We start from the raw sequence: 72,089 nt of genomic DNA, 5'->3' as shown, positions 1-72,089 counted from the left end.
AATAATAGACAGTTAAATAATGCTTCCTGACAGAATCTATAAAACTAATTCTTCTTTGAGACACATTGATGGAAAAAATATATTTAAATTAGTTTCTCTTTTAATAATTGAATTTTAGTACTTCATTTTCTACTTAGAATTAAAACATATTCCAAAAAGAATCTACTGTGATTTTTAGCAAACTTTATTTACACCTTTTGCTATTTCTTCTCCAATCTATTATGGAATCAAAATCTCTTAGCATAGAAAAGATCTTGGGGTCTAGCAACCAAGTTTTCTGTCCTTATGAGAAAGCTTCTATTGTTTGTCATCAGGAGAGAGTGACTGTGTCTATACTTCAATGCTGCTCTTGACAAATAGCCCTGTGAATGAACAGCTTTTCTCATTAGATATCTTTTCTTTACACAGACATGACACTTCCTCTAACGTGGAGTCCTAAAGCTGAAAGTTTTCCTAGACTTGGTGCAATTTCTGATGTTGACATTTTGTACAACAGAATGCAAGTGAGTGGTTAGTTCACCCTGGCTTGTTCCATGTTATAACCTCTACATGCAAGTTATGGACAGGGGCCCAACCTGCCATAAATGAGGCTGAATGAGGCCATGACATGTGGAAACATGCAGTGTTACACTGCAGAAATGGCTTCATGGAAACCCAAAAATAAAACATTTATATTTCAAAAGTACATTTTCTTAAATACTACTCCTTAAAAATGAACCCACCTGCCATTTTCAGATAATGCAATTTGCAACATGTTAGCCCCTCTGAAAGCTGATGAAGTTAATTTTCTCCTTCAAATGCTATTCTAGTCACCAAGTATAATAAATGTCTTCCTCAGAATATAATACTTATAGTTTTACAAGCATTTGAAATAAGGACACTCAGTATCTTGGGAAATATCACCCAATTAGAAAAGATGGGTAGCAGTATTGACAATGGCTACTATGGTTTATGTGAGTATAAAGTGTAAAATGTTTTTACCCCAGAAATTGGTGCCATTCAATGCTGATGACCTGCAGGTAATAAATATAAGACCTACTCAGTTCAATCTGAGCGAAGTTTTAAGCCATGTACTGCTTCTTAGCAATATCTTCCTGCAGGGAAGTTAAACTTCACAAAATAGAAACTGAAAAATTGTAATATTCAATATGAAAACTGGGAGTATTTTGAGTATTTGTTCATGTTTTGTGGCACTTGATTGAAACATTCCTCAAGTACTTTTCTTTCTCTAAATCCTGAAACTCAACTTCAAAGATTCTCCTTGGTGTAATGTTTCTCTGTATTGATCAAGTGCAAAGAATTGCCCCATGGCTCATTACTCACTCACATTCAATATGTATACAGTAGCAGTAAGGGATTATGCAAAGGACTACTCATGTTGACCTGATGTTAAAAAATCTTGGTTAGCGTATCAAACTTACATTTCAATAAATTCTATATAATGGTGGGAAAACTTAGTTGTCCAAAATAACAGAAGGAAAATTCTTTTAATTTGAATTTTGTTTTTTTAATTTGAATTTTGTTTTTAAATGACCATCAGAAAGACACAAATACCTTATGATTTCACTTGTCTGTGGAATTTAAAGGGCAAAATATAAATGACCACACAAGATAGAAATAGATTTATAGATGCAGATTGATAGTGGCCATTGGGGAGGAGATTTTCATTTAGATGAAGACAGAAGGTTTAATGGTCTGAAATGAAAGGGATCTTACCTCAGAAATTTTGCTTCCAACTCAGGCAAGGTCCATGTTTGTGAGAAGAACAGGCTGAGAAGGATCAGGGGCAGGAGGATCTGGGAATTCTTTTTGATTCCCATTTCTGTATGTCAAACGGGAGAGGTCACATCAGATTTTTCACCCACATACCTCAACAGCCAGGCCATTCTTTTCTTTAAAAATTTAATGGGGTGACATTTCTTAATAAGATTACATATGTTTCAGGTGTACAATTGTATAACACATCATCTGCATATTGCATTGTGTGCTCAGAGTTTAAAGTCTAGTCTCCTCCCATCAACATGTATTTAACCCGCTTAAACTCTTCATCTCCTCCCAACCCCGTTACTCCTCTGGCAATCACCATCCTACTGTCTGTGTCTATGAGTTTGTTTTTTGTTTTGCTTGTTCATTTGTTGCTTTGTTTTGTATGCCACACATAAGGTGTCCCACAATTTGAATAATTATAATGGTAATGTTTATTAAAATTCATTTCATTTTCAAAGTGGAGCTGTCAGCTGTTAAAGTGTTTGTTACACCTTGTATGAGTGAAACCATATGGCTCTGAATTTCTGTCTGACACTTCACTTAGCATGATACTGTCAGGATTTATCCACCTTATCCAAAATGGCAATATTCCATCATTTATGTGACTGAATAGTACATTGTACATATGTACAACTATTTATTTATCCAATTGTTCATCAAAGGACATATAGGCTATTTCTTTGTCTTGAACACAGTGAATAATACTGTATTGAACAAAGAAGTAAACATATCTTGACAAAGAAGTGTTTTCATAATTTTCAGAATGATACCCCGTAATTCTGAGTGTGTAGTGGATGTTTCTGAAGGTCCTTGCAGAGTTTGTAAAATAATTTTCACCTCATTAGAAAAGTTCAACTGCTCTATAAATTCTTTCTACTCAAGAGGATTTCTCTCTGTCAGGTGTACCTTGAATTAGAATCCCCTTCAAATGCTGCCCACCTCTCACCAGGAACAGAGTCAGCCCAAGTATATATTGCATGCCATACTCTTACAGTCCTGAAATGAACCCTGGGGATCAGCTGCTTATAACTGAGTTGTGACATACAGGTTTAGTGTTTTTTGCTAACCGTTAAGAAAAACACCTGATTATTCTTTCTGTATTTAGTTTTAACTTCTGAATAATATAAAACTGGGGTATCATCTGTTTAATAATCTGTGTATGTTTATGTATATACTTATACATCTATCTATATGTATATACAAAATTGGTTTGTATGTACACTTTTTTGCTCTTAATTGCAGATATTACAGAAACTTTATTTCTTTAATGCCTGGATTTGAATAACATCTTGATTAAGAGTAAAAATTAATTTCTCAATATCATTCAAAGAACATATCTTCATTGAAATATTTTGCTGTAAAAATATTTCAAAAACGAAGCTTGTGATTTTTACATCTATTCCAGAAACATTATTTTTCTAAGTAGTTTTTAGATAGAAACTTGGGAGTACATGTTGTCTTTCTCTTTCTTCCTATAAAATATTAAGGCATTTAACTTAAAATAACGAGGAAAATATATATTTCCTATTGTTATATAACTGATAGATGACATAGAGAGGTGAACTCTATAAAAATAAGTGTAAAAGTAAAAAACAAATGTATCCTCTGAACCCTTCAGCCAAATACTTATATAAAGCAAAGGACAAAAAATAACCCTACTTGCATGCAAAATTTTAAAAAAACAAAACAAAACAGTATTGAGTCAAAGAGCAAACAGGAAAAGCATCTTTCAAACAGAAGAATTCAGAAACTTCATTTACATGCGAGCATTTGTGGCATATATATATATATATACTTACGCGGTGTGTGGAAGTCTTTTCTTTGTGTCCACCAGTTCTCACCCTTACAGTTGAACTAGAATTTGGGACTGGCTAAGGGTTGGGTATTATTGCCAGGAGCTGCTTTTCCTCTACTTTGACCAGCAGATCAAAGCCCACCTTTTATAGGCCCGTACTCAGGGCTGAGCCATCACAGATCTCTGAAAAAGGTCACAGCAGCTCGCCCACAGGGTGAATAGGTCTGGGAGTTCTTGTCATTATATCTGATTCCTATAAATCTATAGTGAGTGAGTTCAGAATGTAATAGGTCAAGAGAAAACGTCCTGTTCATTAGATAAAAAACGGTACCAAGTTTAATGAGAAATATTTTGATCTCTATTTAGTAGCAAATGTACAAGCAAATGATTAATGTGATAGCCAGAACCATTGAGTTTTCTTCAGAAAATGAAAATATCGTGTGCAGGAATAGATTTGAAATGCAACAAACCCGTTTCTTTTGGCTGGAAATATATAATTCTCTCTTATTACAAAGCATCAATTCACTTTTTAAAATTTTATGGGATTCATGTAGAAACTAATTCATGTAATATATATAATTAGAGGCCTGGTACATGAAATTCGTGCATGGGGAAGGGGGCAGTCACTCAACTTGGCCTGCACCCTCTCTAATCTGGAACCCCTTCGGGGATATCTGACTGCCTGTTTAATTGCCCCTAACTCTTCTGCCTGCCTGTCTGATTGCCCCTAACCATCTCTGCCTGCCTGCCTGATTGTCCCTAACAACCTCTGCCACGCCCCACATCTAGGACCATGGATTCCCAGCTCTTGCCAATTGCAGGCACCTGGGACCCAGGCTTCCCTCCCTCTGGCCAACCACAGACAGTGAGATCCTGGGCCATCTTTGTCAGGGCCAGCCACAGACACTGGAGACTGTGGGTGGGGGGTTTCTCCAGGATGCAGTTACAGATGCCTGGAACTGTGGAGCAAGTGGGTTGTCCCTCTTCAGTCTTAACTCACATATTGTGTGTTGGAGTGATGGTCAATCTGCATATTACTCTTTTATTAGATAGGATAGAGGCCTGGTGCATGGATGGGGGCCAGCTAGTTGGCCCTGAAAGTTGTCCCAGATCAGGGTGGGGGTTCTTTGGGGTGAGGGATGGCCTGAGAGAGGGGCCTGTGGTGGTTTACAGGCCATCTTCGCCACCAAGCGACCCAAGTGGAAGCCCTGGTATCTGGGATATATTTACTTTCTACAATTGAAACTTTGTAGCCTGGAGCACAGCCAAGGGATCTGCTCCATGGCGGCAGCCATTTCTGTTTGGATTTGTTTACCTTGTATAATTGAAACTTTGTAGCCTTGAGTGGAGGTTTAGGCCAGCAAGGGCAGGCTGAAAACTTGGCTTCCTCCATTGCTGGGGAAAAGCCTCCTTCCTGCTCTCTGTGGCTGTAGCCATCTTTGTTGGCGAGTATTTGCATTCTCGCTCTGATTGGCTGATGTGGGTGTGTCTTGTGAAGTGGAATGATGGTTAATTTGCATATCACTCTTTAATTAGGTAGGATATGAGTAAAATCATATAGTTCTTAGCTTTTTCTGACTGACTTATTTTACTTAGCATAATGTTCTCAAGGTTGATCCATGTTGTTGCAAATCGCACTATTTCATCCTTTCTTATGACTGAGTAGTATTCTTTTGTGTGTATGCATCACATCTTCTATGTGCAGTCCTCTTATCTGGGGACACATTGATTGTTTCATGTCTTGGCCACCATGAATAATACTGCAATGAACATAGGGGTGCATATATCTTTGCCAATACAAGATAACAAGGTGTTTGGATCTGTACCCAAGAAAGGGAGATGATTCTGGGTCATATGGTAGTTTTATTCTTAAATTTTTGAGGAATCTCCTGACTGCTTTCCGTAGTGGTTGTATCAATCTACATTCCTACCAGCAGTTGAAGGATGCTTCATTTTCCCCCACAACCTTTCCAATACTTGATATTTCTTGTCTTCTTGATAATGACCACTCAAACAGGTACGAGGTGGTAGTTTGATTGGCATTTCCCTAATTGCCAGTGAGGTTGAATAACTTTTCATATATAAATATTGGCTGTTTGTATGTCTTTTGGGAGAGGTGTATGTTCAGGTACTCTGCCCACTTTATCATTGGATTGTCTTCTTTATTGTTCAGTTTTATGAATTCTTTTTACAGTTTGGAAATTAAACCTTTGTTGAAGCTGCTGTTTATAAATATAATTTCCCAACTGGTTGGCTACCTCTTTGTTTTGTTCAGTTTCTTTTGCCATGCAAAAGCTTTTTACTTGGATATAGTCCCATTGCTTTATATTTGCTTTACTTCCCTTGCCTCTGGGGTCAAGACCATAAAATGTTCTCTACCACCCAGGTCCCTAAGTTTGGCACCTACTTGTTCCTCTATGTAATTTATTGTTTCAGTCTTATATTTAGGTCTTTGATCTATTTTGAATTAATTTTTTGTACATGGGGACAAACTGTTATCCAGTTTCATGTGTTTCCATGTGGCTTTCCAATTTTCGCACCACCATTATTTGAAGAGAATATTTTTACTCCTGTAAAGATACTGTGTGTTTCTGGCTCCTTTGTAGAAAATTATCTGTCCATATACATGTGGTTTTATAGCCGGGCTCTATTCTGATCCATTGATCTGTGTGTCTGTTTCTCTACCAATACCATGCTGTATTTATTATTATAGCTTTGTAGTATAATTTGAACTCAGGATGCATGATAGCTCCAGTTTTGTTTTGTTTTTCCTCAGGATAACTTTGGCTTTTTTTTTTTTTAACCAGGATTATTTTGTATCTAATAGTTCCACAGAAATCTGATAATTTCTTGTTCTGTTTCTTGGTATTTTGACGGGGATTGCATTAAATATACACATTGCTTTGGATAATATGGCTATTTTAACTATGGTGATTCTTCAAATCCATAAACACAGAATGCTTTTTCCCCCTTCATTTTATTGTGCTTTTTCAATCTCTTTTACTAATGCTTTGTAATTTTCAGAATATAGGTGTTTCATGTTCTTTGTTAAGTTTATTCCTAGTCATTTTATTCTTTGGTTGTAATTGGAATATTTTTTTCATTTCTTTATCTGACCTTTGTTGTTAGTATATGGGATGGCAATGGATTTTTGCACATTGATTTTTGTTGTGCAATATGACTGTATTTCTAATAGTTTGTGTGTGTGTGTGTGTGTGTGTGTGTGAGTATGTGTGTGTTTGTGAGTGTGTGTGTGTGTCTGTGTTAAGTCTTTAGGGTTCTTTTTTTGCTTTTTATTTCTTTATTGATTAAGATATTACATATGTGTCCTTATCGCCCCATTCCTGCCCCCCTCCCACCCTCGCACTCACGACCTCAACCACCTGGCATCTGTGTCCTTTGGTTAGGTTTATAAGAACGCATACAAGTTCTTTGGTTGATCTTTCCCCCTTACCTCCACCCTCCCCTACCTTCCCTCTGAGGTTTGATGGTCTGATCTGATCGATGTTTCTATGTCTGTGGATCCATTTTTGTTCATCAGTGATGTTGTTCATTACATCCATACATGAATGAGATCATGTGAAATTTACCTTTCTCTGACTGGCTTATATACAGAATCATATAGTCCTCAAATAGTGACAGTTTGACTTTTTCCTTTTCTATTTAGATGCCTTTATTTCTTTCTCTTGCATTACTGCTCTGGCTAGCATTTCCAGCATGATGTGGAATAAGAATAGTGAGACTGGGCATCCTGGTCTTGTTCTTGAGCTTAAAGGAAAAGCTTTCAGTTTTTCACAATAGAGTATGATATTAGCTGAAGGTTTATTATACAGGACCTTAGTTATGTTGAGAAATTTCTATTCCTATTTTATTGAGTATTTGAATCATAAATGGATGTTGTATATTATCAATGATTTTCACATCTATTAAGATATTATTTTTATCATTTCTTATATCACTGTGGTGTATTATATTGATTTCATTTGTATAGGTTGAACTGTCCTTGTGCGCCTGAAATGAACTCCCTTGATTGTGATGTAATCTATCAAATGTACACAGCAAATGAAATTCAAGGTTTTCACAAACATAAGAATTCTAAATATTAAATGCAATGTAAACATCATAGTTATTAGAATGGAATAAACTGAAATATGCTCAACACAACTTTATTTGGTTTTATTTTATCAGAAAATGTTTTCTGAAATTACTTCTTTGGAAGTCAAACTAAAATTATTTCATCTAATCATGTTTCTTCTGTAATTCTGAAAAAGAAAGAATTGGTGTATTAGCAAATAAATATTTTCATTGACAGCATCTTAATTTCTTCCTCTTGTCCACTTATTTGATGAACATCTCTATCCCCGTGCCCCTTGTCCACAGCCTGTGACAGGAGAGCATGTGGTGGGATATCAGGAGCGCACCTTCCAAAGGCCTGATGGGCAGAAAGCCCCTGGGATGGGATGGGGCCTTGTGACCAGTCACTAATTCCCCATTTGTAATTTTCACAAATGGCTGACCTACAAGATTTCTTGTGAAAATGCAGTTATCCAAAACGACATATCAAAATAAGAATGGAATATGTAATTTCATAAATAATCTTACAATTTACAAAGGACAGAGTGATTAGCCCTCCTCTGTGTTTAATGTCTGCTATGCTGTATAATGTCATGGAGAGGTCTTCTTCTTATAAACAGTTTTTCAGGAAGCTACATGGGATTACCTTCCTTTTGTGAGCAAAGGGACCCATTGCTCTGCACTATCCATCTATGACCACGGATGGGCATGTGTCACAACCCTGGCCATGCATGTATCTTAGAAGTGCAGGGTAGTCAGTGGACACAAGGCACCAATTGTGCACGTGTCTTCACAGACACGCTGCCCACTACTGAGGACTCTCATGAACACCAAGGCTGAAGTTGGACAATGAATTTCACTCTTTTTGAGGTTGGGTCTCCTTTAATTTCCTCCACCCCTTCAGGGTTAGAGTCTAGCCTACTTTCATGTTTTAGAAATAAAGCTGTATTATAACACAGCTGCTCCCATATCTTTTACATATTATTTGCATCTGATTTCATACTACAATATCATGTTTGAGTATTTTAAACAGAAACCCTAGAGACCAAAAAACAAACAAACAAAAATATTTCCTCTGGAGCCATCAGAGAAATATTTGTCAACTCTGATATAGTGATAACATAAAATTTTACTAAGCCAAGTATTATAAATACGTTTTATGAGCTAATATAAACATTAATTTTCTTGGAAATGAAATAGGATGTGTAGATATTAAAGCAATTGTGATAATAAGCTTATTAGTTAACGAAAAAAACCCCACAATCTATGTTTTCTCTACTGAAATAAACTTTCATAGTGGATACTATTAGAGTCATATTATTTACTTTCACTTTATAGGTAAAAGAACTTGAGTTTGACATTTAATGCATGAAGCTTGCTATGTCTCAAGGAATCCAATTAGGCCCAGAATGCATTGGTGTTTTCACTGTATTTTTGGTGCCATTTCTCTATACATAATATTAAGTAAGATGCTAGCAGTGGATCATCAGGTAAATCTTTAAGTCGATATGAGCAGCCTGCCATGACCTCAATAGGAAAGCCAGTTTTTTCATTAGTGGGTGTGGGTCAGTGTCCTCCATTTTATAGCTGGACAAAGGGTACCTTCTGAAATAGCTGGATGATGGCTGTAGGAATATGATGAGAATGCACGGATGTACTCACCAATGGAACCTTGTCATCTGCTTTCTTTCAAAGAGTTGATTTTGGAATCATCCTTGTGCCATCCTGTAGACCAAGAAGAGAAAATGTACATTTTAAGGCTCTTAGATGGAGAAGCATCTAAAAAAGTGATGATGGACATAAAACTCTGGGAAGGGAGGGTATGTATGCGAGGGAGGGAGGGGGGCAAAAAAAAATAATGTTAAAAAAAAGAAGTGATGATATGAAACCTGCAATATTATCTGTGTTCTATAAAGTTCTCTGTGGTCTAAATAGTTATCTACAATGCTAGCAATTGATTGTGAAGTGGTCCTTAACCTTAAAGAAGCTTACACTGTCTTTTCAGAATTACAATGTGTTGGACAAAGAATGTCATTTTGTCTGTTCTCACCCATCCAGAATTGTCCTTAACACTCTCCATGTAAACAAAAGTAATAGGAATAAAAAGAGAGAGCAACCCACTTCCTATGTATTGTGCTCCAATGTCTACACACCCCAGAGAGACTCAGGCTTCACTGAGTCTCAGAAGACAGAATAATTCATAGCTTAATTTAGTAAAAGAAGGGAGTTGAAATGCTCATATGTGAAGTTCCACATGACACCAAATTGCTAGTGGACTCTGCTTCCCGTGGTTCAAAACCAATACCTTTGTTAAAACCTGTTTCCAGATTCAGAGTAGATGCCCCTACAGTTACTCCCCCCCCCCCCCCCCCCCCCCCCGCCCGGAGACACAATAGAGTCAAACTGGGAAGGCTTAAGAAATGCCCATGTCTAGAGCCACATCCCTAGAGGCACTAATTTCCTGGCCATGGTTTTGTGTAGGGCCCAAACAGGTATTTTAAAAATTCTACCAGATTGTCTAATGGCAGCCATGGTTGAGAATTCCTGCTTCAGAGTATAGATGGTGAGATAGAGACAAAGTTAAGACTTCATATGTAGCTTGTATTTTGAAAGTCGTTTATAATTTAGCAATTTAGCAAGTTTGCTGTTTCTTTACTTATTCTCCCATACAATTTATTCTTTTGTTTCCTGTCATCCTTCATTTCATAGAAGTGTTGAAAAGCATCAGGAAAATCAAATTCTGAGTGGCGTTTCACTGGTCTCTGTTCTTCTGAGATGTCATTGCTAATAAACATAAGCAAAAGCTAAGAAATGGTTTAAAAAATGATATAAATGCCAACATTTCTAGATTCCTTGCTGTCAGCTAAAAGTATTCCAACACCCCACTCATATTTCTGAACCTGAAATTGGGGAAATTAAGCATAATCTAACACATTAGGCATTTTTAAGATGTAGTCTGTTTTAACTGAGTAAATGTTTTATAAAAAATACACAAATGAGGAACTATTTGTTCTGCCATTGTGAGAAAATAGAGTCAGTGGGAAGAAAGCGAACATATGTAATACTTTCAACTAAAAGGACTTAAAAGAGATGCTCATTTAGAAGTTTTGCCCCTGAGTTTTGCCATCACTACAGTAATTTATTGGCCACTTAAAGAAAGAACTTTCCAATGCTTGGGTTGGAAGTTAAAAAGAAGTACTTTGTTTTATCATAAAATTTGCTACACTTTATATTATGTCTTATTGATATTTTACTGTGTCTACTTCAGTTTGTTTGTAGATGTACAAATAATTGCTCCCCAGAAAATATAACTTTGTCAGAGCCAGTGAGTATTTAATTACTACAAAGTCTTATGTCCCAATGCATGGGCCTGGTATATCTAACTATATTGAACATTATCAACTTGACACAAAGTGAATGAGTCACTAACACTGAAAATATAATTTTCAAATTAATTAATCATAATGTGTTTGAGAACAACAGTGTATTCTCTTTACCTTGCTCGTTTTTCAATAAGGGAGTCCGGGTAGTCTTTGGGAGAGTGAGCATCCAAGAGACTCCTAATGTCACTGGGGGAAACCCCATCCGCATGTCTGACATTTCTCAAACTAGGAAGACAGGATAGGCAGTATTTTAGATCTGATTTTTACATTGTTATTTTTGTTAACTGAGTATGATTGAACTTCATCGGTTTACTATGAAAGCCACTCATGCAAACTTAAATACAGAAGTTTAGACCCTAATAAAAGATGTTTCCTTGTCACATATCAAAATCTATATTTTCAGACCCAATTTTTGCAAAATTAACAAACTACCTTTTGTAGACGTATATGTCAGTGATAAATAATGCTCTCTGACAGAATCTATAAAACTAATTCTTCTCTGAGACACGTAGGAGGGAAAATATTTATTTTCTACTTCATTAATTTAATTTTGTTGCTTTATTGTTCTACTTAGAATCAAAGCATGTACAAAAAGGAAACTATCCTGATTTTAGCACAAATTTAATTATGCCTTTTGCTATTTGTTTTGCAATTGTAGACGACATTAGGGTCTAGCGACCAAGTTTTCTGTTCTAATGAGGAAGCTTGTATTCCTGGTCTTCAGTAGAGAGCAACTGTGTCTATACTTCAATGCTGCTCTTGACCCATTCGTCTGTGAACGAACAGCTTTTCTCATTAGAAGTCTTTTCTTTACACAGACATGACACTTCCTATAACCTGGAGTCCTAAAGGTGAAAGTTTTCCTAGAATTGGTGCAATTTCTGATGTTGACATTTTGTGCAACAGAATGCAAGTGAGTGGTTAGTTCACTCTGGCTTGCTCTGTGTTATAACCTCAGCATGCAAGTCATGGACAGGGGCCCAAGCTGCGATAAATGAGGCTGGATGAGGCTATGACATGTGGAAACAGGCAGTGTTACACTGCAGAAATGGCTTCATGGAAACCCAAAAATAAAACGTTTATATTTCAAAAGTACATTTTCTTAAATACTACTCCTTAAAAATGAACCCACCTGCCATTTTCAGATAATGCAATTTGCAACATGTCAGCCCCTCTGAAAGCTGATCAAGATAATTTTCTCCTTCAAATGGTATTCTAGGCACCAAGTATAATAAATGTCTTCCTCAGAATACAATACTTACAGTTTTACAAGCATTTGAAATAAGGACACACAGTATCTTGGGAAATATCACCCAATTAGAAAAGATGGGTAGCAGTATTGACAATGGCTTCTATGGTTTATGAGAGTATAAAGTGTAAAATGTTTTTACCCCAGAAATTTATGCCATACAATGCTGATGACCTGCAGGTAATAAACATAAGACCTACTCAGTTCAATTTGAATGAATTATTAAGCCATGTACTGCTTCTTGGCAATATCCTTTTGTAGGGAAGTTAAACTTCACAAAATAGAAACTGAAGAATTGTAATATTCAATATGAAAACTGGGAGTATTTTGAGTATTTGTTCATGTTTAGTGGCACTGATTGAAACATTCCTCAAGTACTTTTCTTTCCCTAAATCCTGAAACTCAACTTCAAAGATTCTCCTTGGTGTAATGTTTCTCTGTATTGATCAAGTGCAAAGAATTGCCCCATGGCTCATTACTCACTCACATTCAAAATGTATACAGTAGCAGTAAGGGATTATGCAAAGGACTACTCATGTTGACCTGATGTTAAAAAATCTTGGTTAGCATATCAAACTTACATTTCAATGAATTCTATATAATGGGGGGGAAATTCAGTGTCCAAAATAACAGAAAAAAATTCTTTCAATTTGAATTTTGTTTTTAAAAGACCAACAGAAAGACATAAAATGATTTCACTTGTCTGTGGAATTCAAAGGACAAAATAAATGACCACAGAAGATAGAGATAGATTCATAGAAGCAGACTGATAGTGGCCATAGAGGAGGAGATTTTTATTTAGATGAAGACAGATGATTTAATTTTCTGAATTGAAAGGGATCTTACCTTGAAACTCCTGTTATCAAGTTAGTCAGGAAAAGAGCGCCCAAAAACAGGCCGAGTATGGCCCAGAAAATACTTCTTTTGGTTCTCATTTCTGTATGTCAAACAGAAGAGGTCACATCAGATTTTTCACCCACAGACCTCACCAGCCAGGCCATTCTTTTCTTTAAAATTTAATGAGGTGACATTACTTAATAAGATTACATATGTTTCAGGTGTACAATTGTATAACACGTCATCTGCATATTGCATTGTGTGCTCAGAGTTCAAAGTCTAGTCTCCTCCCATCAACATATATTTAACCCGCTTAAACTCTTCATCTCCTCCCAACCCCGTTACTCCTCTGGCAATCACCATCCTACTGTCTCTGTCTATGAGTTTGTTTTTTGTTTTGCTTGTTCATTTGTTGCTTTGTTTTGTATGCCACACATAAGGTGTCCCACAATTTGAATAATTATAATGTTAATGTTTATTAAAATTCATTTCATTTTCAAAGTGGAGCTATCAGCTGTTAAAGTGTTTGTTACACCTTGTATGAGTGAAACCATATGGCTCTGAATTTCTGTCTGACACTTCACTTAGCATGATACTGTCAGGATTTATCCACCTTATCCAAAATGGCAATATTCCATCATTTATGTGACTGAATAGTACATTGTACATATGTACAACTATTTATTTATCCAATTGTTCATCAAAGGACATATAGGCTATTTCAGTGTCTTGAACACAGTGAATAACACTGTAATGAACAAAGAAGTAAGCTTATCTTGACAAATAAGTGTTTTCATAATTTTCAGAATGATACCCAGTAATTCTGAGTGTGTAGTGGACGTTTCTGAAGGTCCTTGCAGAGTTTGTAAAATAATTTTCACCTCATTAGAAAAGTTCAACTGCTCTATAAATTCTTTCTACTCAAGAGGATTTCTCTCTGGCAGGTGCACCTTGAATTAGAATCTCCTTCAACTGCTGCCCACCTCTCACCAGGCACAGAGTCAGCCCAAGTATATACTGAATGCCATACTCTTATAGTCCTGGAATAAACACTGGGGATCAATTGCTTATAACTGTGTTGTTAAATACAGGTTTAGTGTTTTTTGCTAACCGTTAAGAAAAATATCTGATTGTTTATTCTGCATTTAGTTTTAACATCGAAATAATATAAAACTGGGGTATCATCTGTTTAGTAATCTGTGTATGTTTATATATATACCTATATATCTCTCCATATGTATATACAAAATTAGTTCGTATGTACATTTTTTGGCTCTTAATTGTAGATATTACAGAGACTTTATTTCTTTAATGCCTGGTTTTGAATAACATCTCGATTAAGAGTAAAAATTAATTTTTCAATATCATTAAAAGCACATATTTTCATTGAGATATTTTGCTGTAAAAATATTTCAAGAACAAAGCTTGTGATTTTTACATCTATTCCACAAACGTTATTTTTCTAAATACTTTTTAGATAGAAACTTGGGAGTACATGTTGTCTTTCTCTTTCTTCCTATAAAATATTAAGGCATTTAACTTAAAATAACGAGGAAAATATATATTTCCTATTGTTATATAACTGATAGATGACATAGAGAGGTGAACTCTATAAAAATAAGTTTAAAGTAAAAAACAAATGTATCCACTGAACCCTTCAGCCAAAAACTTACATAAAGCAAAGAAAAAAAAATAACCCTACTTGCAGAATATCCTTGTACCGAAATTTCTTGTGACTGGTGTTTGATTGGATCCTGGTCTTCTGAAACGTCATTGCTAAGAAAAATGAGAGAAAGCAAACAGGGTTTTATAAGAAAGAAAAACCAAACAAACACATATATATGACAAAAGTACTAGATTTGTTGTTGTCAGCTAAAAAGGAATTCTAACACCCTACTCATTTTGTCTCACAATTTTCTAAAACAAATATACCCCTAAGCCTAAAATTGGGAAAATAAGAATAATCCAACATATTAGCCATTTTCTGTGATATTTAAGACACATTCTGTACCCACTGAGCAACTGTTCATTATATATATATATTTAAATGGGGAACTACTTGTAGTTGTGTTCTGCTACTGGGAGGAAATATTCTTTAAAAACAAATGCTCCTTAGAAGTTTTACCCCTGAAGGCCGTTATCTCTATATTTAGCTCTTGGCCATTAAAGAAAGAATCTTTCAATGCTTGGTTTGAGCAGGAAAGTTGAAAAGAAGTACTATGGTTTACCTTAAAATTTGCTTCACTGTATTCTTTGTGTTATTTATTTTTCACTATGTCAACTTCAATTTGATTGTAGATTTACAAATAATTGCCACCAAGAAAATATGTGTCTCAGAATCCAGTGAGAAGTTTATTAATACAAAGACTTAATAGTCTAACATTATTAGTAACTATCAAATAGATACAATTATTAATAACATTATTAATAACTATCAAATAGCAACGAAATAGATGAGAGTACTTAAAGCCCAGTGCATAAATTCATGCACATTGAAAGGAAATTAATTAGAAGAAATATTTGAGAGGCTGGAAGGGACTGTGGGAGGCTGGCTCCAGGTTGTGTGCAGCCCATCTCACCAAGTACCGATCCATCGGATGCCAGCAGCAAATTAACCTGTTGGTTGGAGTGTCTGTCCCCTGGTGGTCAGTGCATGTCATAGTGACTGGTCGAGTGGTTGACCAAACATGATGATGGAATGGTTGAACACTTAGCATATGAGGCCTATATATATATATGTAGTAAAAGTATGTTTATCCCAGAAATTGATGTCATACAACTTTTATAAGCATGAGCTACTCAATTCATTTTGATCAGAGCATTAAGCCAACTACACCTCATTGATAATATCTTCCCTTTGAGAAATTAAATTTCACAGGATGAAAGACTTTATACAAACTAGAAACTTTGAAAATATTTTAATGTTCAGTATAAACACTGGCAGAATTTTGAATATTTGTTGATGTTTAGTAGCATTTGGCTGAAACATTCCTCAAGTATTTTTCTTTCTCTAGTCCCAACACTCAACTTCACCTTGGTGTGATGTTTCCCTGTATTGATCAGGTCCAAAGATTTGCCCCATTGCTGAATAATCACTCATATTTGATTAATCTGGTGGGGCCTTCTGATTTGTAATCTTATGTATGAATACAATTTCAGTAATGGATATACAAAGAAATAATCAGGTTGATATGATGCTATATGGTCTTATTAACCTAATATTTTAATAAATGATCTCTAAATTAAAAAATTGAGTTGTCTAAAATAACAGCAAGTAAATTCCTTTTTTAATTTAAATTTTGTTTTTTTAATTTACATCCAGAGAAAACAAATACCATATGATTTCTACATGTATGTAAATCTCAAAAACAAAATAAATGAAGAAACAAAATAGAATCAGATTCATACACACAGAGAACAGTTAGTGGCTTAGAGGAGGAAATTCTCATTTAGATGAAAACAGAAGGTTCAACTTTCTGAAATGAAAGGGAACTTACCTCTGAGCTTTTGCTTGCAAAGCAGGCAAGGCCCATGTTTGTGAGTAAAGCAGGTTGAGTACGATAAGGAACACAAAAAGCTGGGAATTCTTTTTGGTTTTCATCTCTGTACCTGGAAAGGGAGAGAGTCACATTAGATTTCCAACCACAGACCTCACCAGCCTGGTCATTCTTTTTGTTTAATTATTGTGGTGACATTTATTAATAAAATTATATATATTCTATTTTTTATTTTTTAAAATATATTTTATTGATTTTTTTACAGAGAGGAAGAGAAAGGGATAGAGAGTTAGAAACATCAATGAGAGAGAATCATTGATCAGCTGCCTCTTCCTCACCCCCTACTGGGGATGTGCCCGCAACCAAGGTACATGACCTTGACTGGAATTGAGCCTGGGAACCTTTCAGTCCATAGGATGACGCTCTATCCACTGAGACAAAAGGTTTCAACCTATATGCATTTTAAATGTACCATTGTAAAATACATTATCTGTATATTGCATTGTGTGCTCAGCAATCAAAGTCTGATCTTCTTCCATCACCACATATTTAACCTTCTTTTCTTCATCTTCCCTAAATCCTATTTCCCCTCTGGTAACCACCATCCTATTATGTGTGTGTATGTTTTTGTTGTTTTGTTTTGTTTTGTTTTGTTCATTTGTTGCTTTCTGTTTTATATTCCACTAGTGGAGAAATTACAAGGTTGTGAACTCTTCTGTTTGACTGATTTCACTTAGCATGATACTGCTAGGATCTTTCCATGTTGTCAAAAATGGCAATATTTCATTCCTTATATAGCTGATTAATATTCCATTGTAAATGTATATCATGACTTCTTTTTCAAATCATCCTTTAAAGAACTTATAGGTTGTTTCCATGTGTTAACCACAGTGAATAACACTGCAATAAACATAGATATGCTTATCATCTTTACAAAGAAGTGTTTCAATAATTTTCAGAAAGATACCCAGTAATTATGGGTGTGTAGCAGTTTCTTAAGGGTGCTGCAGAGTTTGGAAAAATGTACTCATCTTATAAAAAAAAAAACTGCATTATGATTCCATTATAAATGAAGAGGATTTCTCTCGTGACAGTTGCTTGAGTAAGGTATTTAAAAAACTGTTTCTTCTACTTTAATTTATAGCCTCTGACTAATAGAATATTGGAGTGTCATCTATTTGATAATGTGTGTATATACATTTATGTATATTTATATACCTGCACATATCTATATCTTTATTTATCTGCTTATGTCTATATCTACATATCATATCCCTTTCCCTCTCTATATATATTTTTTGCTTTTAGTTGTAGATATTAAAGGAAGTTTATGTCCTTATACCTATATTTGCATGGCTAAGCTCAATTATCAGTAAAAATTAATACCACAAAATCATTAAACCACAAAATCATTAAAAATATATAATGTTTCCATAAAATATATTAAAAATAAAACTTTTGCTTTTTACATACAATCCCATATAATATATTATATTTATAAGTAGTTTTTAGGTAGAAAATTAGGACTTCCAGGTGTGTTTCTCTTTATGTCTTTAAAAATGAATCCATTTAAACTTAAAACAAAGAGGAAATATGTCCACATAACCAACATCTGACATGGAAAGAACGGCACTTAAAACCAAATCGACAAAATATAAACCGACAGACAAAATAAACCCAGAAGCAGGGATGCCTGGAACAGATTGACAGATCTCAGTGGGAAGGAGTTTGGGGGAAGGGCTGGAAGACATTAGTCAAAGAACACACATGCATATATGTATAGCCCATTGGCACAGCAGACAGTAGTGCTCTGAAGACTTGGGGTGGGGGCTGGGGGTGGGTAGAGGGCAGCAAAGGAGGGAATGATGGGGACATCTATTATACAGTCAACAATAACAAATGAATATTTTGAAACGTTGAAAACATCAAAATCAAAGGTCCCCACGGAATCCTTTAGTCCAAAATTTATATCCAAGAATAAACACAACCTTATTTGAATGAGTAATTTATAAAACAGTATTCAGGGAAAGTATCTTTCAAACAAAAGAATTCAGAAACTTCACTCACATGTGAGAAGCTGAGGCCTTGCTATACTTACCAGGTGACTGAGAGTCCTTTCTTTGGCTGCACCAGTTCTCGTCCTTAGAGTTGAACTAGAACTTGGCTGTGGCTAAGGGCTGGTATTACTGCCAGGAGCTCAGCATTTTATAGGCCTGTACTCAGGGCAGAGCCATCACGGAACTCTGAAAGAGGTCACAGCAGCTCGCCCCCAGGGAGAATAGGACTGGGACATCTTACTTAATTGTCATTATATCTGATTCATATAAATCTATAGTGAGTGAGTTCAAGATGTACAAGGTTAAGAGGAAATGTCCTGTTCTTTAGATAAGAACAGTACCAAGTTTAATGTGAAATATTTTAATTTTTATTTAGCAGCAAAGATATAAGTGAATGATCAATGTTATCCTCAGAATCATTGGGTTTGTTTCAGAAAATAAAAATTTTATGTGCAGGAATAGATTCAAAAGGCAACAAACACATTTGCTATCCTGTCAAATGTATAATTATCTTTCATAACAAAATATCAGTTCTTCTGAAACTTTAAAATTTTTATGCTATTTATGTAAGACCCTTATTAATATAATCTTTTAAAAGATCCATGTTAGCCGAAGCTGGTTTGGCTCAGTGGTAGAGCATCGGTCTGCGGACTGAAGGGTCCCAGGTTCGATTCCGGTCAAGGGCATGTACATTGGTTGCGGGCACGTCCCTGTTAGGGAGTGTGCATGAGGCAGCTGGTCGATGTTTCTCTCTCATGGACGTTTCTAGCTCTCTATCTCTTTCCCTTCCTTCTCTCTGTGAAATATCAATAAAAAAATATATTTAAAAAATTAAAAAAAATAAAAGATCCATGTTATTTTTAAAAGCATGAAGAAGTAATTTGCATCATTTTATGATTGAAATTCCTTTATGTTGAAATTAATCCCAGTGTAAAAGTTTCAGAAAGGCTCCAGGTTAGGGTAACATGCAGACTGTGGTACAAGGTGGTATTACCACTGCCGTGTGACATTTCTATACCATGTCATCCTTCCCAATGCCCTCCCTCACACATAATCTCAAATGATAAAAAGCTAAGTTACCAGACCTTTAACCTCTAGGAACTCAATTTTTCTTCTTTTTCAAAAGTCACACTCATCTTTTTCATAAATCTTTGCACTGTGCACAATTGTAGTGTTTCTCCTCCATTCTCCAACATACAAACAACCACACAAGCTTTTGAACACAGTGAACTCAATCACTTGAGGGGCAAGCATGGATAGAGTTCTGTGCATTGATAACTACTTAATTTCTAACTCAAAGTATCTTTGCAAGTATTTGAATATAGTTCAAGGTGAAAACATAGCCACATGGACAACATTATGGACAAGAAAGCAAAATGCTCTCTTTACTTTTATCTGTTAATTTTTTTTCCTTATATTCCTCAAGTCAAGTGAGAATGACTCAAATGCCCAATTCTTTCTTGGACTTTAAGATTTTAGTATCTATTTGATTTGTTCAAATTCATACTGATCCAGTAAAAGAATATCCTGCTATGACAATCATATTCCTGATCCGGTTATAAGAAAAATTAAATGAAATACATTTCCAAATGTAGGGAATTTTGTTTCCCTAGTTCATAGTTCTGATTTAAGTCTGAGATACTGTGACTTCATTCCAGGAAATCTTTGTGTGTGTATTAAAAAAACAAACAAAAAAATACGTGATTATTACAAACAAGAGGTTGAAATGATTCTCAAATAAAATTTTTAACCCTTAGCTCTTTGTCACCCAAACAAGTGAAGCAATTTATTTATTTTATTTATTTATTTTTTAAAAATATATTTTATTGATTTTGTACAGAGAGGAAGGGAGAGAGATAGTTAGAAACATCAATGAGAGAGAGTCATCGATCAGCTGCCTCTTGCCCATCCCCTACTGGGGACATGACCGCAACCAAGGTACATGCCATTAACCGGAATCGAACCTGGGACCTTTCAGTCCCCAAGCCGATGCTCTATCCATTGAGCCAAAAAGGTTTTGGCCAAGTGAAGCAATTTAAAATAAGACACTCAAAATCTTGGGAAATGTCACCCATTTTAAAAAGATGGGTGGCATAATTGAGAATGGTTTCTATGGTTTATGAGAGTGTAAGTAGTAAAATTTTGTTTATCCTCGAAATTGATGCAATACAACTTTTATAAGCTGCATGTACCAAGCCTAAGAGCTACTCAGTTCAGCTCAATCTGAGCCTTAAGCAATGTTCACCTCATTGGTAATATCTTCACCTAACAAAGTTAAATTTTCCAGGAAGAAAGATTTTATACAAAATAGAAGCTATGAAAAAATTTTAATATTCCATATGTATACTAGAAGCACTTTGATTATTTGTTGGTGTTTAGTAGCATTTGGCTGAAATATTCCTCAAGTACTTTTCTTTCCCTAAATCCTGAAACTCAACTTCAAAGATTCACCTTGCTGTGAAATGTTTCTCTGTATTGATCAAGTGCAAAGGATCACCTATTGCTAAATATTCATTCATATTTTTTAAAATAAATTTTTATTGTTCATATTATTACAAATGTTCCTCCACCACCCCCCCTCCATTGCTCTCCTCCACCAGGTTCCCATCCCACCCTCTGCCCTTTCCCCACTCCCCATTCTCCTGATCCATAGGTGCATAGTTTATGTTCAGTCTCTTCCCACATCCTCCTCTCGCATTTTCCCCAAGAATCGTCAGTTCACTCCCCTTCCATACCTCTGATTCTATTATATTCACCAGCTAATATTGTTCATCAGATTTTTTTTTTAAATTTCCTTGCTTTTTAGATTCTCTTGTTGATAGTTACATATTTGTTGTTCATAATTTTTATCTTTATTTAATTTCTCTTCCGAAAGAACCCCCTTCAGCAATTCATATAATTCTGGTTTGGTGTTGATGAACTCCTTAGGTTTTTTTTAATTAGTGAAGCTCTTTATCTAGCCTTTGATTCTGAGTGATAGCTTTGCTGGGTAGATTATCTTTGGCTGTAGGTTCTTACTATTCATCACCTTGAATATTTCTTGTCATTCCCATCTGGCCTGCATGATTTCTGTTGAGAAATCAGCTGACAATCGTATAGGTGCTCCATTATAGGTAACTACCTGCTTTGCTCTTGCTGCTTTTAATTTTCTCTCTTTGTCTTTTGCTCTTGGAATTTTAATTATGATTTGTCTTGGTGTGGTCCTCTTTGGATTCCTTTTGTTTAGAGATCTGTGCGCTTCCTGGACTTGTAAATCTAATTCTTTCACCAGGTGGGGGAAGTTTTCTGTCACTATTTCTTTCAGTATATTTTCGATATCTTGCTTTCTCTCATCTCTGGGACCCCCATAATTCTGATGTTGCTTCACTTGAAGTTGTCCCAGGGGTTTCTTACATTATCTCCAAATTTCTGGATTCTCTTGAATCCAGAGAATTCTGGAGGAGTGTCTTTATGTTCCAAATCTTTGACTTGATTCTTGCGATCTTCCATTCTGTTTTTAGGATCTGTATAATATTTTTTATTTCAGACAATGTATTCTTTATTTCTTGTTGATCCCTTATCATTTCTCATTGATTCCTTATTAATTCTAGTTGATCCCTTTTCATATCCTTATAGGTCTTGTCGACCTTTTCTAGGAAATTCTTGAAAAACCTTATAAGCGTAGATTTGAACTCTATTTACAGTCGCTTTTTGTCCTTTATTTCTTTCATTTGTGATCTATTTTGTTGTTGCATTTTCGCAGTTTCCCTGATGGGGCGGAGTTTCAGGGTGGAGCCTATAGCCTTGGCCTCCGTCAGCCCTGCCCTATGCAGTTCCTGAGTCTCGGGGTCCTTCAGTACTTGCTACAAGCTCCTCTGAGAGAATGGTGCCCTCGATTTTCACCTGCTACCAAACAGTCTAGGCTCTCTCCGAATGAGGCCAAAACTGGGGTTCAGTTCAGTTGGAAATGGAGTTAAAGGTGGCCTTCAGAGCAGTTTGGAGCTTTTGTCTCCTTCCTGCCAGGGCAATCCCGCGGCACAGCCAACTGTCCCTTCTCTGTGGGTTATGTGTGCGCCTCCGGGACCTCCTTTTGCCACTCCCTCGGGGTTCCTCCTTACAGCCCAGCTCCCTCTGTTTGAGCCTGGTTCCCCGGGGTCTGGCCTAGAACTGGGGTTCAGAGCAGTCGGAACTGGGGCCCAGCACAGTCGAAGCTATTATCTCCTTCTTGCTAGGGAACGCCAGCCAGGCAATCAGCTACTCCTTCTCTCAGCCTCAGTGCTCTCTGCATGGGCCTTGTTTCTCCATACCTTAGGCTTTTACAGCTCCTCCTCACTTCCTTCTGGTTTTCTCCTTGCTTCTCGTTGTAGAATTTCCAGTCAGTCGACTTTCCTGTAGTCCTGGGTCATGTCCATTTTATATTTTAGTTGTATTTTATTGAAATTGTTGTGTGTGGCTGCGGGTAGGTGTTTACCTGTGCAGCCATCTTGGATTCTCTCTAGTCATTCATATTTGATGAATTTCGTGGGGTTTTCTGGTTTTTAATCTTGTTTGCGAATACAATTTTAGTAAGGGATGTATGAAGAAATAATCAATTTGACCTGATGCTAAAAAAAATCTTGGTCGGCATATCAACCTCATATTTCAATAAATTATACATTATTTCCAAAATGGAGTTGTCTAAATTAATTGAAAGTAATTCCTTTTTACAATTAAATTTTATATTTAAGAATAGTCAGAGAAAGACAAATACCATAAGATTTCATTCATATGTGGAATCTAAAGGAAAAATAAATGAACAAACAAAATAGAATTGGATTCATAGATACAGAGAACACACAAATAAGTTAACCTTAGAGGAGGAGATTCTTATTCAGATGAAGACAGAAAGTTCTATGGTCTCAATTGAAAGGGAACTTGCCTCAGCGCTTCTGGTACCAAAGCAGGCAAGGCCCAAGTCTGTTAGAAGAGCATGCTGAGAAGGATCAGGGGCAGGAGGACCTGGGAATTCTTTTTGGTTTCCATCTCTGTACCTCAAATTCCTTTATGTTGAAATTAATCCCAGTGTTAAAGTTTCAGAAAGGCTCCAGGTTAGGGCAACATGCACACTGTGGTACAAGGTAGTAGTCCCATCAGATTTTCCAACCACAGACCTCACCAGTCATGTCATTCTTTTTGTTAATTTAATGGGGTGACATTGTACATTTCAGATCTACAATTCTATAATACGTTATCTATCTATTGCATTGTGTGCTTATCTTGCAAAGTTTAGTCTCCTTCCATCACCATATATTTATTTAACCTCTTTACCTTCTTCATCTTCCCCAACCCCATTTCCCCTCTTGTAACCACCATCCCATTGTCTCTGTCTATGTTTTTGTTTGATTTTTGTTTATTTGTTGCTTTCTGTTTTATACCCCACAAGTGAGTGAAATTAAATGGTTCTGAGTTTTTCTGACCTATTTTACTAAGTATGATACTGTACATATGTACCACTACTTCTTTATCTAATCATCTGTCAGAGGACATGTAGGTTGTTTCCATGTCTTGACAACTGCAATTAATACTGCCATAAACAAAGGGGTAAACTTATCTTAACGAATAAGTGTATTCATATTTTTTAGAAAGATACCCAGTAATTCTGAGTGTGTAGCAGACATTTCTGAAGGTTCTTCCAGAGTTTGGAAAGTAATTTTCCCCTTATCAAAAACTTAAGTTAGAATATGATTCCATTGTTGTTTAATCCTCATCTGAGGATATTATCCATTGATTTTTAGAGAGAGTGGAAGAGAGAGGGGAAGACAGAGAGAGAGAGTGAGCAATGAGATTTGAGAGAAACACACGATTGGTTGCCTCCTGCATGGGAGAAGTCTGCAAACGAGATATAAGCCCTTGACTGGAATGGACTCTTTGGTCCCCAGGCCAATGCTCTATCCACTGAGCCAAACTGAGTAGCGCTGATTTCTTTTTAAACAAGAGGATGTCTCTCAGTGATAGATGCTTGAATTACAGATCTTTTCATCTGCTTATAGCAGAGTTGTGACATATAGGTTTAACATATTTTCTAACAGTTAAAAAAATACCCTGTTTTTTCCATGTTTAGTTTTAGCATCTGACTAATATAAAATCAGAGTATCACCTATTATATATATATATAATAAATCAGAGTATCACCTATTATATATATATATAATAGGTGATACTCTGATTTATTATAGAGGATGTATATAACTATACATCCTCTATAATAAAGAGCTAATATGCAAATGGTCATCACGGTCTCATGCTCTAATGCCTTAATGGCTCAGACACTCCACACTGGGCAGAGTGGAATGGGGACCAGCTAGGCACAAATGAGCTCATGAGAGAGGGATGGGGACCAGCCAGGCTGTGGCCCAGGAGAGGGACAAGCTGACCGCCCCATGGTCCTGGCCGCCAGTGGCTGGGCCCACAGCCTGGGAGAGGGACAATCTACACATCCCGGAGACCCTGTGGTCCTGGGCACCAGCGGCTGAACCTGTGGCCATGGAGAGGTACAAGCTGCCCACCCCTCGGTCCCACACACCAGTGGCTGTGTCTACAATTGCAGCACGCGAGAGGGACAAGATGCCCGCCCCATCATCCCAAGTGCCAATGGCTATGTCTGGGGCTGCGGCTCAGGAAAGGAACTAGCCACCTGCCCTGTGGTCTCAAGAACCAGTGCCTGTGGCTGTGGCCTGGGAGAATCTGCCTGCATATGGTCCCCTGCAGCTGTGGCCAGCCCAGGCGAAGTCAGCCCAGGTCCTGGGTGCCTGTCACTGGCCAGAGGAGGGAATCCTGGGTTCTGGGTTCAGGGCAAGGCAGAGGCAAATTAGGGGTGATCAGGCCAGCAGGGGAGCAGTTAGAGGCAATCAGGCAGGCAGGCAGGCAGAGGTGGTTAGGGCAGATCAGGCAGGCAGAGGTGGTCCCAGATTGCGAGAGGGAGTCGGACATCCCTTGAGAGGTCCTGGATTGGACAGGGTGCAGGGAGCGCTAAGGGAACCCCTCCTTTTATGCATGAATTTCAGGCACTGGGACTCTAGTATCAATATAATTATCTATACGTATATATAAAAATAGTTTTGTATCTACATTTTTTTTTATCATTTCATTGTAGAAGTCATTGAAACCTTATTTCTTTAATCCCTGGATTTGAGCAACTTAACTTGGTTAAGAGCAAAAGCTAATATAATAAAATCGTTAAATCACATATCCTCACTGAAATAACTTTGCCATAAAAAGAAAAAATATATGAAATACAAAGCCTGTAATTTTATATCAAATTCATATATACATTTATGTTTCTAAGCAGTGTTTAGATAGAAACTTAGGGTTATAAGGTGTGTTTATCTTTCTAGCTATAAAAATTAAAGGCATTTTAACTTCAAGAGGAAAATATGTAATTCTTAGGTTTATGTAACCAATATGTGACACAGGAAAAATCACAACTATAAAAGCAAGTTTAAACCTTAAACTCAAATGAAACCTTCAATCAAAAACTTAAATTCAAGCAAAAATGCATCTATGTACAATAAAAAAAGAACTTTCATGCATAACTTTTTTAAAGCACTGACTTGAAACGCATGAAGGAAAAGCATCTTTCAAGCAAAAAACATCGGAGATGTCATTCATATGTGGGAAGCTAAGGCATTTCCATTACTTTCCAGGGGATTGGGAGTCTTCTCTTTGGCTCCACCAGTTCTGCCCTTACAGTTGAACTAGAACATGATTCTGGCTAAGGTTTGGCTGTTATTGCCAGGAGCTACTTCCCCTCTAACTTGATCAGCAGTTCAAAGTTCATTATTTTGTAGGGTTTGTACTCAGGGCTGAGTTATCACAATACTCTGAAAGATGTCTCAGCATCTCTCCCCTAGCGTAAATAGGACAGGGAGTTCTTACTTAACTACGATCATAAATGACTAACATAGATTTATAGTGAGTGATTTCAGGTAGTAAAAGATCAAGAGGAAATGTTCTTTAGATGACAACAATACCAAGTTTGATATCCTATCTAATAAAAGAGAAACATGCAAATTTACCATACCCCCATTACAACCATAAGCCACACCCACCAGCCAATCAGGAGTGTGTATGCAAATTAACCCTACCAAGATGGCAGCAGACATGGAGTTGTAGCAGCAGGAGGATTGGGTAGCTGTTGGCAATAGAGGAAGCCAAGCTTCCCACCCAAGCTGGCTGGCCACGGCCTCCACTCAAGGCTACAAAGTCTCAATTATAGAAGATAAATAAATCCCAGATACCTGCTTTCAGCCATCCCTGGCCTCCGCTCCAGGAGGCACTGAAAAAAAAAAAAGGAAAAAAAAGGGCTGGGAGTTTGGGTTGCTGGGGGCTGTGGGCAGCCTGCAAACAGTCATCAGCCCCTCACTAAGGCTGGCCAGGCACCCCAGTGGAATCCCCACAATAATCTGGGACACCCATCAGGGCAAACCAGCCAGCCCCCACCTGTGCACCAGGCCTCTATCTATGCTAAAAAAGAAGACCTTCTGGATGTTCTTCTGCACAAAGCCATGGTGGCAGGGCCAAGGTAGAGGCGGTTCATTGCCAAGAGGGGAGGGCAGTTATGGGTGCTCAGGTCAGGATGGGACAGCAGTTGTGGGTGATCAGGCTCGTGGGGTCAGGGCCATTGGGGGTAAGCAGATCAGCATGGGGGCGAGCAGGCCATCAGTAGGGGGTCAGTTGGAGGTGATCAGGACAGTAAGGGGGCAGTTTGGAGTGAGCAGGCCAACCTGGGGGGCTGAAGGCAGGCAGGCGAGCGATTAGGAGCCAGCAGTCCTGGATTGTGAGAGGGATGTCTAACTGCTGGTGTAAGCCTAATCCCTGTAAACCAGCAGTAGGACATCCTTTGAGGGGTCCCAGACTGGAGAGGGTGCAGGCCTGGCTGAGGAACAATGCCCCTCCTCCCCCCCGCCCCTGCATGATTTTTTGCACCAGTTCCCACTGAGACATTTTTAGATTTATTTTTCAGAGCATTCTACCTGCTTAACATTCAAATTTGCACACATTGATTATTTGCTGTACTATATGAATAGTTAAGGAAGCTCTATAAATAAATAGATCGATTTTGCTCAATTACTACACTTTCAAAATGCCTCATAGAATGGTTATAAGCCTAGTATGTTTACCATTAAGTATACATTAGAAATAATATGTACAAAGCATGTGAAATTCCAAGATCATCACTAAAGACAAACTTAAGAATTCACAAATATTATCTGCAATGTATGCATAATAGTTATCATCTATATAATAAAAACGTAAGCGACCATATGACAGAACAACCAGAATGACCTGTTGCTATGAGGTGCACTGAGCACCAGGGAGTGGTGGTCAGAGCAGGGGCTGCCCCCTGGTGGTCAGTGCATTTCCACAGGGGGAGCAGGGCTCAGTCAGAAGCTGGGCTCCCAGTTGGTGAGTGCAGTGGTGGTGGTGGGAGCCTCTCCAGCCTCCATGAAAGTGCTAAGGAATGAGGACCTGAGCACTAATGAGCAGTGAACAGGCAGGTGGTGAGGAGGAAGGATCCTGTGGGAGGATTCTGACTGTCGGCTTAGGCCTGCTTCCCACAGGCACACATCCCCCGAGGGGTCCCCGACTGTGAGAGGGTGCAGGCCAGGCTGAGGGCATCAACTCCCAATGCATGGGATTTGTGCACCGGGATTCTGGTAGAAGAATAAATTAAATAAAAACGTGCACAACACAGTAGTTTTTAAAATTAATTTATTTTATTTGAAGACTAGAGGCCAGTTCACAAAATTTGTGAATTTACTTTTGACTTGATTATTTTTAAGTTTTTGAAGTATTGTGCTTTTATTAGTTTGTACAATTTAATCACTGTCTAACGGGGACATGGCCTTCACTTACCAAGGACCCCTCTTATTGGTACTTAATTCTATAGTGGATTCTAAGGCCCAGGTTGCTTTATATGAGCAGGCCTATACACCAGAACATTAGGAAATTCAGCATTTATAGCAGTTTAGGGATTGGAGGCCATTATTCCCATGGGAAGAGGCCTTGAAGAAACAAGTGCTATGCTTTACCTAAAAATTCATTTCATTTTTTTTATTAAGTCTTATTTATTTATTTTTTGCTGTGTCTACTTCAATTTGATTATATATTTATAATTAACTGCCACCAAGTAAAGGTAAGTGTGTCAGAGCCAATGACTATTTTATTACCACAAAGTCTTATTTCCTAATACATGGGCCTGGTGTGTCCAACTAAATTCAACATTATCAGGTATTATCAATTGGCAACAAAGAAAATGAATCAAGAATGGTGATAATTTCAACTAAGCATAATATGCTGGATGCACAGAATAAATTCCCATTACCTCCATTGTTTTTCAGTCAGGGACTCTGGGTAGTCTTTCAGAGAGTGATCATCCAAGAGGCTACTAAAATAACTGGTGGAGACTCTATCGACATGTCTCACTTTCCTACAACAAGGAAGACAGGTGAATTTTACAATGATATTTTGACGAAATGACTATGAATGAACTTCATTAGAATATTATGAAGGGCACACATGCAAACTCAAATCCAAAAGGAGATTGTCTAACAATTTAATAAAAGATATTTTCTTGTCACTTATATAAAATTATACTCTATATTTGCAGACCCAAATTTGGCAAAATTAAAAGACTATCTTCTTTAGAGGTATATGTCAGTGTAAAATAATGGTTCTTGACAGAACCTATCAAACTAATTCTTCTCTGAGTCATATTGGAATGTAAATTTATATTTAAATTTGTTTCTATTTCATTTATTAATTTTTGGTCCTTTGTTTTTCCACTTAGAATCAAAATATATACAAAGAAGAAATTATTCTGATATTAACACAAATTTTATCGTTTCTTTTTCTGTTTCTTTGTAATCTTTTTTGGAATCACTATCTTTTAACATAGTGGGGGCCTTAAGGGAATAGCAACCAAATGTTCTGCTCTAATGAGGAAGCTTCCATTTTGTCTCAGTTTGAGAGCTACTCTACCTGTACCTCAGTGCTGCTGTTGACAAATTGCTCTGTGAATGAACAGCGTTTCTCATTAGGCATCTTTTCTTTACACAGACATGACACTTCCTCTAATCTGGAATGGTAAAGGTGAAAGTTTTCCTAGAATTGGTGCAATTTCTGATGTTGACATTTTGTGCCACAGAATGCAAGTGAGTGGTTAGTTCACCCTGGCTTGTTCCATGTTATAGCCTCATGGACAGAGGCCCAAGCTGCCATAAATGAGGCTGGATGAGGCCATGACATGTGGAAACATGCAGTGTAACACTGCAGAAATGGCTTCATGGAAACCCAAAAATAAAACGTTTATATTTCAAAAGTACATTTTCTTAAATACTACTCCTTAAAAATGAACCCACCTGCCATTTTCAGATAATGCAATTTGCAACATGTCAGCCCCTCTGAAAGCTGATCAAGTTAATTTTCTCCTTCAAATGGTATTCTAGTCACCAAGTATAATAAATGTCTTCCTCAGAATATAATACTTACAGTTTTACAATTATTTGAAATAAGGACACACAGTATCTTGGGAAATACCACCCAATTAGAAAAGATGGGTAGCAGTATTGACAATGGCTTCTATGGTTTATGAGAGTATAAAGTGTAAAATGTTTTTACCCCAGAAATTGATGCCATACAATGCTGATGACCTGCAGGTAATAAACATAAGACCTACTCAGTTCAATCTGAACAAAGTATTAAGCCATGTACTGCTTCTTGGCAATATCTGCAGGGAAGTTCAATTTCACAAAATAGAAATTGAAAAATTGTAATGTTCAATATGAAAACTGGGAGTATTTTGAGTATTTGTTCATGTTTTGTGGCACTTGATTGAAACATTCCTCAAGTACTTTTCTTTCTCTAAATCCTGAAACTCAACTTCGAAGATTCACCTTGGTGTAATGTTTCTCTGTATTGATCAAGTGCAAAGAATTGCCCCATGGCTCATTACTCACATTCAATATGTATACAGTAGCAGTAAGGGATTATGCAAAGGACTGCTCTTGTTGACCTGATGTTAAAAAATCTTGGTTTCGTATCAAACTTACATTTTAATAAATTCTATATAATGGGGGTGAAACTCAAAATAACAGAAAGAAAATTCTTTCAATTTGAATTTTGTTTTTAAATGACCTCAGAAAGACACAAATACCTTATGATTTTACTTGTCTGTGGAATTTAAAGGAAAAAATAAATGACCACACAAGATAGAAATATATTCATAGATGCAGACTGACAGTGGCCATAGGGGAGGAGATTTTCATTTAGATGAAGACAGAAGGTTTAATTGTCTGAATTGAAAAAGATCTTACCTGACAATTCCTGGTATAATCCTAGGCAGGCTTTCTCCGACCAGGAACATGCCCATCACGGCCCAGGGAATACCTCTTTTGGTTCTCATTTCTGTATGTCAAACGGGAGAGGTCACATCAGATTTTTCACCCACAGACTCAGCAGCCAGGCCATTCTTTTCTTTAAAATTTAATGAGGTGACATTTCTTAATCAGATTACATATGTTTCAGGTGTACAATTGTATAACACGTCATCTGCATATTGCATTGTGTGCTCAGAGTTCAAAGTCTAGTCTCCTCCCATCAACATATATTTAACCCCCTTAAACTCTGCATTTCCTCCCAACCCCGTTACTCCTCTGGCAATCACCATCCTACTGTCTCTGTCTATGAGTTTGTTTTTTGTTTTGCTTGTTCATTTGTTGCTTTGTTTTGTATGCCACACATAAGGTGTCCCACAATTTGAATAATTATAATGTTAATGTTTATTAAAATTCATTTCATTTTCAAAGTGGAGCTATCAGCTGTTAAAGTGTTTGTTACACCTTGTATGAGTGAAACCATATGGCTCTGAATTTCTGTTTGACACTTCACTTAGCATGATACTGTCGGGATTTATCTACCTTATCCAAAATGGCAATATTCCATCATTTATGTGACTGAATAGTACATTGTACATATGTATAACTATTCATTTATCCAATTGTTCATCAAAGGACATATAGGGTATTTCCATGTCTTGAACACAGTGAATAATACTGTAATGAACAAAAAAGTAAACATATCTTGACAAATAAGTGTTTTCATAATTTTCAGAATAATACCCAGTAATTCTGAGTGTGTAGTGGACGTTTCCGAAGGTCCTTGCATAGTTTGGAAAATAATTTTCACCTCATTAGAAAAGTTCAACTGCTCTATAATTCCTTTCTACTCAAGAGGATTTCTCTCTGGCAGGTGCACCTTGAATTAGAATCTCCTTCAATAGCTGCCCACTTCTCATCAGGCACCTAGTCAGCCCAAGTATATACTGAATGCCATACTCTTACAGTCCTGGAATGAATCCTGGGGATCAGCTGCTCATAACTGAGTTGTGACATACAGGTTTAGTGTTTTTTGCTAACCGTTAAGAAAAACATCTGATTGTTTATTTTGCATTTAATTTTAACATTGGAATAATGTAAAACTGGGGTATCATCTGTTTAATAATCTGTATATGTTTATGTATATACTTATACATCTATCTATCTATATGTATATACAAAATTGGTTTGTATGTACATTTCTTGGCTCTTAATTGTAGATATTACAGAAACTTTATTTTTTTAATTCAGGGATTTGAATAAGATCTTGATTAAGAGTAAAAATTAATTTTTCAATATCATTAAAAGCACATATCTTCATTGAGATATTTTGCTGTAAAAATATTTCAAAAACAAAGCTTGTGATTTTTACATCTATTCCACAAACGTTATTTTTCTAAATAGTTTTTAGATAGAAACTTGGTACATTTTGTGTTTCTCTGTCTTCCTATAAAATATTAAGGCATTTAGCTTAAAATAAAGAGGAAAATATATGTTTCCTATGTTTATATAACTGATAGGTGACATAGAGAGGTGAACTCTATAAAAAAGGTTTAAATGTAAAAAACAAATATATATCCACTCAACCCTTCAGCCAAAAACTTATATAAATCAAAGAATAAAAATTAACCCTACTTGCAGAATATCCTGGTACCGGAATTTCTTGTGACTGGTGTTTGATTGGTCCCTGGTCTTTTGAAATGTCATTACTAAGAAAAATGAGGGAAAGCAAACAGTGGTTTATAAGAAAGAAAAGCAAACAAACACATATATATGACAAAAGTAGTAGATTTGTTGTTGTTAGCTAACAAGGAATTCTAACACCCCACTCATTTTGTCTCACAATTTTTCTAAAAAAATATACCCCTAAGCCTAAAATTGGGAAAATAAGAATAATCCAACATATTAGCCATTTTCTGTGATATTTAAGACACATTGTGTACCAACTGAGCAACTGTTCATTATATATATATATTTAAATGGGGAACTACTTGTAGTTGTGTTCTGCTACTGGGAGGAAATATTCTTTAAAAACAAATGCTCCTTAGAAGTTTTACCCCTGAAGGCCATTATCTCTATATTTAGCTCTTGGCCATTAAAGAAAAAATCTTTCAATGCTTGGTTTGAGCAGGAAAGTTGAAAAGAAGTACTATGGTTTACCTTAAAATTACTTCACATTATTCTATGTGTTATTTATTTTTCACTATGTCAACTTCAATTTGATTGTAGATTTACAAATAATTGCCACCAAGAAAATATAAGTGTCTGAGAATCCAGTGAGAACTTTATTAATACAAAGACTTAATATTCTAACATTATTAGTAACTATCAAATAGATACAATTATTAATAACATTATTAATAACTATCAAATAGCAACGAAATAGATGAAAGTACTTGAAGCTCAGTGCATGAATTCATGCACATTGAAAGGAAATTAATTAGAAGAAATATTTGAGAGGCTGGAAGGGACTGTGGGAGGCTGGCTCCAGGTTGTGTGCAGCCCATCTCACCAAGTCCCGATCCATTGGACCCCAGCAGCAAATTAACCTGTTGGTTGGAGTGTCTGTCCCCTGGTGGTCAGTGCATATCATAGTGACTGGTCGAGTGGTTGACCAAACAGGATGATGGAATGGCCGAACATGTAGAATATGAGGCTTTTGTATAAATATATATATATAAATGAGTAGTAAAAGTATGTTTATCCCAGAAATTGATGTCATACAACTTTTATAAGCATGAGCTACTCAATTCATTTTGATCAGAGCATTAAGCCAACTACACCTCATTGATAATATCTTCCCTTTGAGAAATTAAATTTCACAAGATGAAAGACTTTATACAAACTAGAAACTTTGAAAATATTTTAATGTTCAGTATAAAAACTGGCAGCATTTTGAATATTTGTTGACGTTTAGTAGCATTTGGCTGAAACATTCCTCAAGTATTTTTCTTTCTCTTGTCCCAACACTCAACTTCAACTTGGTGTGATGTTTCCCTGCATTGATCAGGTCCAAAGATTTGCCCCATTGCTGAATAATCACTCAAATTTGATTAATCTGGTGGGGCCTTCTGATTTGTAATCTTACGTATGAATACAATTTTAGTAATGGATGTACAAAGGAATAATCAGGTTGACATGATGCTATATGGTCTTATTAACCTAATATTTTAATAAATAATCTATAAATTAAAAAATTGAGTTGTCTAAAATAACAGCAAGTAAATTCCTTTTTTAATTTAAATTTTGTTTTCTTAATTTACATCCAGAGAAAACAAATAGCATATGATTTCTACTTGTATGTAATTCTCAAAAACAAAATAAATGAAGAAACAAAATAGAATCAAATTCATACACACAGAGAACAGACTGTTAGTGGCTGTAGAGGAGGAAATTCTCATTTAGATGAAAACAGAAGGTTCAACTGTCTGAAATGAAAGGGAACTTACCTCTGAGCTTTTGCTTGCAGAGCAGGCAAGGCCCATGTTTGTGAGAAAAGCAGGTTGAGAACGATCAGGAACACAAAAAGCTGGGAATTCTTTTTGGTTTCCATCTCTGTACCTGGAAAGGGAGAGAGTCACATCAGATTTCCAACCACAGACCTCACCAGCCTGGTCATTCTTTTTGTTTAATTATTGTGGTGACATTTATCAATAAAATTATATATATTTTATTTTTTATTTTTTAAAGTATATTTTATTGATTTTTTACAGAGAGGAAGAGAAAGAGATAGAGAGTTAGAAACATCAATGAGAGAGAATCATTGATCAGCTGCCTCTTGCACACCCCCTACTGGGGATGTGCCAGCAACCAAGGTACATGACCTTGACTGGAATTGAGCCTGGGAACCTTTCAGTCCATAGGCTGATGCTCTATCCACTGAGACAAAGGGTTTCCACCTATATGCATTTTAAATGTACCATTTTAAAATACATTATCTGTATATTGAATTGTGTGCTCAGCAATCAAAGTCTGATCTTCTTCCATCACCACATATTTAACCTTCTTTTCTTCATCTTCCCTAAATCCTATTTCCCCTCTGGTAACCTCCATCCTATTATGCGTGTGTATGTTTTTGTTGTTTTGTTTTGTTTTGTTTTGTTCATTTGTTGCTTTCTGTTTTATATTCCACTAGTGGTGAAATTACAAGGTTGTGAACTCTTCTGTTTGACTGATTTCACTTAGCATGATACTGCTAGGATCTTTCCATGTTGTCAAAAATGGCAATATTTCATTCCTTATATAGCTGATTAATATTCCATTGTAAATGTATATCATGACTTCTTTTTCAAATCATCCTTTAAAGAACTTATAGGTTGTTTCCATGTGTTAACCACAGTGAATAACACTGCAATAAACATAGATATGCTTATCATCTTTACAAAGAAGTGTTTCAATAATTTTCAGAAAGATACCCAGTAATTATGGTTGTTCGCAGTTTCTTAAGGGTGCTGCAGAGTTTGGAAAAATGTACTCATCTTATAAAAAAAAACTGCATTATGATTCCATTATAAATAAAGAGGATTTCTCTGGTGACAGTTGCTTGAGAAAGGTATTTAAAAAACTGTTTCTTCTACTTTAAGTTATAGCCTCTGACTAATAGAATATTAGAGTGTCATCTATTTGATAATGTGTGTATATACATTTATGTATATTTATATACCTGCATATATCTATATCTTTATCTGCTTATGTCTATATTTACATATCATATCCCTTTCCCTCTCTCTCTCTATTTTTTGCTTTTAGTTGTAGCTATTAAAAGAAGTTTATGTCCTTATACCTGTATTTGCATGGCTAAGCTCAATTATCAGTAAAAATTAATACCACAAAATCATTAAACCACAAAAACATTAAAAATATATAATGTTTCCATAAAATATACCATATTTTCCGGTGTATAAGATGACCCCCTAATTTTAGAGTTAAAGCATAAGTTTAGCCCTATATTCGCTATATAAGACTACCCCCCACTTCAAAGAAAAGACTTACTTTGCCATCAAGATCTGCAGGTAATTTTTGTGCAACTCTGGTCTTTTGCCCCCGATTTTCAGTTGACTGTTTTTCATTTCAAAATCGTCTTATACACCGGAAAATACGTATTAAAAATAAAACTTTTGCTTTTTACACACAATCCCATATAATACATTATATTTATAAGTAATTTTTAGGTAGAAAATTAGGACTTCCAGGTGTGTTTCTCTTTATGCCTTTAAAAATGAATCCATTTAAACTTAAAACAAAGAGAAAAATATGTCCACATAACCAACATCTGACATGGAAAGAACGGCACTTAAAACCAAATTGACAAAATATAAACCGACAGACAAAATAAACCCAGAAGCACGAACGCCTGGAACAGATTGACAGATCTCACCGGGAAGGAGTTTGGGGGAAGGGCTGGAAGACATTAATCAAAGAACACACATGCATATATGCATAGCCCATTGGCACAGCAGACAGTAGTGCTCTGAAGACTTGGGGTGAGGGCTGGGGTGGGTAGAGGGCAGCAAAGGGGGGAATGATGGGGACATCTATTATACGGTTAACAATAACAAATGAATATTTTGAAACGTTGAAAACATCAAAATCAAAGGTCCCCACGGAATCCTTTAGTCCAAAATTTATATCCAAGGATAAATACAACCTTACTTGAATGAGTAATTTATAAAACAGTATTCAGGGAAAGTATCTTTCAAACAAAAGAATTCAGAAACTTCACTCACATGTGAGAAGCTGAGGCCTTGCTATACTTACCAGGTGACTGAGAGTCCTTTCTTTAGCTGCACCAGTTCTCGTCCTTAGAGTTGAACTAGAACTTGGCTGTGGCTAAGGGCTGGTATTACTGCCAGGAGCTCAGCATTTTATAGGCCTGTACTCAGGGCAGAGCCATCACGGAACTCTGAAAGAGGTCACAGCAGCTCTCCCCCAGGGAGAATAGGACTTACTTGTCATTATATCTGATTCATATAAATCTATAGTGAGTGAGTTCAAGATGTAAAAGGTTAAGAGGAAATGTCCTGTTCTTTAGATAGAACAGTACCAAGTTTAATGTGAAATATTTTAATTTTTATTTAGCAGCAAAGATATAAGTGAATGATTAATGTTTTCCTCAGAATCATTGGGTTTGCTTTAGAAAATAAAAATTTTATGTGCAGGAATAGATGCAAAAGGCAACAAACACAATTGCTGTCCTGTCAAATGTATAATTATCTTTATTACAAAATATCAATTCTTCTGAAACTTTGAAATTTTTATGCTATTTTTGTAGACCTTTACTAATATAATCTTTTTAAAGGTCCATCTTAGTTTTAAAAGCATGGAGAAGTAATTTGCATCATTTTATGATTGTAAATCCTTTATGTTGAAATTAATCCCAGTGTAAAAGTTTCAGAAAGGCTCCAGGTTAGGGTAACATGCAGACTGTGGTACAAGGTGGTATTACCACTGCCGTGTGACATTTCTATACCATGTCATCCTTCCCAATGCCCTCCCTCACACATAATCTCAAATGATAAAAAGCTAAGTTACCAGACCTTTAACCTCCAGGAATTCAATTTTTCTTCTTTTTCAAAAGTCACACTCATCTTTTTCATAAATCTTTGCACTGTGCACAATTGTAGTGTTTCTCCTCCATTCTCCAACATACAAACAACCACACATGCTTTTGAACATAATGAACTCAATCACTTGAGAGGCAAGCATGGATAGAGTACTGTGCGTTGATAACCACTTAATTTCTAACTCAAAGTATCCCTGCAAGTATTTGAAAACAGTTCAAGGTGAAAATATAGCCACATGGACAACTTTATGGACAAGAAAGCAAAATGCTCTCTCTACTTTTATCTGTTAAATTTTTTTTCTTATATTCCTCAAGTGAGAATGACTCAAATGCCCAATTCTTTCTTGGACTTTAAGATTTTAGTATCTATTTGATTTGTTCAAATTCATACTGATCCAGTAAAAGAATATCCTGCTATGCTAATCATATTCCTAATCCGGTTACAAGAGAAATTAAATGAATTACATTTCCAAATGTAGGGAATTTTGTTTCCCTAGTTCATAGTTCTGATTTAAGACTGAGATACTGTGACTTTATTCCAGGAAATCTTTGTGTGTGTATTAAAACAAACAAACAAACAAAAAAAAAACACCAAAAAAACCTCCTGATTATTATAAACAAGAGGTTGAAATGATTCTCAAATAAAATTTTTAACCCTTAGCTCTTTGTCACCTAAATAAGTGAAGCAATTTAGAATAACACACTCAAAATCTTGGGAAATGTCACCCATTTTAAAAAGATGGGTAGTATAATTGAGAATGGTTTCTATGATTTATGAGAGTGTAAGTAGTAAAAAAAAAAAAAAAAAAAAAAAAAAAAAAAAGGCTGTGTCTACACCTGCAGCACAAGATGCCCTCCCCATCATGCCAGGTGCCAATGGCTATGCCTGTGGCTGCGGCTCAGGAAAGGAACTAGCCACCTGCCCTGTGGTCCCAAGAACCATTGCCTGTGGCTGTGGCCTGGGAGAATCTGCCTGCATATGGTCCCCTGCAGCTCTGGCCAGCCCAGGCGAAGTCAGCCCAGGTCTTGGGTGCCTGTCACTGGCCAGAGGATAGAATCCTGGGTCCTGGGTTCAGGGCAAGGCAGAGGCAAGTTAGGGGTGATCAGGCCAGCAGGGGAGCAGTTAGAGCCAATCAGGCAGACAGGCAGTGGTGGTTAGAGCAGATCAGGCAGGCAGAGGTGGTAAGGGGCTTTCAGGCAAGCAGGCAGGTGAACAGTTAGGAGCCAGTAGTCCCAGATTGCGAGAGGGAGTCACACATCCCTTGAGAGGTCCTGGATTAGAGAGGGTGCAGGCAGGACTAAGGGACCCACCCCTTTTATGCATGAATTTCAGGCACTGGGGCTCAAGCATCATTAAAATTATCTATACGTGTATATAAAAATAGTTTCTATCAACTTTTTAAAAATTATTTCATTGTAGAAGTTATTGAAACCATATTTCTTTAATCCCTGGATTTGAGCAACTTAACTTGGTTAATAGCAAAATCTAACATAATAAAATCGTTAAATCACTTCTCCTCACTGAAATAATTTTGCATTAAAAAGAAAAAATATTTTAAATACAAAGCTTGTAATTTTATATCAAATCCATATATACATTTATATTTCCAAGCAGTGTTTAGATAGAAACTTAGGCTTATAAGGTGTGTTTATCTTTCTAGCTATAAAAATTAAAGGCATTTTAACTTTAAGAGGAAAATATGTAATTCGTAGGTTTATATAACCAATATGTGACACAGGAAAAATCAAAACTATAAAAGCAAGTTTAAACCTTAAACTCAAATGAAACCTTCAATCAAAAATTTAAATATAAGCAAAAATGCATTTATGTACAATAAAAAAAGAACTTTCACGCATAACTTTTTTAAAGCACTGACTTGAAACGCATGAAGGAAAAGCATCTTTCAAGCAAAAAACATCGGAGAAGTCATTCATATGTGGGAAGCTAAGGCATTTCCATTACTTTCCAGGGGATTGGGAGTCTTCTCTTTGGCTCCACCAGTTCTGCCCTTACAGTTGAACTAGAACATGATTCTCCAAACCTTAGCCAGAATCATGTTCTGGTTCAACTGTAAGGGCAGAACTGGTAGAGCCAAAGATAAGACTTGATCAGCAGTTCAAAGTCTTGATCAGCAGTTCAAAGTCCATTATTTTGTAGGGTTTGTACTCAGGGCTGAGTTATCACAAAACTCTGAAAGATGTCTCAGCACCTCTCCCATAAATAGGACTGGGAGTTCTTAACTACGATCATAAATGACTTACATAGACTTATAGTGAGTATTGAGTGATTTCAGGTAGTAAAAGATCAAGAGGAAATGTTCTTTAGATGACAACAATACCAAGTTTGATATCCTATCAAATAAAAGAGAAACATGCAAATTTACCATACCTCCATTATAGCCATAAGCCACACCCACCAGCCAATCAGGAGCATTCATGCAAATTAACGCTACCAAGATGGCAGCAGACATGGAGTTGGAGCCAGCTGGAGGCTTGGGTAGTTGTTGGCAATGGAGGAAGCCAAGCTTCCCACCCAATCTGGCTGGCCATGGCCTCCACTCAAGACTACAAAGTTTCAATTATAGAAGATAAATAAATCCCAGATACCTGCTTTCAGCCATCCCTGGCCTCCGCTCCAGGAGGCACTGAAAAAAAAAGGGAAAAAAAAGGGGCTGGGAGTTTGGGTTGCTGGGGGCTGTGGGCAGCCTGCAAACAGTCATCAGCCCCTCACTAAGGCTGGCCAGGCACCCCAGTGGAATCCCCACCCTAATCTGGGACACCCTTCAGGGCAAACCAGCCAGCCCCCACCTGTGCACCAGGCCTCTATCTATGCTAAAAAAGAAGACCTTCTGGATGTTCTTCTGGACAAAGCCATGGTGGTAGGGCCAAGGTAGAGGCAGTTAGAGGCCAAGTGGGGAGGGCAGTTGTGGGTGCTCAGGTCCGGATGGGACAGCAGTTGTGGGTGATCAGGCTGGTGGGGTCAGGGCCATTGGGGGTAAGCAGATCAGCATGGGGGTGAGCAGGCCATCAGTAGGGGGTCAGTTGGAGGTGATCAGGACAGCATGGGGGGCTTTTGGGAGTGAACAGAGGAGGCAATTGGGGGTAAACGCAGTGGAATGGAAGGCAGTTGGGGGTGATCAGGTTGTTGGGGGGTTATTTAGGGGCAAGCAGTCCAAGTGCTTAGGGGAAAGCAGGCAGGCAGGCAGGAAGGTGAGCCGTTAGGAGCCAGCATTCCTGGATTGTGAGAGGGATGTCTTACTGCTGGTGTAAGCCTAATCCCTGTAAACCAGCAGTAGGACATCCTTTGAGGGGTCCCAGACTGGAGAAGGTGCAGGCCTGGCTGAGGAACAATGCCCCTCCTCCCTCTGTGCAAGATTTTCTGCACCAGGCCACTAGTGAAATATATTCACCTTTCATTAGCAGCAAAGATATAAGCAAATGATTAATGTTATAGCCAGAACCACTGAGTTTACTTCAGAAAATAAAAATGTATGTTAAGATATTGACTCAAAAAGTAATACACATATGTTTTATGCTTACTGATGTATAATTCTCTTTTTGTTACAAAGCATCCAATTGCCTAAAGCCTATTTTTTTTTAACACTATTCATGTAGATCTTGATTTGTGTAATATTTTTTGAGTTCTACATGTTATTTTTATTTTATTTGTTTATTTTTTTACAGAGAGGGAAGGAGGGGGAGAGGAGGAAAAGAAAAGGAGGGGGAAGGGAAGAAAGAGAGAGAGAGAAATAGAGAGAGAGAGAGAGAAATGGATAAGTTGTCTCCCTTATGAGCCCCCAACTTGGACTGGGAATTGAACTTGCAATCAGGGACTCGTCCTTTACTTGGAATTTAACCCAAAACACTTCAGTGCATAGGACATAGCTCTAACCACTAAGAAAAATCTGCTAGTTACAACTGAGACATTTTTAGATTTATTTATCAGAGTATTCTACCTGCTTAACATTCAAATTTGCACACATTGATTATTTGCTGTACTATATGAATAGTTAAGGAAGCTCTATAAATAAATAGATCAATTTTGCTCAATTACTACACTTTCAAAATGCCTCATAGAATGGTTATAAGCCTAGTATATTTATCATTAAATATACATTAGAAATAATATGTACAAAGCATGTGAAATTCCAAGATCATCACTAAAGACAAACTTAAGAATTCACAAATATTATCTGCAATGTATGCATAATAGTTATCATCTATATAATAAAAACGTAAGCGACCATATGACAGAACAACCAGAATGACCTGTTGCTATGAGGTGCACTGAGCACCAGGGAGTGGTGGTCAGAGCAGGGGCTGCCCCCTGGTGGTCAGTGCATTTCCACCGGGGGAGCAGGGCTCAGCCAGAAGCTGTGCTCCCAGCTGGTGAGTGCAGTGGTGGTGGTGGGAGCCTCTCCTGCCTCCATGAAAGTGCTAAGGAATGAGGACCTGAGCACTAATGAGCAGTGAACAGGCAGGTGGTGAGGAGGAATGATCCTGTGGGAGGGATTCTGACTATCTGCTTAGGCCTGCTTCCCACAGGCACACATCCCCCGAGGGGTCCCCGACTGTGAGAGGGTGCAGGCCAGGCTGAGGGCATCAACTCCCAGTGCATGGAATTTGTACACCGGGATTCTGGTATAAGAATAAATTAAATAAAAACATGTACAACACAGTAGTTTTTAAAATTAATTTATTTTATTTGAAGACTAGAGGCCCAGTTCACGAAATTTGTGCATGGGTGTGTGTGTGTGTGTGTGTGTGTGTGTGTGTGTGTGTGTATGTGTATGTGTGTGTCCCTCAGCTCAGCCTACACCCTCTCCAATCTGGGACCCCTTTAGGGATGTCCAACTGCCCATTTCGGCCCAATCCTGGTGGGCAGTTGGACATTCCTATCACAATCCAGGATGCTGGCTCCCAACCACTCACCTGCCTTCTGGCCTGATTGCCCCTAACTACCCTCCCCTGCCAGCCCATTCACCTCTACCTGCCCTCACCTGCCAGCCTGGTCGCCCCTAACTGTCCCCCCCCTGCAGGCCTAGTTACCCCCAACTGCCCTTCCCAACTAGCTCAGTCACCCCTAACTGCCCTTTCTTGCCAGCCTAGTCACCCCCAACTGCCATCCCCTGCAGGCCTCATCACCCCTAACTGCTCTCCCCTACTGTCCTGGTTTCCCTCCAACTGCCCTCTCCTGCATGCCCAGTCACCCTTAACTGCTCTCCCCTGCCATCCCGGTCGCCCCTAACTGCCCTCCCATGTCAGCCCAGTCACCCCTAAATATCTTCCCCTACAGGCCTGAGTTCCCCCTAACTGTCCTTCTCTGCAGGCTTGGTTGCCCCCAACTGCCCTCCTCTGCTGGCCTGGTCCCGTACAACTGCCCTTCCCTGCAGGCCTAATCACACCCAACTAGCCTACCTTTCAAGCCTGATCCCCCCCCCCCCCCCCAATTGCCCTCCCCGGCTGGCCTGATTTCCCACAACTGCCCTTCCATGCTGGCCATCTTGTGGTGGCCATCATGTATCCCCATGGGTACAGCCATCTTTGACCACATGGGGGTTACCATCTTGTGTGTTTCAGTGATGGTCGATTTGCATATTACATCTTTATTAGATAGGATGCTTTCTTGAGTTACTTCTATATAAGAATAAATTAAATCAAAACATGCACAACACAGTATTTTTTAATTAATTAATTTTATTTGAAGATGTTTCCTTAAGTTACTTCCATAGAAATCAAACTAGAATTACTTCATCTAATGATTTTTCTTGGGGAATCTGAAAAAGACAGAAAATGACCATATTAGTATTTTCTTGGCAGTATCATAATATCATTCCCTTATCCACTTAACTGATGAACATCTCTTTCCCTGTGTCCTTGTCCACAGCCTGTGACAGGAGAGCATGTGGTGGGATATCAGGAGCACCTCTTCCAATGGCCTGATGGGCAAAAACGCCCTGGGATGGGATGGGGCCCTGTGACCAGTCACTAATTCCCCATTTGTAATTTTCACAAATGGCTGACCTACAAGATTTGTGAGAATGTGTCCAAAACTACATATCAAAATAAGAATAGAAGATGTAATCCCTCAGATAATATTACAATTTACAAAAGACACAATGATTAACCCTCTTCTATGATTTAATGCCTGCTGTGATGTTTAATGTCATTAGAGGCCTTCTTCTTATAAACAGTTTTATAAGAAGTTACATGAGATTATCTTCCTTTTTTGAGCAAAGGGACTAATTTCTCTCAACTACACATTTATGACCATGAATAGGCACATGCCACATCGCTGACCATGTGTGTCCCTTAGAAGTGAAGGATAATCAGTGGACACAAGTCACCAACTATGTAGGTGTCTTTACAGACACCCTGTCCACTACTGAGGAATCTCATGAAAACCAAGACTGAAGTTGGACAACGAATTATACTCATTCTGAGCGTGGGTCTCCTTTTATATCCTTGACCCCTTCAGGGTTGGAGTGTAGCCTACCTTCACATTTTAGAAATAATGTTTTAATGTAACACAGCTACTCCCATTTCTTTTACATATTATTTGTGGCTGTTTTCATATTATAACAGCATATCTGAGTATTTTAAACAGAAACCATTTAGACCACAAAATTAAAAACATTTCCTCTAGTGCTTTTCTGAAAAGTTTGCCAACTCTGATATAGTGATAACATAATATTTTACTAAGCCAAATGTTATAAACATATTTTATGAGCTAATATAAGCATTAATGTTCCAGAAAAGACATATAACATACATATAAATGCAATTGTAATAAGTTTATGAGTTAACAAATGGGAAAAAAAAAAAACACCTATTTGTGTTTTTTATACTCACAAAGTTTTTTTTTTTTTTTTTTTTTTTTTTTTTTTTTACAGTGAATTCTATTGTAATCATGGTACCTACATTCACTTTATATTTAAAGAACTTGAATTTGATTTTTGTCTCATGCGGCTTGCTGTACTTCAAGGAATACAATTATACCCAGAGTGCCTTGGTATTTTCACTACAGAAATTCTTGATGAAATTTGGTGGCATTTCCCTGCATTTAAATTAAATAAGATGCTAGCAATTGATCATCAGATGACCTCTGAAATGATCTCAACAGGAAAGCCAGTTTTATTATTATGTGGTGTGGGTCAGTCTCCTCCATTTTATATCCGGACAGAGGGAAGGAGTATGTCTGAGTGAACTAGATGAAAAACTGTTTACTCATTGTGGTTATCCTCCTTATGCGATCAGAATCCCACATGAATACTTCACTCTGATTACTGGTCCACAGTTCACTCCCTGTAGGAGTGTCATTCTTACATGAGGTCTCACTGTGCACCAAGTCTAGGATATTTATTTCCAAGCAAATCTTACCTACTGAAATAGCTGGATGATAGCAGTAGGAATATCATGAGCATGTACAGATATACGCAACACTGAAAACTTGTCATCGGCTTTGTCCCAGAGTTTCTTTGAATCACCTTTCTGACTCCTAAGAACTTCTCTTTTTGCTGCAACCCAGGAAGAGAAAATTGTACAAGTTAAGGCTATTATATGAGAGAGCATCTAAATAAATATTTAACCTATGCTATTATCTGCTGTGTAAAGGTCTCTGGGGGCTAAATAATGATAAAAATGCTATGTAGTAAGTATGAATTGTTTTTTTAACCATAATGGAGCTTAATTTTTTCTTACATAATTTTAATCTGGTGGATAGTGTCATTTTGACCAGATTTGTCCCTAGCACTCACCATCTACACAATAGTTATTGGAATGAAAAGGGAGAGCACCCACTTCCTATTTATTGTGCTCCAATATCTATACACCCCAGTCAGACTCAGGATTTACTGAGTCTCAGAAGAAAAAATAACTCAGAGCTAATATGGTGAAATAAGGGAGTTCAAATGCTCATACAGGGAGATCCTAGTGATAGTAAAGCTAGTGGACTGTGCTTTCCATGGTTAAAAACCAGCTCTTTTGATAAAGCTTGCTTCCAGAATCAGAGTAGATGCCTCAACTGTTGTCTTCATAGCCCCTGGAGACACAATAGTAGTAATTGGGAAGGCTTAAGAAATGCCCATGTCTATAGCCATATCCATAGAGGCAGTAATTTCCTGGCAATGGTTTTGGGTATGGTCCAAGAAAACACCAGTTTTAGAAATTCTCCTGTGTTGTCTAATGGCAGCCAAGGTTGAGAATTCCTGCCTCAGAGTATAGATGCTGAGACAGAGAGATAGGTAAGGCTCCATGTGTAGCTTGTATTTTGAATGTCATTTATAATTTCTGAAGTGAGCAAGCTTGCTGTGAATTTATCAATTCCCCATAAGAAATCGCTTCAAGTATTACCCATCAGGGTGCTTATTTAGGAACTTGGCAAGAGCGGCCATGCCTGGCGTTTGCTTGGTCCGAGGGCTTCTGAGATGTCATCATTAGGAAATGTGAGGGGAAGCAAACAAAGGGTTGTATGAACACATGAGACATATGCCCAAAGTTCTAGATTCCTAGGTGTCAACTAAAAGGGAATTCCAACACCCCACTCATTTTCTATCACAAATACTCTAAATGAACATACTCCAGAGCCTAAAATTGGGAAACGAGGAATAATCCAACACATTGGGCATTTCTGGGATGTTAAAGAAACATTTGGTACTCTATAAATGATTTATTAAAAATCTATCATCTATCTATATCTATCTATCTATCTATCTATCTATCTATCTATCTATCTATCTATCTACCGATATATCATCTATGATCTATCTATCTCTATCTATCTATCTATCTATCTATCTATCTATCTATCTATCTATCTATCTATCTATCATGTATCTATCTCTATGTCTATATTTCTTTACCTGTATGTAATATAAACAGGGAATAATTTGCAGGTGTGTTTTGTCATTGGGAGTAAATATTCTTTAAAAAAAGTCTCCTTTAGAAGATTTCCCAAGAAGGATGATATCTCTATATTCAGTTATTTGCCATTTGAAGAAAGAAACTTTCTATGCTTGGATTTAGCAGTACAGTTAAAAACAAGTAATATGCTTTACCTTAAAATTCCTTTCACTTTATATTATGTCTTCTTTATTATTTTATTGTGTCTATTTCTATTTGATTATATATTTACAAGTAACTGCCACCAAGAAAAGGTAAAGTGTGTCAGAGCCAGTGACTATTTTATTACCACAAAGTCTTATTTCCTAATGCATGGGCCTGGTGTGTCCAACTAAATTCAATATTATCAGGAATTATCAATTGGCAACAAAGAAAATGAACCAAGAATGGTGATAATTTCAACTAACCATAATGTGCTAGATACACAGAATAAATTCCCAGTACCTCCATCGTTTTTCAATAAGGGACTCTGGGTAGTCTTTCGGAGAGTGATCATCCAAGAGGCTACTAATATCACTGGGGGAGACTCTATCCACATGTCTGACTTTCCTAAAACAAGGAAGACAGGTGAATTTTACAATGATATTTTGACTAAATGAGTATGAATGAACTTCATCAGATTATTATGAAGGGCACGCATGCAAACTCAAATCCAAAAGGAGATTGTCTAACAATTGAATAAATGATATTTTCTTGTCACTTATATAAAATTATACTCTATATTTGCAGACCGAAATTTGGCAAAATTAAAAGACTATCTTCTTTAGAGGTATATGTCAGTGTAAAATAACGCTTCTTGACAGAACCTATCAAACTAATTCTTTTCTGAGTCACATCTGTGAGTAAATTTATATTTAAATTTGTTTCTATTTCATTAATTTATTTTTGGTCCTTTGTTTTTCGACTTAGAATCAAAATATATACAAAGAAGAAACTATTCTGATATTAACACAAATTTTATAATTTCTTTTTCTGTTTCTTTGTAATTATTTTTGGAATCACTATCTCTTAACATAGCGGGGGCCTTAAGGGAATAGCAACCAAATGTTCTGCTTTAATGAGGAAGCTTACATTTTGTCTGCAGTTTGAGAGCTACTCTACCTGTACCTCAATGCTGCTGTTGACAAATTGCTCTGTGAATGAACAGCGTTTCTCATTAGGCATCTTTTCTTTACACAGACATGACACTTCCTCTAACCTGGAATAGTAAAGGTGAAAGTTTTCCTAGAATTGGTGCAATTTCTGATGTTGACATTTTGTGCCACAGAATGCATGTGAGTGGTTAGTACACCCTGGCTTGTTCCATGTTACAGCCTCAGCATGCAAGTCATGGACAGGGACCCAAGCTGCCATAAATGAGGCTGGATGAGGCCATGAGATGTGGAAACATGCAGTGTTACACTGCAGAAATGGCTTCATGGAAACCCCAAAATAAAACGTTTATATTTCAAAGTACATTTTCTTAAATACTACTCCTTAAAAATCAACCCGCCTGCCATTTTCAGATAATGCAATTTGCAACCTGTGAGGGTATCCTTTTAATAAAGCTTGATCAAGGTAATTTTGCCTTTCAAACAGTAGTTTATCACCCATGTATAATAAATTCTTTCTCACAATGTAACACATATTTTTACAATCATTTAAATAACTCCATCAAAATCTTGGGGAGTATCACCCACTTAAAAGAGATGGGTAGTAGAATGGACAATGGCTTCTCTGGTTTATGAGAGTATAAGGAGTAACATTTTGATTATCCCAGAAAGTGATGCCATTTTATAAGCTGCTTACTAAGCATTAGGGCTACTCAATACAAATTGATCAGGACATTAAGCTATAACATTGGATATATCTTCCCCTGGCAAAGTTAAATTTCACCTGAAGAAAGACTTCATTTGAAATAGAGATTAAAAAGAAAATTTAATACTCACTATGACAACTGTGAGCACATTTTCTATGTGGTAATTTGTAGTATAATTTGGCTGAAATATTCCACAACTACTTTTCCTTCACTAAGTCCTGAAACTCCAAAGATTCACTGTGTTTTGATGTATTTCTTTATATAGATCAAGTCCAAAGAATCACCCCATTGGTGAATAATCATACACATTCAATGAATTTGGTGGAGCCTTCTGGTTTTTAATCTTATGAATGCATACAATATCAAATAAGAGACGTTACAAAGGAATAATCCAGTTGACCTTATGTTAAAAATCTTGTATAGCATATCAATCTAATATTTCAAAAACGTCTATGTCATTTTAAAATTTGGGTTGTCCAAAATAACATTATGAACTTCTTCCGTTTAATTTAATTTTTATTTTTAAATTACAGTTAGACTTCTACACATACCATATGATTTCATTTAGATGTGCAATCTAAAGGAAAAAATGAAAGAACAAACAAAGTAGAACTGATTCATAGACACAGAGAACAGACTGATAGTGGGCATTGGGCACGAAATTCTCATTTCAGTGAAGACAGAAGGTTCAACTGTCTCAATTGAAAGGGAACTTACCTCAGCGCTTCCACTTCCAAAACAGGCAAGGCCCATGTTTGTGAAAAGAGCACGCTGAGAAGGATCAGAGGCAGGAGAAGCTGGAAATTCTTTTTTTTTTTAATTGACTATGGTGTCACATAATTGTCCTTATTCCCCCATTCCAATCTCAAACCCCTCCCTAGATATCCCCCCCCCCCAAACTCCCATTGTCCATGTCCAATGTCTAGGCCCATATGTATGCACACAAGTCCTTTGGTTGATCTCTTTCCCTTACCCCCATCCTTCCTTACTTTCCCTCTGAGGTTTGAGAGTCTGATCGATGGTTCTCTTTCTCTGGGTCTGTTTATGTTGTTCATTATTTCCTCTACATGTGTGAGATCATGTGATCCAAGAAATACCCTTGTATTGCAACAAGCCATAGTGGTTATGCTGAGAGGCAAATGAATCAGTCTGCAGTGGTTTCCATCTCTGTATCTCAGAAGGGAGAGAGGCACATTAGATTTCCCAACACAGTCCTCATCAGCCAGGTTCTCCTCCTCCTCCTCCTGGTCCTCCTCTTCCTCTCCTCCTCCTCCTCCTCCTCCTTGCCCTCTTCCTTCTCCTCCTCCTCCTCCTCCTTCTTTTTTTCCTTTTTCTCCTCCTCTCCTCCTCCTTCTCCTCCTGTTCCTCCTCCTCCTCCTCCTCCTCCTCCTCCTCCTCCTCCTCCTCCTCCTCCTCCTCCTTCTTTAATGGAGTGACATTTGTTCATAAGATGATATATGTATCAGGTGTACAATTCAACATCACATTGTCTGTATATTGCATTGTTTGCTAGGCACTCAAAGACTAGTCTCCTTCCATCACATATTTAACCCCCTTTACCCTCTACACCCCTCCAACTCCATTTGCCCTCTGGTAAACACCATCCTATTGTCTGCCTTTATGAGTTATTTTGTTTGTTTGTTTTCTTTGTTCATTTGTTGCTTTCTGTTTTATATGCCACATAGGCTATCCCAAAGAATGTATACACTCAGTTTGGATAATTATAAAGCCAGTGTTTATTCAAAATCATTTCATTTTCAAAATTGAGCTATCAGTTGTTAACTTGTGTACACATTTTTGGGGACAGCTGTATGAGCGAGATCAGATGGTTCTAGACTTCTGACATTTCATTTAACCTTTTACTGTGAGGTTCTAGTCATGTTGTCCCAAATGGCAATATTTCATCATTTATATCACATGTGTCAAACACAAGGCCCGCGGGCCAAATCCAGCCCGCCAGGCCTTGCAATGTGGCCCGCACCGCGCTGTCATCACTGCACTCCGCTGTCAGTTTATGACATTGTCAGTTTATGACTGTTCAGTAAACCATTCGGCCCGCGATTTAGGCTGGATTTTAGATTTTGGCCCCTTCTCTGATTGAGTTCGACACCCCTAATTTATATGGATGAGGAAAATTCCATTGTACTTATGTTCCACCATTTCTTTATCCCATCACCTGTCAACGGACATAGGGGTTGTTTCCATGTCTTCACCACAGTGAATAATAGTGTGATAAACAAAGAGGTACTCAAATCTTTACAAATAAGTGCTTTCATAATTTTCAGAATGATACATAGTAATTCTGAGTGAGAAGCAGACATTTCTGAAGGTCCATGAAGAATTTGGAAAATAATTTTCAACATATAAGTAAAGTTAAACTGCTCTATGATTCCTTTCTAATCAAGAGGATTTCTCTCTGACAGATGCTTGAATTAGAATCCCCTTCAACTGATGCTCACCCCTCCCCAGGCACACAGTCAGCCCAAGTATATACTGAATGCCATACTCTTACAGTCCTGGAATTAACCCTGGGGATCAGCTGCTTATAACTGAGTTGTGATATATAGGTTTAGTGTCTTGTCTAATAGTTTTAAAAGAAACATATCATTTATTCTCTATTTAGCTTTAGCATCTCACTTATATACAATTGGGGTATAATCTATTAATAATGTATTTATATATGTTTGTGTATTTGTATTTATATACTTATCTATATACACATTTAAATGTATATACCAAAATTGTTCTGTTTGTACACATTTTCAGCTTTTAATTGTAGATATTACTCAAACCTTATTTCTTTAATATCTGGATTTGAACAACTTAACTATATTAAGTGTAAATATTTAGTATAACTATATCATTAAATTGCATAACATCATTTAAATAATTTTGCCAGAAATAGAAAAATATATTAAAAAAAACTTGTGATTTTTACCTTTAATCCATATGTACATTGTATTCTAAGTATTTTTCGATAGAAGCCTGGTAGTACATGATATTTTTCTCTATCTGTCGATAAAAATTGAGGTATTTTGACTTAAAAAAGTGGAAATTCCATAGAGAATTCATCACTATAAATACAAATTCAAAATCTCAACAACAACAAAAAAATGTACCCACAGAACCCCTCAGTCCAAATATTTTTACAAGCTGAAAAAAAAGAATGCTTTTGAGTGCATAATTTTAAAAAACACCACTTATTCAAAGAGGAAGCAAGGAAATCACCTTTGAATCAAAGAATTCAGAAACTTTTTTCCCATGTGAGAAGCTGAGGCATTTTGATACCTGGTACTTGAGAGTCTTCTCTTTGACTCCACCAGTTCTGGCCTTTGGAGTTGAACTAGAACTTGGCTGTGGCTAAGGGTTGGGTATTATTGCCAGGAGCTGCTTTCCTCTACCTTAACCAGCAGTTCAAAGCCCACCATTTTATAGGCCCGTACTCAGGGCTGAGCCATCACAGAACTCTGAAAGAGGTCAGAGCAGCTCTCCCCCAGGGTGAGTAGGTCTGGGAGTTCTTACTTAATTGTATAATAATTATATGTGATTTATTAAAATTTATAGTGAGCGAGTTTAGGATGTGAAAAATCAAGAGGAAATGATCAGTCCTTTAGATAAAAACATGATCTAAAGTTTAATGTGAAATAGCTTAATCTTTATTTAGCAGCAAAGATATAAGTGAATGACTAATGTTATCGTCAGAACCACTGAGTTTACTTCAGACAATAAAAATTTATGTTAAGATATTGACTCAAAAAGCAATATACATGTTTTTAGGCTTATAAATGTATAATTCTCTTTTGTTAGAGCATCCAAATGCCTAAAGCCTACTTTATTTTATGCTATTCATGTAGATCCTGATTTGTGTAATCATTTTTGAGTTCTACATGTTATTTTTATTTTATTTGTTTATGTTTAGGATAGAATGAAAAAGAGAGGGAGAGAAAGGGAAAGAGAGATGAGAGAGAGAGAGAGAGAGAGAGAGAGAGAGAGAGAGAGAGAGAGAGAGAGAGAGAGAGAGATATGTTTTTTTTGTTTGTTTGTTTTTTTACCTCCAACTGGGACTGGGAATTGAACTTGCAACTTAAGTACCTATATTTATTTGGAATTAAATCCAAGACCTTTCAGTGTGTGGGCCATTGCTTTAACCACTGAGAAAATCCTGTTAGGGCTCTCTGACACATGTTTAGATTTATTTATCATTGTATTCTAACTGCTTAACATTCAAATATGCACACACTAATTATCTAATGTCTGAATAGTTAAGGAAGTTCCATAAATAAACAAATCAATTTTGCTCAATTACTACATTTCCAAAAGCCTCATAGAATTATAATTTGCCTCGTATTTTTATCATTAAATATTCTTCAGAAAGAACAAGTACACACGATATGAAATTCCAAGATTTTCACTAAAGACAAACTTAAGAATTCATAAATATTACCTGCAATGTAAGTATAATGGACACCATACAAGAATAAAATAAATCAAACCACACACAATATAGTATTTTATTTTTTAATTTATTTGAAGATGCTTTCTGAAGTTTTTTAGAAATCAAACTAGAATTACTTCATCTATTAATTTTTCTTGGAGAATCTGAAAAAGAAAGAATTGGTGTGTAAGCATATAAATATTTTCATTAGCAGCATCCTAATTTCATCTCCTTCTCCACTCATTAGATGAACATCTCTTTCCCTGTGCCCCTTTTCTCACAGGTGTGACAAGAGACATGTGGTAAGATATCAGGTGCGCATCTTCTTAAGGCCTGATGACAGAAAGATCCTGGGATTGGAAGGAGCCCTGTACCAGTCACTAATTCCCCATTTGTATTTTTCACAAATGGCTGACTCACAAGATTCCTTGTGAAAAATCATTTGTCCAAAACTACATATTATATAAAAAAAAAAAAGATTGGAAGATGTAATCTCATAGATAATCTTACAATTCACAAAGACAGTGATTAGCTCTCTTATTTGTTTTAGTGTCTGCTGTGTTGTATAATGTCATGGAGAGGTCTTCCAGAAACATTTTTTCAGGAAGCTGCATAGGATTACCTTTCTTTTTTGAGCAAAGGGACTCATTTCTCTGAACTATTCATCAATGCCCCTGAATGAGCATATGCCACACCCCCTCACCAGGCATGTCCCTTAGAAGGGAATGGTAGTCAGTGGACACAGTCACCAGTTGTGCAGGTGTCTTCACAGTCACCCTGCCCACTGCTGAGGACTCTCATGAAAACCAAGACTGAATTATACTCATTCTGAGCTTGGGTCTCCTTTAATCTCCTTGACCCCTTTTGGGTTGGAGTCTAGCCTACCTTCATGTTTTAGAAATAAAGTTTTATTGTAACCCAGATATTTCTATTGCTCTTCATATTATTTTTGGCTGATTTCATATTATAAGCATATTTGAGTGTCTTATACAGAAACCATATAGACTGCAAAACCAAAAATATTTCCTCTGCTGCCTTTAGAGAAAAATTTGCCAAGACTGACATAGTGATAACATAAAATTTTACTAAGCCAAATGTTATAAGCATATTTTATAAATTAATGTAAACATTAATGTTCTTGTAAAGAAATATAACTCACCTATACTAAACAATTGTGATAAGCTTATGAGTTAACCAAGGGAAAAAAGCTATTTGTGTTTTCTCTAATCAAACAGTCTTTTATAGTAAGTCCTATTGCAATCATAGTACCTATACTCACTTTGTAGTTAAAAGAACCTGAATTTGACTTTTGCTGCATGAAGCTTGCTACATTTTACAATTATACCCACAGTGCCTTGGTATTTTCACAATAGCAATCCTTGCTGAAATTTTGTGGCATTTCCCTGCACTTAAATATATGCTAGCAATTGATCATCAGACGAACACTTAAATCAATATGAGTAGCCTGACTTGATATCAGTAAGAAAGCCAGTTCTCTCTCTATGTGGTGAGGGTCAGTCTCCTCCATTTTATATCTGAACCGAGGGAAGGAATATGTCTGAGTAAAGTAGGAGATGAAAAAAATGTTTACTCATTGTGAAGCTTCTCCTTTATGCGATCAGAACCCTTCCTGAATACTTTGATGCCATTGACTGCTTCCCAGTTCACTACATGGAGGAGTGTCATTCTTACAGGAGTTCTCTCTGTGAATAAGTCGAGGATATTCCTTTCCAAGTGATTATTACCTACTGAAGTAGCTGGATGATGGCTGTAGGAATATGATAAGCATGCACAGATATACTCACCACTGAAAACTTGTCATCGGCTTTGTTCCAAAGAGTTTCTTTGAATCATATTTCTGACTCATAAACACTTCTCTTTTTACTGTAAATTAGGAAGAGAAAATTGTACATGTTAGGGCTCTTAGATGAGAGAGTATCTTAATAAATATGTAACCTATACTATTATATGTAAATTTCTCTGGGAGATAAATAATTATCTATAATGCTACATTTTAACCAGGAATTCTTTTTTAACTTTAAAGGAGCTTAATTTAGCTGCACAGAATAATAATCTAGTGGACAAAGTGTCATTTTGACTGTTCTCACCCAACCAGAATTGGCGCTAGTGCTCACCATCTACACTAGGGGTGTCGAACTCAATCAGAGAAGGGGCCAAAATCTAAAATCCAGCCTAAATCGCGGGCCGAATGGTTTACTGAACAGTCATAAACTGACAATGTTAACCAGAAATGTGAATTTAAAATGAGTGGAACAATCTTTTCCTTAACAGTGCTGTTAACCAACTCACATGCTATCAAGCAAAACAGTAATATTGGTATCAAGCAAAACAGTAATATTGGAATGTACCTAAAATGCTCATTGTTTTGTTTTCTGGCTAGATGTCTGACACCGTTTTCCCTGGATCAATGAGTCAATGTTCGGTTTTATTTCTTGGGCTGTAGCAACCCGCAAAACAGCATGGAGGTTGTCATCGGTAATGCGTGATCTGTGCTTGTTTTTGTTCAGATTCATTATTGAAAACATCTGTTCACAAAGATAGGTGCTCCCGAACATGGATAGAATACGGGCAGCATGAAGTCGGAGCTCTGTCATTGAGTCAGGGGGCAGTAGAGGGTAGAAGTCCTCAATTTCAACATCCTGAAACCTTGATTTCAGGCCACTGTCAGACTGAAGCTCGATTATCTCCATCTGAAGGTGATGGGGCACATTGTTGACATCAACTGTAAAAGGATTGGCAAAGATGTCAAAGCCTGAGTGCTGTGTTCTAAAGTCAGAGAAGCGCCGCTCAAATTCACTTAGTAAACGGCTAACTTTGGTAGCCAGCCGACTGCAAGGAAAAGTACCAGAAATAGTGGTTGAGATACTCAAACAAACGGGAAAGTGGGCAAGATTGTCCTGTTCCAGTTGGGACTTCCATAGTTGAAGTTTACGCTGGAATGCTGTGGTCATGTCAGACATCTTCGTGATGACTTGTTTGCGTCCCTGCAGCTTCAGATTCAGTTGGGCGAGATGCTCGCATATGTCACACCTCATAGCAAAATCACATAGCCAGGCGGGATCCGACAGTTCAGGCAAGGGCTTTCCTTTACTTTCCATGAAAAGAGCAATTTGTTCTCTGAGCTCAAAAAATCTTTTGAGGACTGCGCTCTTGCTCAGCCATCTTACTTCTGTGTGGTATGGCACGTCTCCATGCTCTGCACCCACCTCCTGTAAAAACTGCTGGAACTGGCGATGATTCAGGCCACGTGCCCGTATAAAGTTAATAGTTTTAATGACTGTGGTCATTATGTCATTCATGTCCAGAACTTTTCCACACATAGCCTCTTGGTGGATAATGCAATGATAAGTAATCAAGGGTGTGTGGCAGTGACTTTTTTGCATTCTATCCTTCATTAGTCCAACCAAGCCTTTCTTTTCTCTGCACATTGAAGGTGTGCCATCGGTAGTTAGCCCCACCAACTTTTCCCAGGGTAATTTAAAATTATTTATAGATTTCTCCACAGCCTCAAATATATCTCTACCAGTCGTCATCCCATGCATGGCAGCTACATCCAAAAGTTCCTCAGTGACAGAGAGGTCGGTCTTCGTAGCACATATAAAGATGGACAGCTGCGCTGTATCAGTGTTGTCTGTGCTTTCATCGATAGCAAGTGAAAAAGCGAGATAACTGCATGCCTGTTCTGCCAGCTGTGATGATAGATTTCCTGAGAGTTCTTGAACTCTATCTGCAATGGTGTTTCTTGACAAACTGACATTTTGAAAACTCTGTATCTGGTCTGGGCATACTTGCTCACACACTTTTAGCATGCATTGCTTCAAAAAGGCACCCTCTGAAAAACACCTTGAAGTACGGGCAATTTCTTCAGCCACTATAAAGCTTGCTTTCACTGCAGCATCATTTTTCGCTGTAGCCTTTGTAAACATTTGCTGCTGTGATTGTACAATAGTTTGCCTTTTAGTTCTTTAACAATTTTATGCTTTTCTTCCAAAGTATATTTGCCATACTTAACATTATGTTTGGTGTCAAAATGACGACGTATATTGTACTTTTTCATCACCGACACTGTCTCATAACACAATATACACACTGGTTTGCCCTCTCTAAGCACAAACATGTATTCATTTTCCCATTTGTCATTAAATTGTCTGCCTTCACCGTCAACTTTTCTTTTCCTGGACATTTTGGGATCAATATTGGCAGTAAAAGATGTAGTTTATTGGAAATCTGCGTTAGAAGGAAAAAGTTGAAAACTGCACAGGGATAGCTTGATTTGGCAGATGGAGTGGAGAAAAAAAAAGTCAGTCAATAAATGCCTGGCTGGGTACAGATAGCAGATTCTGTTGCGATTTTTATGCCTGCACTTTTTGCCAGGAACTGGCAGCTTCTGCTGTGTATTTTTTAGGCCCGCACACTCACTCTCTCCTCTGCTCTGCCACCTGCACACCCACATCGGATGCCAGACTATAGGTCACGCCTCCTGAATCTCGTGTGACTTGTTATCTATGCGCATGCGTAATAGATAGCAAGTACAGCGGCCAGGCGAGGCGCCGGCAGATCACAAGCCTCCTATGTCACTGCGCGTCATTGTGATGGAACGCAGCGGTGATGACAGTGCGGTGCGGGCCACATTGCAAAGCCTGGCGGGTCGGATTTGGCCCGCGGGCCTTGTGTTTGACATGTGTGATCTACACAATAGTTATTGGAATAAAAAGGGAGAGCACCCAATTCCTATGTATTGTGCTCCAATGTCTACACACCCCAGACAGACATGGGCTTTACTGAGTCTCAGAAAACAAAATAAGGCAGAGCTTAATTTAGTCAAATAAAGGAGTTCAAATGCTCATACAAGGAGATCCTAGTGATAGTACAATAAAGAGCTAGTGGACTGTGCTTTCTGTGCTTAAAAAACAGCTTTTTTGATAAAACTTGCTCCCAGATTCAGAGCAGATATGTCAACTGTGTTCTTTATTACTCCACGAGACACAATAGTAGTAACTGGGTAACACTTAAAAATACCCATGTCTAGAGCCATATCCATAGAAGCACTAAGTTCCTGGCAATGGTGTTGGGTAGGACCCAAGCATGGTATTTTAAAAATTCTGCTGTGTTGTCTAATGACAGCCAAGGTTGAGAATTCCTGCCTCAGAGTATAGATAGTGAGACAGAGAGATAGGTAAGGTTCCATGTGTAGCTTGTATTTTGAATGTCTTTTATCATTTTTGAATTGAACAAGCTTGCCATGTGTTTATTGATCCCCCTCAAGGAATCACTTCAAGTATTACCTTCCAGCTTCAATGCTTAGGACCTTGTTAATAGAGGTCAGGCATACCAAACATGGATCTTCAGTATCTTGACGTTTGCTTTGCCTTAGGTATTTTGAGAAGTCATCACTTAGAAATGTGAAGGGAAGAAAAGAAAGGGTTGTATGAACACATGAGATATATGCCCAAAGTTCTAGATTCCTAGGTGTCAGCTAAAAGGGAATTCCAACACCCCACTCATTTTCTATCACAAATACTCTAAATTAGGGGTGTCGAACTCAATCAGAGAAGGGGCCAAAATCTAAAATCCAGCCTAAATCGCGGGCCGAATGGTTTACTGAACAGTCATAAACTGACAATGTCATAAACTGACAGCGGAGTGCAGTGATGACAGCGCGGTGCCGGCCACATTGCAAGGCCTGGCGGGCTGGATTTGGCCCGCGGGCCTTGTGTTTGACACATGTGCTCTAAATTAACATACCCCAGAGCTTAAAATTGGGAAACAAGGAAAAATCCAACACATTGTGCATTTCTGGGATTTTAAAAAAATATTCAGTAGTAACTGAGGTAAGCATGCACAGATATACTCACCACTGAGGTAATGCTTTATTAAATATCTATCTATATATCTATCTATTTATCTATCTATCTAAATATCATCTATCTATCATCTATCAAGTATATAAATGCGGAACAATCTGCAAGTGTGTTCTGTCACTGGGAGAAAATATTCTTTAAAAAGAAATGCTTCTTGAGAAGTGTTTGTCCTGAAGGGTGCTATCTCTCTACGCAGCTATTGGCCATTTGAAGAAAGAACCTTCCTATGCTTGGTTTCAGCAGGACAGTTATAAACAAGTACTATGCTTTACCTTAAATTTTGTTTATATTATGTCTTCTTTATTTATTTTTTACTGTGTCTACTTCAATCTGATTATAGATTTACAAGTAACTGCCACCAAGAAAATGTAAGTGTGTCAGAGCCTGTGACTATTTTATAACCACAAAGTCTTATTTTCTAATGCATGGACCTGGTGTGTCCAACTAAATTCAGCATTATCAAGAATTACGTATTTGCAGCAAAGAAAAATGAACCATGAATGGTGATAATTTCAACTAACCATAATGTGCTGGATACACAGAATAAATTCCCATTACCTCGCTCGTTTTTCAATAAGGGACTCCAGGTAGTCTTTGAGAGAGTGATCATCCACGAAACTACTGTCATCCACCTGTCTGGCATTCCTAAAACAAGGAAGCCAGGATAGCCATTATTTTAAAAACGAATTTTATAATGTTATTTCGACGAAGTGAGTATGAACAAAATTCATCAGATTATTATGAAAGCCATCCCAAATGGCATTAATGCAAAAGGAGATTCTCTAACAATCTAATAAATGATATTTTTTGTCACCTGTATAACATTTTAGTCTAAATTTGGCAAAATTAACAAAGTATCTTTTTTAGAAGTATAAGTCAGTGTTAAGTAATGCTCCCTGACAGAACTTAAAAAAAACTATTTCTTCTCTGAGTCACATTGGTGGTTAAAAATATATTTAAATTCATTTCTATTTCATTCATTTAATTTTTGTCCTTTATTTTCCCCCCACTTGGAATCAAAATGTACACAGAGAAAAAAACTATCCTGATTTTAACACAAACTTTATTTTACCTCTGCTATCTTTTTTTGAATCAAAGCTTCTTAACATAGAGAAGACCGTAAGGGTCTAGCATCAAATTTTATTTTCTAATGAGGAACTTCTATTCTTTGTCTACAGTAGAGTTACTGTGTCCATACCTCAGTTCTGCTCTTGACAAATTGCTTTGTGAATGAACAGCTTTCCTCATTAGACATCCTTTCTTTACACAGACATGAGACTTTCTTTAACCTAGAATCCTAAAGTTTTATTTAAATTGGTGCAATTTCGGATGTTGACATTTTGTGCCACTGATTGCAGCTGAGGGATTAGTTCATCCTGGCTTTGTTCTATGTTGCAGCCTCTGCATGCGAAAGTGTACATGTGCACAAACTGCCATAAATGAGGCTGGATGGAGCCATGACACGTGGAAACATGCCGTGTTAAACTGTAGAAATAGCCTCATGGAAACACAAAAAGAGTACATTTGTATTTTTAAAATACTACTTTTTAAAAATGAACTTACCTGCCATTTTCAGCGAGTGCAATTTGCAACCAGTCAGAGTCTCTTTTTAATAAAGCCTGGTCAGGGTAATTTTGCTTTCAAATGGCATGTTTGTCATCCACGTATAATAAAATGATTTCACAGGATATAAAACGTCTGTTTTTTTAATCATTTGAAATAACACCCTTGAAATCTTGGGTAGTATCATCCATTTAAAAAATATGGTTAGCATAATTGACAATGGCTTGTATGGTTTATGAGAGTATAAGGAGAAAAAAATTGGATCCTATAAAGTTATGCCAATTTTAAGCTGCTTACCAAGAATAAGGGCTACACAGTTCAATTTGATCAGAATATTAAGTCATATCTACCTCATTGCTTATATCTTCCCTGGCAAAGTTAAATTTCACTGGAGGAAAGACTATAAAAAATAGAAACTTAAAAAATTTATAATATTCACTGTGACAACTGGGAGCACATTTTATATGTGCTAATTTGTAGTATAATTTGGCTGAATAATTTCACAACTACTTTTCTTTCTCTAAGTCCTAGAAGTCCACTTCAAATTTTCACCTTGGTGTGATATATTTCTCTAAATTGATCAGACCCAAAGAATTGCCCCATTTCTGAATAATACACTATTATTCAATGAATTTCACTAAAGGATGTTACAAAAGAATAATCAAGTTGACCTTATGTGAAAAATCTTATTTCGTGTATCAACCTAGTAGTTCAAAAAATTCTATGTCATTTTAAAATTTGGGTTGTCCAAAATAATATTAAGGAAATTCTTCCTTTTAATTTAATTTTTAAATTACAGTCAGACTGCCACACATACCACATGATTTCATTTACATGTGGAATGTAAAGGACAAATAAATAAGCAAAATAGAAGTGATGCATAGACACATAGAGCAGAGTGACAGTGGCCATAGAGGAGGAAATTCTCATTTAGCTTAAGTCAGAAGGTTCAACTGTCTCAATTGAAAGGGAACTTACCTCAGCGCTTCTTCTTCTGAAGCAGGCCAGGCCCATGTCTGTGAGAATAGCACACCGAGAAGGATCAGAGGCAGGAGGAGCTGGGTATTCCTTTTGGTTTCCATCTCTGTGCCTCCAAAGGGAGAGAGTCAGATCAGATTTCCAACCATAGACCTCACCAGCCAGGCCATTCTTTTTTTTTTTTTTTTTTTAATGGGGTGACATCAGTTAATAAGATCATATACTTTTAAGGTATACAATTCTACATTATATTATCTGTATATTGCATAGTTTGCTAGGCACTCAAAGACTAGTCTCCTTCCATCATCATATTTTTAACCCCCTCTATCCTTTAGACCTTCCCTCCAACTCCATTTGCCCTCTGGTAACCACCATCCTATTGTCTGCCTCTTTGAGTTTTTTTATTTGTTTGTACACTTGTTGCTTTCTGTTTTATATGCCACATAGGCTATCCCAAAGAATGTATACACACAGTTTGGATAATTATAAAGGCATTGTTTATCAAAATTCATTTCATTTTCAAAATTGAGCTGTCAAGTTGTTAAATTGTGTATACTTTTTTGGGGACACCCTGTATGAGTGAGATCAGATGGCTTTAGACTTCTGTCTGACATTTCACTTAGCCTTTTGCTGTCAGGATCTATCCTTGTTGCCCAATATGGCAATATTTCATTATTTATATGGCTGAGTAGTATTCCATTATGCATCTATACCTCTACTTCTTTATTCCATCATCTGTCAATGGACATATGGGTTGTTTCTATGTCTTAACCATAGTGAATAATAGTGCGTTAATCAAAGGGATAAACATATCTTTACAAATAATTGTTTTCATAATGTTCAGAATGATACTCAGTAATTCTGAGTATGTAGTGGACATTTCTGAAGGTCCTTGCAGAGTTTGGAAAATAATTTTCATCTTATTAGAAAAGTTCAACTGCTCTCTGACTCCTTTCTAATCAAGAGGATTTCTCTCTGGCAGGTGCACCTTGAATTAGAATCTCCTTCAACTGCTGCCCACCTCTCACCAGGCACATAGTCAGCCCAAGTATATACTGAATGCCATACTCTTACAGTCCTGGAATTAACCCTGGGGATCAGCTGCTTATAAAGGAGATGTGACATACAGATTTAGTATCTTGTCTAACAGTATTAAAAAAAACCCTATCATTTATTCTACATTTAGTTTTAGCAACTGACTTACATAAAATTGGGGTATCAAATATTTAATAATCTGTGTATGTATACATGTGTGTATGTATATTTATATAACTATACTTATCTATATGCATATTTAAATGTATATAAAGATTGTTCTGTATGTACATTTTTTCAGTTTTTAATTGTGGATATTATTCAAATCTTATATTTTTAATGCCTGGAGTTGAACAACTTAACTAAATTAAGTATAAAAATTAGTGTGTCAATGTCATTAAATTACATACCATCATTGAAATAATTTTGACAGAAAGAGAAAAAATATATTAAAAACAAAGCTTGTGATTTTTACCTTTAAACCACATATACATTATATTTTTAAGTAATATTTAGATAGAAACTTGGGAGTACATGGTATGCTTCTCTATCTGACTGTACAAATTGAGGCATTTTAATTTAAAGAGGAAATTATATATTTGCTAGGTTCCTAAACCCGACATAAGACATAGATAATTTATCACTATAAATACAAGTTCAAAAGCTCAAAAACAAAACAGAACAAAACAATGTACCCACGAGAACCCTTCAGTTAAAATATTTTTACAAGATAAAAACAAAAAAAGAACGCTCTTGAGTGCATAATTTCAAAAACACCACTAATCAGCCGAAACCGGTTTGGCTCAGTGGATAGAGCCATGGCCTGTAGACTGAAAGGTCCCAGGTTTGATTCCGGTCAAGAGCATGTACATTAGTTGCAGGCACATCCCTCGTGGGGTGTGCAGGAGGCAGCTGGTCAATATTTCTCTCTCATCGATGTTTCTAGCTCTCTATCCCTTTCCCTTCCTCTCTGTGGGAAATCAATAAAATATATTTAAAAAATAAAATAAAAAACACCACTAATCAAAGAGTAACCAGGGAAATCACCTTTGAATCAAAGAATTCAGAAACTTTGTTCACATGTGAGAAGCTGAGGCATTTTGATACTTACCTGGTACTTGAGAGTCTTCTCTTTGGCTTCACCAGTTCTGGCCTTTGGAGTTGAACTAGAACTTGGTTCTGGGTAACGGTTGGGTATTACTGCCAGGAGCTGCTTTCAGTCTACTTTGACCAGCAGCTCAAAGCCATCATTTTATAGGCCTGCACTCAGGGCTGAACCATCACAGCAGCTCTCCCACAGAGTGAGTAGGACTGGGAGTTCTTACTTAATTGCCATTATATCTGATTTATGAAAATCTATAGTGAGTGACTCATGATGCTAAAGATCAAGAGGAAATGTCCTGTTCTTTAGATAAAAAGAGTACTGAGCTTAATGTGAAATATTATAATCTTAGGAGCAAAGATAAAGTGAATGATTAATGTTGTAGCCAGAACCATTGAGTTTACTTCAGAAAATAAAAAATAAAAATTTATGTATAGGAATACATTAGAAATGCAACAAATATGTTTGTTATGCAATAAATGTATAATTCTCTTTTATTACAAAGGATCAATTCTTCTAAAACAATTTTATTTTTATGCTATCTTTGTAGACATTGATTTATGTAAATTTTTGAGATGTACTCATGTATATTTTTTCTTATTAATTAATTTGTTTATATAGAGTGAGGAAAGAAGAGGGAGAGACAGAGAGAGAAGTATTGATGTGAGAGAGACATAAGGATTAGCTGTCTCCCACACATGCTCAGATCCACCATGAATAGATCCCTCAAGGGAGGTACGTGCCCATGACCATCATGGAATCTACATCCCTGTAGTCCTCGGGCCTATGCTCTAACCACTGAGAGAAACCGGCTGGCGTGTTGCCGTCTATACTAATTTTGAAATCCTAGAGAAATCATTCTCCGTCATTTTATTGCAATTCCTTTATGTTGAAATTAATTCCAATGTAAACGTTTCAGAAAAGCTCCAGGCTAGGGCAGCATGCACAGTGTGGAAGAATGTGGTAGAACCACTGCGGTGTGACACTTCTATAGAATGCCATCCTTCCCAATGCCCTCTCTCACCCAATCTCAAATGATTAAGATCTAAGTTACCACAACTTTCACATTGAAAAAGTTAACTTTTATTCTTTTTAAAAAGTCACACTCATCCTTTTATAAATCTTTGCACAGTGCAAGATTACCCTATTCTTCCCCCATTCCTCACACATACCCACACACATCCCAGCCTTTGAACTGCTCCAACCCAGTCACTTGCAGGTGGTTTCCTAGAGCCAGTTCGAAAGCATGGGTGGAGTACTTTGATATCCACTTAACTTCTAGTTGTGGTATCCATTTGTTTTGTTCAAAGCTGACTGATCTGGCAAAAGGACATTTTTTTCTCTACGTAATCATATTTTATAATACGGTTATAAAAATTAAATAATTTAAATGTAAAAATGGCTGGAAATTTGTATAGCCAATGACAGCTCTGTCTTCAGCCTGGGTTCCTATGGCTTTATTTCAGGAAATCTTTATTTTACCTAATTATAACATAGGAGAGTTTGAAATGGCTCATATATGGAAATCTTTGTCCTTATTTCTTTATCACACAGTTCTCAGTGCTGCAATTTTATTTAAGACCATGAACAGCAAAGTAAGTTTTTTGAGAGTCACGGATAAACTCATGCTGAGTGATAAGCAAAATAAATAAATAAATAATTATAATAATAATAAAAAGAAAAAGAAAAGAAAAACACACAAAAGTGAATATTATTTCACCTAAGGGAAAACAGCATTCACAGAGTAAATACAATGGCTTTTTTTTTTTTCCAGTGGTAACTATAATATTTCCAATTTTAATAATAAAACACAAAAGTAAAGAGAAATAATTTTATTTTAAGATATCTGGATAAAAGAAAACTAAATATTGGAATCATGTTTCCCTTAAACTCAACTCAACTAAATGAAAGTAAAGGGAATGAATGAAATCTAAGATTACACTATAAAGAAAGCTGAATTTTAAAAAGGAATTATAGCACCATCTGCAGGTTCAGTCTTTACTCACAGATTACTTTTCATAAAATTGTTTCTTCATTCTTTCCTGCAAATGGATGCAAATAGAGACCCTCTAACCAAATACATAGGATGCTTCAAGAAAAAGAAGCACAAAAATAGATAGTTGCATTTATCCTGAATACTTAGCATTTAACTCAAGAAATACAAAAGTGAATTTTCTTTTTACTTTTTTGTTTTTATGTTTTTGAAATACTGTGTTTCTGTTAGTTTGTACATTTGAGCGATCATATAACTGCTTGAAGGTGGCACGGCCTTCAGTTACACACCACCTTTCTTATTGTGAGTGAAGTGTATAATGGATTATAGTGTCCAATCTGCTTTGTATGAGCAGGCCTGTACATAAGAACATCAAGAAATTCAGCATTTAAGCAGATTTAGACATAGGAGGCCATTATTCCCAGGGGAAGAGGCCTTGAAGAAGTTTGGCCATTTCTCTTCAGAAACTTTACCAAAGGCTTCACTCTGGGTTACTGAGAATTGACTTTCCCAGCCCCTGGTGTTTCCTTTTCCCATTAAACACCCTTTGCTTGTGTCCATATAAGTATGAGTTGTTAGAGGGTGATTGCTCATTTTATTATCTCTCCTGGCCAGGAAGGGCATGTTCTGAGGACTGAGGTCAGCTCTGAGCTCAGCTTCACGCCCAAGCATGGGCCACTCCTCTCCACACTGGCCCTCATGTCCTGGTGCAGCCCCTCATACAATGTCCATAGGACATTCTCTTTCTCTTGCATCAGCAGCCAGCCATGAACCTGGTCACACCATGAGCCCAGTGGCACATTTCCTTGTAGGAATCATTCAAGATATTCTTCAAGTGAGTCTGGATATCTGGTCATCTTTATTTCTATCCAGAAATGATAACCAGAAATAACAACCTCTGTGGTATTTCTCATGATGGAAATAATCCTCTAGGTCCATCCATGCTGTGGTAAATAGTAAGATTTCTTTCTTTTTTATGGCTGAATAATGTTCCATTGTGTTTGATCCACGCATGTACTGATAGGCACGTGGCTCCTTCACCACTGGCTGTATTGAGTTGCCCCCACCCTCAGCTCTGTTCCTCCTGATCAAAGGAAGTGCCTGCTACAGCCAGCTGTCTCCCCTCTTCCAGCCTCTGAGCCATCATTTCCCAGCTGCAGGGTCGTATCTGCTTGCAGTCTGTGGATTCCTCACATCTCATTGCCCAGATTATTCCCGGGAATAATTAGATGATCCAAAGTGTGGGTCTTTCAGGCATGCAACTGTGTTGACAAGGGATTTCTTTGTTGAATTATAGTTGTTTCACTTGTTGAAGTTTCAGGGAGAGGACAAGGAATGCTCTCCCATGCCATTTCTCTGATGTCCTTGGATGGTGTTAATGGCCTACAGAGCATCCTGTTTTGCAGGTTCTCTCTCACATGACACCAACTACTACATGGCTACTAGGCAGTGACTCTTAGAGATCAATCATTCACCCTCTAAAATTCCTTGTATGGGCATGTTGTATTCAGAGAATGCTCTGGAATCACAAAATATATTCTGGGAATATCTCTGGAAAAACTCTTTTGCCTTCATATATATATATATATATATATATATATATATATATATATATATATAGGTTCTTGGAATATGTAAATTGATCCAGGAAAGGAAGATGAAATCCCGTAAATAATCTTATAATTTACAAAAGATGGAGTGGTTAGTCCTCTTCTGAGTTTTAGTGTCTGCTGTGCTGTGTAATGGAAGGAGACGCCTTCTTATAAACAGTTTTTCAACAAGCTAAATGGGATTACCTTTCTTTTCTGAGCAAAGGGATTCATTTCTCTGGACTACCTACTTATGACCATGAATGGGCATGTGCCACACCCCTGACTATGTATTCCCCTTAGGAGTGAAGGGTACTCAGTGGACACAAGTCACCAATTATGCAGGTGTCTTCGCAGACATTCTGTCCACTACTGAGGACTCTCATGAACACCAGGACTGCAGTTGGACAATGAATTATACTCATTCTGAGCTTGAGTCCTCTGTAATTTTCTTGACCTCTTCAGGGTTGTAGTCTAGCCAACCTTCGTGTTTTAGAAGTAAGATTTTATTGTAACACATTCATTCCCATTTCTTTTACATATTATTTGTGCTTACTCTTATAATATAGTAGCATATTTGAGTATCTTAAACAGCAAACATGTCCCGACCTGCGGGGCAACAACAGGGGCACGCAGGAACCACCTAAGAGAATGAACAAACAAGGAACGCGAAAGAATGGGAGCAAGACAAGGTTCTGATCAAGCTCCGATTTTATTCTCTGAAATGGCTGTATTTATACAGCAGAGACAAAGGGGGGCAGGGCCACCCATGCAGAGGGGTCCCTGGCAGTGTCCATGGGGGAGGATCAGGAAGGGGAAGTTGCAAAGATGTTAACATTCCAAGGTGCAACATTCCAAGGCTGGGCTATCTAGGGGGGAGGATCAGGAAGGGGAAGTGGCAGGAAGATGCTAAGCAGGAAGATGCTAAGCTGCAGGTTATCTTATCTTCTGGCCAAGCCCTCAGGGCACCACCTAACTTCTGCTAGAAGGAACTTAATTCTATTTCCTTAAGACTGAGTTGCTTGCCTCAACTCTGCTGGCTCCCAACATCTCCTCCCTTTGTCTTAATTGAGGGTGGGCCTTAACCGATTGGGGGAGTAGTGACCTGGTTCCTCCCGTGGGCTTCCCAGGCCTACCAGTGTTAGTGGCTCTTGGTATCTTTTGGGGAGGAGAGGCAGAGCCGATTGGATTTGTATTGATACCAACCTCTATGCAAACCAGGTATGCTCACAGGGAAATCCAGAGGGGGTCGAAATTTTCCCGTGACCTTCCCTTGGGAAGAGGGGGTCGGAAAATTTTTTGGACCTTCCCTTGCAATGCTTTGCTCTGCACCCATATCGGTACCCATACCTTTCTCCTTGGTGAGGAGTAGGTAAGCATTCCTCTGGTCATCATGCTGTCCCCGCAGGGAGGGAGCGATGGTAAAGTTCATAATCTTGCTCATGGTCAGCTACGGCTAAACGGTGGTAATGTACCTGGATGGGTTTGGTCAAGATGCTGTCAATATGTTGTTTTACAAAATCTGTTAACCAATGAAAAGCCCAGGGGCCAAAGGATAGGATTAATAAGAAACCTATGAGGGGGCCCAGGATGGGGACAAGGTAGGGGAGGAGTCCGTTTAGTTGGCTCCAGAGAGGGTTCTCGAACAGTTCTTTCTGCCGCTTTCTTGTCTCAGTCGATTCCGGCCTTGTTGGCATGTAGAAACAGCAACGTTCCTGTAGGGCTAAGCATATTCCTCCCTGCTCTGCTCTGAGTAAGTCTAACCTGCTCCTATTTTGTAGAACAACTTCAGCTAAGGAGTAAATTTGGTCTTGGAGATCATTAATGGTACTAGAGAGAGCTTGGACATCATTGATTACTTGATTAGATAGCTGAGTATAAGAATGTACAACCACTCCTAGCCCCGCATTATTACTGAATCTGATAAAACTCTTTCCTGGTTTATGCTTCCTTCTACCTAGCTGACTCGGTGGAGGCTATTGTACAGGAGGCCTGATGCCTTTCGCCTGCTGTACGATCTGCATCACAATTTTAAAAATTTTAAAGTATAAAAAGTATGACTGAGCTTCTCTTGAGGTGACACATAATATCTGTCTCCTTTTTTGTTTTTAAAATGATCTTAAGAGTACGAATGGCTCTTTCCACCACTGAGTGACATTTATTTTACCAGATTTGATTAGGTTTAAGTCCTCGGGGATTTATTCCTAAGGTTGGTATAGGAAGTTGGATAATATTCTGAGGACATTGTTTCTAATAAAATATGGAAATTGCCATTCTCAAATAACATTTTATAGACTGAAAATTAAATGAAAAGTTCCTCTGAATTAATGTGCCTTATAATAGCTGTTTTAATAATTTTTGCTATATTTACCATATAAGTACTATTATTATAGATTGATGGGCTTTGTAGTAAAATCTGTTAAGGTATAAATAAGAGCTTGTATTTCTATTGAAATATAAGAGGTTTGAAGGACTTTTGCTCCTCTGCTGTAGTATATCTAGCCTTTCTAGAACTGGATCTATCTGTAAAAATGGTTAATACCTGAGATAAAAAATTTCTTTTAAATCAAGCCCCTAAGCTAGGGTTCCCGGTAGAATATAAAATATTAAGTATTTTGACTTCTATGTAGAAGGGTGAGTACACCGACCTTCCTTGCCCTGTCCTGGGCAGCACAGATGCTGACTGCTATCATAGCAAGGTATCTTTACTTTAAAAATAAAGCAAATTTATTTCTGAATTCACAAGCCACAAATGTTGCCTTGCCTTTAGATTGATTAAAATGTAGGCGGCTATATATAGTTAGGATTCAATTATTTATAAAACATTGGCTTCTTATGTAACTTAATTTGTATGACATTGTTTATATTGTAAAAGCTAATTTATAAAGTAACTTAAGTAGGTATTTTTAATTTAAAAAAATAATGGCAAAGAAACTTATTCAGTAAAATTTATAGGTTTGATATTTTATTGGTCTGATCCAAAAACATGGCTTCTATCTTTCTTGAAATCTTATTGCTGTTGAAAAATTTGGCTATATTTAAGAAATATATTGTCCTTGCCTTTCCCACAGGTGAAAACCTTCATAATATTTAATATATACCTATTAATTTTTACTTGATAAGACTTTCCATGTAATTTCAAGTATATTAGATCTGTTTTAAAAAATAAGGCCTTGAAATTTTAACATGGAAAAAACCATCAAACAAATATCTACATCTTAAAGATATCAATTAGATTTAGACTAGTATTTGTATAGAAAAATTTTTGATGGAGATCACAGAATTAATTCTCTTTTTAATTAGATCAATAATAAGCAACTTATTTTGAATTCCTAATTATTAGAGGAAATATAATATTTTATTTTCTTAAAAATAAGTTTTTATGCTTTAAGTATTTAATCACTACAACTCTATAATTTCTCCTAATTTAATTTGAACTTTGAATTTTTAAAGCTGGCAAGTCAAATATATTTAGTAGTTCTTAGATTAATAACACTTCATGTTAGTCAGCTTAACAATAACCCACAACCTTCGGACCAACTAACACTTTATATTTCTAAGAAAAATACAAGACATAATCAATCAATTAATAGATTCAATTCTGTCCTCTAGGATTTTATGAGGCAAATTTGAACTTTAATTTTTATTTGCCAGTGGTTCTGGGAAACTAGGTTTTGTTTATTGACTGCAAATTATCACATTCTTTAAGATGGCTACTGGCAGGACACTATCTTAACTGTCTGCTGGGGGAAGGGACTTCACCCTTTCCTCCCTCAACAAAGGATGAAGCCAGTTATCTGGACTACTTAGATCTTTAAAGTATTTACTTTGGATAAATTCTATGACAGAGACAAATTTACTTATTTTCTTGAAGGCCTTAAAGGTTAACTTTTTAATCAGGTTCTAGCATTTTGAAAACTATTCTTTATTATGGAAATGCAAATCTTGTTGCTGGAATTAGCTTGAATTTCTTTCAAGAAGATTTTTTTGCTGTTTTTCTCAGGAAAAAGAATCAGTTCTGGGTTTTTCATTTCTGTAGCTCTTGTAAAAAATTACGGCTAGTTCAAACTTATTTAATATCCGAAATCGGACATGTGCGTATTTAGTCTTATACTAGCTTTCTCTTTACACGTGCACAGATATCCCAGATGCATTTCTAAATTTTTAAAACTTTTTTATGGCAAGAAAGGAAATTGTTAATTTAATATACTAGGAGAGCGGGCTTCTACATTGGATCACCTCATGTCTCTCCCTTCCCCCACATTCTGCTTACTTCAGGGGAAGCATCAGCAACAGATCTGGCTGAATTTCTTTTCATGCTTAAAAGATAGACAGATCTCAATTTTTTTCTTTTTGGCTTTCTGAAATAATAATTAATACCCAATTTGGCCAAGATTTGCATTTCCCTGTGAGTTTTCTTATAATTTTTAAACAAGGCATTAAGTCAGAGGTAGTTTCAGCAGTGGAGTTCCACTTATTATAGATTTTAAATTCCATACATATACTAAGATTCTAATTTCAACAAAAAACAACATTATTTTGTGATCACATAGACTTCAACATTCACTCTAAAGAGCACTTTCATTTCTAAGATCCTTTTTTTTCTAGCCTTAATTCCTCGTGCCTGAGGGGACTCCCTGAGTCCATTTTCTAAGATTCTTTTTTCTTAACCCTTACTCCTCGCGTACTGAGGGAAATCTTGACACCATCAAGGAACATTTCATGACAACTCAAGGAATTCCCCATTATTGGTCGATTGGATGGCTCTCAAAGAGATTCCTTCTCCACATAAGCCTCCGGGACGTATAAACCCCGTGCCGGGTCAGCTTGAATTTTCTCGTCAACCCAGGAATTCAAGCAGAATTACTCTCTTTTCGACTCTACCCTTTACTCCCTTGCTTGCGTGAAACAGTCGGTAGGTATAATCTGCCTACACGGATCCTCACAGACAGGGAGACCCCGTTTGCCCTCCTCAGGCGCGCAGGTCTCCTGTGGTTGAGTCTGTAAGGTGGACGACCTTTTGTTCAAAGCAAGCTCAAGGTTTTAAGAGTAGATCTAATTGGAGAGAATTCTCGCCAAGAAAACCGGGAGACGGTACTAGTTCAAGTGATTCGGAGTTCTCACAGCCGAAAGTGGGTACCTTTCACTCTTCCCCAGATTGGCAAGTGAGTGCTTATTAGTGGACAGAAAGGAATCGACC

The 72,089-nt window shown here is 37.1% G+C and overlaps 1 protein-coding gene across 2 annotated transcripts; it reads right to left on the bottom strand.

Moving 5' to 3' along the window:
• Positions 1–43,322: 43,322 nt before the first annotated feature.
• Positions 43,323–63,412, bottom strand: LOC311625658 (uncharacterized protein). 2 transcript variants are annotated; one of them, XM_084890202.1, is made up of 6 exons: positions 63,317–63,412; positions 61,171–61,276; positions 59,188–59,274; positions 58,054–58,161; positions 54,553–54,631; positions 43,363–43,390 (listed from the first exon to the last, which is right to left on the bottom strand). In XM_084890202.1, exons 2-5 carry the CDS (start codon positions 61,272–61,274, stop codon positions 54,598–54,600), a joined length of 333 nt encoding a protein of 110 aa, XP_084746328.1. In that variant the 5' UTR covers positions 61,275–61,276; positions 63,317–63,412; the 3' UTR covers positions 43,363–43,390; positions 54,553–54,597. The 2 variants fall into 2 exon arrangements, 1 of the variants encoding a protein (XP_084746328.1); XR_014795550.1 differs by lacking the exons at positions 54,553–54,631; positions 58,054–58,161; positions 59,188–59,274; positions 61,171–61,276; positions 63,317–63,412 and adding an exon at positions 46,959–47,058 and having other exon boundaries at positions 43,323–43,390.
• Positions 63,413–72,089: the final 8,677 nt, after the last annotated feature.

The sequence above is a fragment of the Pipistrellus hanaki genome, assembly GCF_964339955.1.
Source record: "Pipistrellus hanaki genome assembly, chromosome: 7".
In the NCBI taxonomy this organism is placed as follows: Eukaryota; Metazoa; Chordata; class Mammalia; order Chiroptera; family Vespertilionidae; genus Pipistrellus; species Pipistrellus hanaki.
This window is presented reverse-complemented; position numbering and strand designations above follow the sequence as displayed.

What these genes read in the sequence shown, in the direction of transcription:
- LOC311625658 (XM_084890202.1), bottom strand. Translation starts at nt 61,274, where the DNA reads ATGGAAACCAAAAGGAATACCCAGCTCCTCCTGCCTCTGATCCTTCTC. An exon ending in TCAGAAGAAGAAGCGCTGAG is followed by an intron (nt 59,275 to 61,170) that starts GTAAGTTCCCTT and finishes TCCTTGTTTTAG; the next exon opens with GAATGCCAGACAGGTGGATG. An exon ending in CTAAGCATTGAAGCTGGAAG is followed by an intron (nt 54,632 to 58,053) that starts GTAATACTTGAA and finishes CCTAATTTACAG; the next exon opens with TAAAAAGAGAAGTGTTTATG.